At 41.9% G+C, this 72,089-nt stretch overlaps 1 protein-coding gene across 2 annotated transcripts; it reads right to left on the bottom strand.

The window, feature by feature from the left end:
- Positions 1-16,523: 16,523 nt before the first annotated feature.
- Positions 16,524-54,847, bottom strand: HECA (hdc homolog, cell cycle regulator). 2 transcript variants are annotated; one of them, XR_004322024.1, is made up of 5 exons: positions 54,286-54,847; positions 27,941-28,981; positions 22,970-23,124; positions 20,657-20,775; positions 20,008-20,143 (listed from the first exon to the last, which is right to left on the bottom strand). XR_004322024.1 is itself a non-coding variant. In XM_032485036.1 (4 exons), the coding sequence occupies exons 1-4, from the start codon at positions 54,554-54,556 to the stop codon at positions 19,979-19,981; spliced, it is 1,632 nt and encodes a 543-aa protein (XP_032340927.1). In that variant the 5' UTR covers positions 54,557-54,845; the 3' UTR covers positions 16,524-19,978. The 2 variants fall into 2 exon arrangements, 1 of the variants encoding a protein (XP_032340927.1); XM_032485036.1 differs by lacking the exon at positions 20,657-20,775 and having other exon boundaries at positions 16,524-20,143; positions 54,286-54,845.
- Positions 54,848-72,089: the final 17,242 nt, after the last annotated feature.

Below are 72,089 nucleotides of genomic sequence, written 5' to 3'. Positions count from 1 at the left end.
TAGACAGTTCACTGAATTAGGCTTCAAAGGGGGAGAGGAAGACTGGGAACCGAAGGTAAATATAAATTCCAAGGAAGAACATTTAAGATTTTGAACTTAACAGTATAAAACACTCAAGGAATAGCAACCTGCACTTTTACATGTACTACATGGAGATGATACCCTGGAGTGGTTTTGAAGCTGTATGTATATACGCATAACATTTTTTTTAATAATCTTTAAAACAAAGATCAAAGTTCATTTGTTCAAGTCCAGCTGCATCAACCAAAATAAAAATAACATAGAAAAGGAACCAAATGATCATTTAAAGTTTGAAATTCCTAATGTGTTCCAATTTGTACAACAGTGGAAGACTTCAAGGTTTTGGAGAAGTCTAGGACCTTTTCCGTTAAACCAGAGGGAACACAATGTGCATCACAGAAATGGTCCTGGGTTAGCCCAATGAGATTAAAATGTACAACCACATACACGTGGAGATGATCTTTGCTGGTTAGATTACTGATAAAGACACTCTTAGACAGGTTACTAAGCTGTGCTACGTAACTGGACACAATTGAGAAAATTTCAAAGGAAATTTTATATACTGTCATTTCAATCTAATGAAAATAATGCAATTAAGAATTCGTATCACCATTGAGAGAGGAAGCAGTGGTTGTGGCGTGGGCACCGTGGGAGGTGGTGGCCACAGCCAGCTCCGAAGGGTAGCTTGCGCTGAGGAGAAAGCATTTGATTTCAGCTCTGGGGACAGTCTAAAGCTGTTCCAGCATGGCCGTCCAGGGCTGTCTGTCCCAAAGCATTTGAGTTAGCCAGTTTGAGAAGGGGGTCATGCTTTCTGTTTTAGGTAAAACATCTGAACATTAGAGGACAATTGTTTAATGAAAAAAGGAGTAGTTACAGATACTGTGAAGTTTGGTAGTTTGGTGGCAAGAAGTCGAAAGATTTTTTTCATTTGCTGACTTGAATTTCAGCGTGAAATAAAGGCGAGGTGGGCACCTGTGATTGAGGATGGGGTGGGGGGTTAGGTGTAAGAGAATCCAGCAAAGGTTGAAAAATAGAAATAAAACCTGCCATGAAGAATGCTGGAGGAAAACTGATGAAAAGAGCACAAGATTGTAGACCAGGAGGGTGAAATGTCCTCACATGCCTGGGTGGGGGGCTCTCAAGCCCCTGCCCGGGCCACGTGAGGCACAGACAAGGAGGGCTGGAGTTGGCGTTCACCAGCCAGGTTCCAAATTGGTGAGACAGGGACTGAAGCCCTCGGCTGTGCGCTCTAGGCTGGCCTGGAGTCCCCTTCACATAATAAATCCTTGTCAACGGAGAAAGAAATAAAACTAGAAACCTGGTCATTTTCCTTCTTCCCACCAAACCTACTCACCACGCCCTGACTTCACATCCTAACTCTCTCCATCTCTCCTCTTCCACTCTCACCACGCGTGACCAGCACCCCTTACCTCCTAAGCATCACACATGTCCACCATCCATCACGGCAACCAGAAATCTTTTCTTAAATACCTAAACTTGCCTTTCAGCTGGAATCACCACCTTCCAGTAATTCACCAAAATGACTAACGCAACGGGAAGAGCAGAGGCATGGCTGTATGTTCGCCGGGCCTTTCAGAAAACATGAAGTTGCTCCTTCCACCGCAGACATGCGAACTTACAAGCGAGGTGATACTGCAGACATCAGGGAACCAGCACTGTTCAAACAGGAACACCCCATCCGCATTCCCAAGACAAAACCCAGGGGGTCTACAGAGTGCCTGGTGTGCTGCTGGCATTGCCGCCAACAAACAGGTTAAGGGCAAGACTGTCGCCCAGAGAATTAAAATACGTGTTGAGCATATTCAGCACAAGAGCCAAGAGAGTTTCCTGACACGTGTGAAGGAAAATGACCAGACAAAGGAGGAAGCCAAAGAGAGAACCACTCGGTCTGAACTGAAGCGCCAGCCTGCTCCTGGCAGAGCAGCACTGTGGGGACCAGGGGAAAGGGGCCTGGGCCACTGGGACGGGTCCCTGTGAATTCATGGCATGACAAGTGTAAAAACATAAAAGACTTCCGGACTAGGGAAAAAAAGCCTCACTTACCCTGGTTTTTCCTGCTCGGAATCCTTCAGGGTGGCGTTAGTCAGGACCTTAGCTAAACACCCAGCTACATCAGCCACCCGCACTGGACACCGCTTTCTAGCTCTCTCACCTGGTGAGCCCTCTAACCCGGCCGGCCAGGTAGTAAACAACCCTCTCAAAACGTGCGGCCCAGACCCTAGACTCAGAGACAGGATTGCACAGGTGAGGACGTTCTAGGGGAGATGCCGGTGAGGGAAGACAGAGGCGGAGGGCGGGGAGGCTGGGAGAGCACCACGCAGTCCGACCCCAGGGGCAGGACGGAGGGGCGGACGCCGAGCAGAAGCGCCGGGACTGCTGTGCCGTCTTCCGAAAAGCCTGGCAGCTGCCGAGAGCCCCCAGCTACAGACAGCCTTCCAGCCTACGATGTCTGGGAGCAACCTGCACAAGCTCAGCCGCGGAGCAGACACAGTGACGGGTTTCAACACAGGGCAGCTGGACCCCTGGAGGATTTCCCTCCCTGTTGCTGCAAGTCCAGGAGGCACATTCTCACGACCACCATAAATGGCTTCCCATGACCCTTTGGCTAAAGTCTCAAGTCCTTACCAAAGCTCCACAGATCCTACAAACTCTGCCCTTCAGCCTCCACTCCAGCCCTACCTTACCTTGTTTTGGTCTCTCCAGCTCCAACAGGCTGCTTCCAATTCTAGGAGCACACCCCCTCACTCATCCCATCAAGGCCTTTACACATCTGTGTGCCCCACCAGGAACGCCTGCCCTGATCCAGTCTGCACCCTTGCCTAGCTAGTTTTTTTACTCAGCCTTTCCTCATGTCTTTGCTTAAATGCCATCTCCCCACCTCCCCTGTGGACGTCCCTCAGACTGGGTTGTATCCCCTGTTCTGTGTTCCTGGAGGGGTCAGTCCTCTCCCATGTGGATGGGTCAGACAAGGAAGCGTCTGTCCAGCATCTGACTTCGCTGCTTCACGACAGCAGGGCCCATCTGTCTTGCTAACACAGGGCGATGCTCAAGAGATGCTTGACAAGCCATCCTGACTGACTAGTCAGAGGAGATCAAGCAGAAGGAGGCTGCCAGCAAGAAGTCAGGGCAACTGTGGGCCTCGAGTGGTAGTTAAGGTCGAGCTTTTGGAGAAAAAATTTAGCGGGTGAACTAAGACAAGAGGATTAGAACAGAAAGTCAAACAAAATCGTTTATTTTACAAAGAAAAATCAAGGAATAGATCATACTAACAATGAGATCATACTAACAGTAGGATCATTTTGTTAAACAGACTGTGAATCTAGGATCTAAATAGGGTCCTCCCTCAGTATCTGCAGGAGGCTGGTTCCAGGACCCCCACAGATACCGAAATCTACAGATGCCCAAGTCCCTTATATAAAATGACATAATATTTGCCTATAACCTATGCACAACCTCCTGTGTGCTTTAAACCATCTCTAGCTTACTTATGATACCAAACACAATGCACAGCTGACCCTTGACCAATATGAGTTTGAACTGCATGGATCCACTTATACACAGATTTTCCCCCTAAATATGTACCACAGCACTGCCTGATCCACAGTAAAGTTAGGCAGGGACCTTTGACTGTGGAAGGGTGTCAAGTCCTTTACCCCCCCCCCCCATTGTTCAAGGGTCAACTGTCCAGGCAAATTCAAGTTTTGCTTTGGGGAAGTTTTCCTGGATTTTTTTCCTGAATATTTTTGATCTGTGGTTGGCTGAATCCATAGATGTGGGTACAGAGGGACAACTTTGTAGATACTTCTCAAACAACATGTCGGCTGTATCCGTCAGGATTAAATTTAGCTGCATATAGCAGGGAAATAAATATCAAACTCCATCAGGCGGGATCCCAGTGTGAAACAGATGGTACATTCAAAAGGGTTTAACTGGAACACACTTTAAGGGAGGCACTATCACAGAGGTGTGGACAGGGTTAAGGAAACCTGCAAGGGGAGGTGGCACCCCCTGGGGTTAGCAACAGAGGGAAGCCATTACCACCCCCAGGGTGAAGGGACAGTTGGAGAGATGGTATCACTGGAGCTGGTCAGCAAGAGTGGCCACAGAGGAGGCCACTGAACAGGAGTTGCGGCCACAGAGGAACCACCTCTGCCAGAACCAAGATGACGCAAGCAGGGAGGGAACAGAAGGAACCATCCTACTCTTCTCCCACACTGACCTCCTGCCCAGTGCCTTGCCTGGCCAACCCCAACTGGAAGCCAGAGGGCAAGGGAGCCTCTCAGGGCACAGATCATGGACCAGAGAGTGGAGGACAGATCTGGGGGAGAGGCTGCAAAAGGGAAATAACCACACAACGGCTTATTTAACTCACATTATAGCAAGTTCTGACGTGGGTGACCCAGGACTGCGATCCCAGCTCCACGGTCCTCAGGAACCCAGCCTCCTTCTATCTTTCTGATCTACCATCCTTAACACTTGGCTTCCTTCCTTCCAGCCACACCATGGCCCATGATGGCTTCTGGAGCTCCTGACATTCCATTCTTACTCCAGGGAGGAAGAAGGACAAACAGGAGAAAGACAAAAGGGCACCTTCCAACTGAGTAGGCCCCTCTGAGGATTCCCAGGAGCCCCACCAGGACTTCCGCATAAATCTCATCAGCAGCCCAAAGCTGCAAGGGAGGCTGGAGAACGTATCTTGTATCTGGGTTGGACACATCGCTTCCCAGAATGAAATCATGGGTTTTTAGTAAAGAAAGGCCCTCCTGACACAATGGCCGAGGAAACCTTGCCAGAGAGGGACTTATGGGAGAGGGATGCGTTTTCCTGCCTCAAATACTGACTTGTAACCTGACACCACAGGTTCCTGTGGCTCAGAACCTTGCTAGGCTTCACAGACCATTTGCTTTACATCTTCTTAGTCACATAATTCTCAAGGAATGCTTGTCAGTTAATAATTAATTGATTTCCTTAGTTGATTGTAATGAACCATCCTTCCAACTGATGAAAGATGAAAACTCTTCCTTCATTTGCTCAACAGATACTCACTGAGCGCTTGCCTTGTACCAGCTACTGTTTCAGAAGCTGAGATACAGTCGTAAACAAAACAGACAAAGATCTCTCTTCATGGAGCTTACCTTTAGTGGGGAAAACAGACACTAAATGAAAACAGGTACATACATACAACATATAGTATGTCCATTGTAAGTGCCTTAAAGGAAAATAAAGCTAGAAAGGGGAAAGAAAGTGTTAGGTACAAGCTGCAATTTTCAAGTCAGAAGAGACCTAACTAAGAAGAAAACACGTGTAAAATCCCACAGGAGGGCACGATCTGCAGGTTCCTGAGGGGAAAGAGAACAGGAACAGGTAGAAGAGGTAGTCCCCTGAGGGGTGTGGGAGGCAGAAGTAACAACCCTCCACCCACCCCACCCCCACACACAGAGATGTCTATGTCCTAATCCCCTGAGCCTGTGAATATGTTATATGGTAAAGGGGAATTAAGGGTATAGATGGAATCAAGGCTGCTAATCAGCTGACACTAAAATAGGGAAATTATTCTGAATTCTTGAGTGGGCCCAATATACTCACAAAGGTCCTTAAAAGGAAAAGGGAGGTAGAAAATGATGTCAGAGTGATGCCGTGTCAGAAGGACTCAACTCGCCATTGCTGACTTTGAAAACGGAGGAAGGGGAGAATGGAGGAAGGGGGCCCTGAGCTAAGGAATGAGGATGGTCCCTAGTTGCTGGAAGGGCAAGGAAACTGATCTGACTTTTATTCTAAGAGAAAAGGGGAAACATTATACAGTTTCAAGCAGGGCTGTTGTGCTGCAAATGCACTGAGAGGGCAAGGCAGAAGCAGTGAGAGGGACTGGAAGGCTGTTTCAGGGAGCTGAGCAGAGATGATGACATGTACCAAGCAGCAGCACTGGGCTCTGCGACATGTTTGGATTCTAAACATATTTTGATGGCTGAGTTGACAGGACTTTCTCAAACACTGGATATAAAATATGAAAGAGAAGAGTCCAGCATGATCCCAAGGATTCGGGTCTAAGCAACTGCAGTTACCAATAACCATAATGATGCAGAATGGAGCAGATTTGGAGGGAAAGATCGGGAACTCAGTGTTGGACATGTGGAGCCTGAAATGCCTAAGAGACATTCTGCTAGATTGTATTGTTCAGCATCATTCCCTCCCTTTCAGTCAGTGGTGTGTACTTCCCTGTTTTGACTTTGGTCTTGGCCGCAGATCTTGGTCTTTGGTCAAGAGTATGAGAGCAGATGGGATAAATGCCATGTTTAAAGACATCAAAAATCTTCACCTGCCCTTTTGTTCCTGCTCTCTGCTACAAGAGAATAACCCAGACCAGAAAGAGGTGGTACCTTCAGCCTGGCAGAGAAGTTCGATCTATGGGAAAAGGGGGACATCTGAACCCAACCTGTAGCCTGGAGCTGAGATGCGGCTGAACTGCAAATCTATGAGCAGGAAATAATATTTGGCAGTGTAAGCCACTGAAATGTGGGGGTCATTTGTTTTTCAACTAATACAGCCTAGAGTTTAAGAAAGAAGTCAGGGCTAGATATGTAAATGTAGGTGTTCACACTACATGATTAACATTTAATGTGAGGACACAGGATGAGACCACCAAGACAACGAGTGAAGACTGAACAGAGAAGACTGAGCACTGGCCACTCCATGTTTAAGAGACTGGGCAGAAGAAGTAGAGACAGTTAGGGAGGGATTGAGAAGGAGCTAGCCAGCAAGGTAGGAAGAAAAAATGGTACCTGTGGCGTGGTGTCCTGGGAGAGGGAGTGATCACTGGATTGAATGCTCATAATTTAAGAACAGTAGTTTTAATGGAGTCATTACATGAAAACATCACTCTTGGTGATCATGGTCACCTATTCATTCATTCATTCATTCATTAACTACTTTGAGCATCTATTCTGTGAAAAAGCACTATTCTAGACGTGTGGTATATGCAATAGATATATGCCCCCTCCAGAAAAAGACATGCCCTCAGGGGCTTAGATTTTAGTAGAGAGAGACACACAATAAACAATAAGAATAATAAATGAGACAGAAGGTGATGACTGCTATTAAAAAATAGTGTAGAAAAAAGGAAATCATGGATCCCAGAAGGGTGGTCAGGGTAGGCTGCATAAAGAAGGTGACATTTGATTAAAAGCTTTAAAAAGCTGACTTTCTGATCTAAGACTGTACTTCAGGATTTTATTTCCCTCAATGCCCTTAGTTTACAGCCCTCAGCTGACATTAAACAATCAAGTATGTCTACAAAGCCTGTGACTTTAGAGGATTCCACAAATGTTAATTACTTGGATAAATAATAACCCAGGAGTAAAAACCAAGACTCAGCCTCTACTTATTTCACTGTTACTCTTGGAATAATTCAATTAGTACTGTGATCTATCAGAACCACTCAACAAAGAAAAATCATCTGGGGTTAAGTCTGATGAAGGTTCACAAGGCATTAACAACTCAAAAAAAAGCCATTAATATTAGATTATTAAAAACTGAATTAAGTATACATTTAGCTACTCATAGAGGATGCTAAATTAAGCAGAGCTGCTAAGAACGCCAGCAGTAGGAAGTTACTATCACATGACACAGACCTGAAACTAACCTTGGTATTTCACAAGAGGCAGGCGAAGAAGGCCTAATGCTCGACTCCACTCCATCTCGGGAAAACGGCCCTGTGATTGCTCACTTTAGGCTGTTGATGTCTGAACCACACATAATCCACGAGGCTCCTGAGTACACTTCCCTCCCAAGAGAACCGAAAAAGCATAGTAAAAAACAAAATTATTTCATTCATTGTTTCTAATTTTAAATTCTTTCTTGAAATATATGACACAGTGCTGGGGCCGATCATCAGGAACCCATTCATTAAGGTTTTCACGGTGGAGAGGAAAGAGTTGTGATGAAAAAGTCTAGTCCAAAATGTCCAATAGAACTTTCTCCAATGAGGCAAATGTTTTACAGTTGGCCCTTCCCAGTATGATAGCCACCAGCCACCATGGCTACTGAGAACTTAAAATATGGTGAGTGCCACTTAGGAAGTGGATTTTTAATTTAAATGTTTTAAAATGTAATTTGAATGGCCACATGTGGCTGGCTAGTGGCTACCGGACTGGATGGCACAGCTGTGAAGGCCTTGATTCTAAGCAACCCTTGTATCTATCTGTTTCCCTTTCTATACCGTAAGCAAATTGAGAAAAAGGATTTTTAAGGTGCCTTCTACTTCTGACATTCTCTAATTCTAACTTTTTTCATCTTAACTACATAAGTTGTCATAGATACGATCACCTTTATTCTAAACATGTGAGAGATGAAGCGATTTTTACCTACAGCCCAGAATAGAGGTCAGTCCTCATGACCTAGGTATTGATTCTTCTAAGATTTTGATATTTGATTTTCTGAAAGGAATCCCAAAGGAGCAGGCATCAAAAACACAAAACCAGGATATGGCATACCAGGTGAAAAGAAAAACTCTGAGTTTTCCCACAACTAGCTCATGTGTGTGTCTGGTATGCAGAGCTGTCCGTGTATTCAATCGTTCATTTAGCTAGTGGGCAAGGCTCTGTACCAGGCGTTGTGAATACAAGATGTTGAAAGCACTGGCCCTGCCCTCGAGGACAGCACACTCAGAGCGGCATCTACATGGAATCCCATCACGTGGCTTCCAGTTTAGCATCTTCTCTGTGTCCCACATCTGAGCAACTTCATGATGAGAGCATCCTGGCTAAATGCTGACACTGTGATCCTAGGAAGCTGTTTTCCTCTGGCTCCGCCCTCCTCACTCCCACACCCCCTGATGGCCGCAGAGGCAGTCTTGTATTTGAAGAGCTGAAAGCTTACTTCCTTGGACCATATTAGACATCAGACCTGGAAGTGTATACTTTCAAGATGAGCACATCTCCACAAGCAGACCATTTACTTCAAGACCTTTCTGATTTTCTTTCTTTGGGGTTTAATTATAAATTTTGAAATCCTTACACTCATAGTTAGTATCCTATTAATTAAAATTATATATGAATCAAGAAAACTAAAAGTGCCAATGTACTTGCTCCAATCTCAAAATAGGCAGTTCTAAAAGAAAAAACTTCAACTTGACTATCTTAAACATTATTCTTCTTAGATAAGATCATCTCTTTTGAATTTTAAAACTTAGCGAATTTTTAATACATTTTCTTCCATAGCTTAGATGATTCACTAGGGATGTTTTCTTAAAACTTTCAACTAATGCAAATCCAAATATGCACATCAGCTTTAAGAAAAACCATAAACTTCGAGCAACAGAAACAGAATATGTCTGTCACCTCTTTTGCAATGTTTTTACCCCGAAAGCTATAATAAAACATTCGTACTTCTTACACTAAGCATCCTATAAATGCTTAATGTTAAAATCCCAGTTTCAAAAGAATAAGAACTATAGCCCATATCTCGCCTACACAGACACCAGATTAAAGACATCTGGAAAATGATTGAGATTGCAACACAATTCTTCAAAAAGCTCTTGCTTCCCTGCACAAAAGTGCTACATGTGCATTAATAAATCTGGCAAAAATGTAAATGAGACGTGCCAGGAGGGAAACTTCTTTTTCAGAATTTTTTCAATCTAATAAAATTCTTCTTAATCTAAAAATGCAAACCTTATAAGTCAAATGCTTTGTTAGAATTTCAGTTCGTTACTTTAAAAAGGATCTACATTTACAATTTTATTCCAGTATTAGGGTAGAAGATTGCAGATGAACACAGTAATCCTCAGCAAGAAGTACTGTAAGGGTATATACCTCAAGGAGTCTTGTCACCTCTCATAGAATGCCACCACTTCAAAAGTAGAATTCAGCAGAGTTTTTAAAAGATGTTCATAGCTATTGAAGGTGATCAGTCTTCTGAACAAATAATCATGACTCCTTTTGGCACCTATCCCCGCACATAGTATGTGCTCAGTAAACGCTGGACTAGCATTTAGCATGTGAAGCATGACGTGTGGAAGACTAATTTTAGTCAGGCAGTCACAGCTGTTTAACACCAAAAATCAAAGGCATCTGGGATAGATTTTTTTTTAAGTAGAAGCAAATATAGTCATCACTGACATGCTCACTTTAATAACCCCTCATTCTATTTCTCATTAAAGAGTTTATAAATTCATTAAGCTATTAGTTCATTAAACCTCACTCCAAGCATATTAGAAAGTTGGTGTTTGTGTTCTCTTGCTTTAACAGAAAGCATGATCCAAAACATTAAGTGCTGAGCCTGAATTTGGAGGAGACACAATTTAAGCCCAGGCTCCCTGCCTCCGAGACCAGGGCACTGGCCCTGGGTGGCTGAGCGAGTGCAGATGCCTGGGAGGAGTTAACGACCTTGCGGCAGGTCAGCAGGTGCATCTGACAACCTTGATCCCTCAAGCTGGATCAGACCAGTAAAAGAAAACACCCACATGGAAGCGCATGGACCTGGCCAGCACAGAGTGACTGTGATCTGTTTCCATCACAGTCCACGTGTTATCATTTGCAAGTGGCCTTCACTGCACAAGGTCAGGCGTGTGGATCCCGCCTCCATGGGCATCCTTCAGATGAAAAACACAGCCGCTGTAACACAACTGTTGAGCCACTGTTTGTTTTCACCAGGAAGGGGAAGAAATGGATCACTTTCCAGCCTAAGAAGAAGCAAGTTTCTGAGCATACGTCTCAGTTTAAAGCTAAACCCAACTGGGAAAAATCCAATATTTTGGATTTCACAAAATTTCTAACCCACCTCACCAAATCAGATTTCATCTCGTTACTAGTCCAACAACCTTCTCAGCCCTTCTTACCTCATTGCCTGAGGCCTGGTTTTACCTCGCTTCCTACACCCCGATTTCCACTGTGTGGAGGAACACCAACACTTCAGAAGCAGAATTCAGCAAATGTCTTTTAAAGATGTTCACAGCTATTGAAGATGGTCGGCCTCTGACAAAGTACGGCTGCCCTCCGAAGCAGCTCCTTTATGAGACTGACATACGGTGTGCAGTTCCTCCCCTAGTATGAGAGACTCTCCAGCTTGTCAGGAGCCCCTGTGGAAGAAGCCTCCTGGGAAGCGGCCGTAGCATTGCCAGCTCGTCAGGGAGACGCACAGCCTTCAGCCCCACTTGCTGATGTGTGTGTGGAGCCACTTTCCTCACTGTAAAATAGTTGAGTGGAGTCAATCTCTAAGGCCCTTCCTGCCCGAATATGATGACAATGCTCTCGGAAATCACACACATGATCATAATGAGGCACATTTTTAGCACTTACTACATGCCAGGGTAATGCTAAAGCACTTTATCGCACTAAGCACTTTGTAATGCCCCTACCTCAAGGCAGAGACATAGTATTACAGCTGAGGAAAGCTGGCATCAGAGAGCTTGAGCAGTAGAATCTCCCTCGACTGATGTTTCTTTAGCCAGTCCAGCAACTGCACTGACTCCAGTTCATTTTGTAAAACTGCACTGTGATGAATGACCTCAGGTCGATGGATGCCAGTGGCTGGTAGCTTCTATTAGTCAGGGTCTGCATACGGTTTCCCCCAGTAAAGCTATGTCCTTACCAAAAGCTAGTCGTGTTCGTTCCCAAACTGGTTTATGGCAGTTATACTTGTCACTGCAATAACGTAGTTTGACAAAAATAGTACACAAATCAAAGACATATAATTATATAAGGAAAATATTTTGCTAACTCGGCAGGATATCTTGGAATGATAGGACAATCATATACACACAAAAATATTAAGTTAAACACAGGCGATAATACAGTAAAAGATGAGGGGACAGAAATCCCAAAAGTCTAGAGAGTTGGTATAATTATATTGTTTCTCATATGTCTAAGTTCTCATTCCTTTCTGAAGAGAACCAAATGGGAAGTTTCCTTACAGAATGCATCACAAAAGGAGGTTTTGCAAGAAAGTCAGCATGGTCCTACAACTGCAGGAATCACACATTAAGACAAACAACCCAATCTGTCCAATGACTATATTCCTGATTTAAATTTAATTAAAATGTTTATGGTATGTAAGTCATGAGCAGGGAATTCACTGCTTTATGGAGGGAGGTATAATTAACATAATAAACTACACATATTTATAATGTAAGTTTTGACATATATATGAAACCATCTTCATAATAAAGATTATGGACACATCTGTCACCCCAAAAGTTTCCTCAGGCCCCTTTGTAATCAGTTTTGTCTCCCCCACAGTAATATTCCTCTGCCCATCCCCAGGCAAACACTGTTCTGTCAATATAGGTTCATTTGCATTTTCTGAAGTTTCACATAAATGGGATCATACAGTGTGTACTTTTCCTTACCTCTGGCCTCTTTCTCTTCAGTGTTGATTAGAGACTCATCCGGGTTGCATGTATCAATAGTTGTCACTTTTTATTGCTGAGTATTCTACATTTTGTTCATCCATTCTCCTGTTAATGGGCGTTTGTGTTGTTTCTCTTTGGGGCTATTACAAGTAAAACTGCTATAACCCCCCGTAACACGTCTTTGGGTGAAGGGCTTTCTTTTCTCGAGTCAACACACAGAAGTGGAGTGGCTGGGACACAGAATAAAGTGTATGTTTAACTTTTTAAGAAACTGCCAAACTTTTTTCCATCAGCAGCATATGTTTCTTACTTCACATCTTTGTCAGCAACTGACATTCTTTTTTTTTTCTTCAGTCATTCCAATGGGTATGTAGTGGCATTTCATTATGGTTTTAACTTGCATTTCCCTAATGACTAATGACATTGCATATCTTATCATGTGTTTGTTACTTTTTTCTTTTTGATAAAGTGTCTGTTCAAATATTTTGCACTTTTTAAAGTGATCTTATTACTATCTGTTAGGAGTTCTTCATTATTTTCCGGATACAAGTCCTTGTCTTCCAGTCTGTGGCTTGTCTTTTTATTTTCTTAACAATGTCTTTTGAGAAGTTCTTAATTTTAATAAAATCCAATTATCCATTGTTAGATTTTACATTTAGATCTACATTCTACTTTGAATTAATCTTTTAAATAAGGTATGAGTATGGATTCAGGTTTGATTGGTTGTTTGGTTTTTGCATATGGATATCAAATACCCCAGCTCCATTTGTTACATTATCCTCTCTTCACTGAGCTCTTTCGACACTTTTGTCAAGAATTAGTTGTCTATATATGTTAAGTATGGTTTCCTTCTGGACTCTGTCTTTCCATTGATCAACTTGTCTTTGTGCCAACTGCAGGAATTTTTTTTTTTTTAACTTTCTTGATTTACTGACCAACTCGTTTCTAGGTTTGCCAGTAGGCTTTCCTGTTGATGCACCAGGAAAGGCAAGAGAAAGGACAAGGGAAGAAAAAGAGATGGGCAGGTACGAAAAAAAGCAAGCAAAGGTCAACATATCACATCACAACAGGTAAAAGGAAAAGGATTAGGAAAAGCAGACACTAAAAAATTGACATCTTCCGAACTCTTCCATGACCAAAGACCACCCCTCATCTAGTACGATCTATCTTGTTTTGAAAGGTTGCGTCTGTAAAATAAACAGCATTTATGAGGTGTTAATTCATTTATGTTCTCATATATTATTCATCAAAGGCATATGCTACTGCCAGTGTTTCTGAGCAGCTTGAGACAACCAAGGTTGTTATAACTCGTGCCAAAAATAAACTGACCTTTCAGATATCCTGTGCAGTCTTGTGGTAGGCAACGTTATGATCTCCATTAAACTTTTTGAAATATTCACAAGATCCCCCGGACTGCCACCATCTCTCTCTTGGCCCAAACCACTCTCTTCTTAGAGCCACTGGGTCCTGGAGCTTCAGACAAACCCTAGCCTCGGGGCTTCACCTGGCTTCCTTTCCTCATCAGCCACTTGCTGTGTCATCAGGGCTTCAAAAAAATATGTGATCTGTTAATGTGATGGAAATAGCAAGAAAGTGTAACGCGCTGATTGCCAACCCACAGTTTCGCAATAACTAGGAATATCACTAATCATTAGCTCAGGAGATAACCTCTTCACCATGAAAATTTTTAATTCTCTCAAATATGCAACCAGCACTTTTCCCCCTATGGTTGTGTGGAGTACAAATAAACAGTCATCAGGTTTAGCAACTCAGAAAAGTCTGAAATACCAGAGTATCAGGCAAAATAGTGAAGAACTGAAAATGAAACAGACCAAGTGCAACTGTTTGAAAAGTTAGTCAGAGAGGAAAACTGCCCCAACTGGACAGACCAAAGCTATCAAATTCGACAGCCTGACATGTCTGGATCATCTCCAAGATCCCAAAGTCAATGAAATGATGGATTCTTAGTGTAAACTGTAAAAATGCCACCTTACACTCTGACACAGTTCTTCTCAAGCAATGATTGATCTTAACAAAAGGGAACAGATGTCAACAAATGAATGCACCAAAAATGAGGTAAAATACACTATTACTGATTTCAAATATTATTTCTCCCTTGTGTAAGTTGTAAGTGTTCCCATTTGCTTTCCTCTTTCTAAAAATAGGGGGTGCTTTCAAATTTGCCTGTTGCCCTTATGCAGGGGTTTCAGCAAGGCCTCTCAGAATGACTTCCCCTTGTCAAACAAACCCCAAGTTCTCTCTCAACTGATGCCATTTTGAGGACTAGGAGAGGGAATCCAGACTTAATTCCCAGTTAGCTGTTATCTATGAGAACTTATCTCAAGTTTAAGTTCTCTGGGCCTCAGTTTATCTCTAAAATGGGGTTTAAACAAGGGATGAATATAACAAATATAACAAAACAGAGAACAAACTAGTGGTTGCCAATGAGGAGAGGGGAGGGGAGAGGGGTCAGAGGGGGCTATGGGATTAAGAGATACAAATTACTATGCATAAAATAAATAAACTATAAGGATATATTGTACAGCACAGGGAATATAGCCAATCTTTTACAATAATTTTAAATGGATTATAAACTATAAAAATATAGAATCATTATGTGGTACACCTGAAACTAATAGAATATTGTAAATCAACTATACTTAAATTTAAATATATATATCTATATATACTATGTGAATACAACAGAATACACAGTCCTTGCACTAAATTCTGATCTATCTCTAAATTCTGTGACTGTTATGGCTATAAGTTTTCTACTTTAGGCACTTAGGTAATTAACTTTAGGTAATTAGAGAGCTCCAAACTTGATTTTAAAGTCTAATCTAAATTTTCAAACAAGCGTATTAGAACCACTGGCATGGTGTCCATCACCAGTAAATGGTGATATGGTGACAGTTCCATTTGGACACTGACAAATGTAATAATCAGTGTTTTTACTGAACTCTAGAAGACAAAGTGCTTTGTTTATTTTTATTTTTGCTGTCCCTGAGGATTAGCAATACCAAATCAGGCTTATATAAGGTAATTATCACAGTGCTAAAGTTTGCCATTAGAAGAAAAAAAATTTTTTAACACATTACTTCTAGTACATCTGTACAACACTTTACTGTCTTCAAAGATATTTCTCATTCATTAGATAAGGTTTACCCCAGGTGTAGAGAGCCGAAAGAACGTGAAAAGAGCAAAAAGCTCAAGAAAAGCTTTTTTTCTTCCAAAATTTAACTCTTTACTAGAGAAACAGCCTATATAATAATTAGCAGTCTAACTGTGGCTTAAGTCAAAACATAAGCAAGATTTAAAGAAACTGAAACCACTAAGAGCAAATAAGATTTTTCTTTCATTAAACTTAATTCTTAATAACTGTTTAACTTTGAGGTTTTTTCTTTCTATTGTAGTAAGAACTGTATTTTCCTTACAATTGCAAAGGAGTTTTGTTGACATAAAATCACTAGTAGAAATCATAATTTCCCAAGTCCTTAAGGCTTTTAAATAAAATTTATGCCTCAGATGTCTGTAGTAAATAAGTCATTAGACAGGCTTTGAGTCAACTGGAGACTCTTTCCTCAAGCCACATTCCCACATCTTATTTTGTGTTCTGACAATTTTGTGGATTTCAATCCATTGGCTGAGAATAATATCTGAAATGAACGGGACAAGGAGATTTGAAAGCTAAGCTTTAGTTGATCACAGTGCATCAAGTCAGCAAAAAGTTTAAGTACAACTCAGTTCTCATTTTCTTATAATAAAGAAGCATGAAATCCAGGCTTTTCATTATGAAAATTGCTACAGACCAACAACAACAAAAATTGAAGAACAGGACTATCTACCTATTCAATAGAGTTCCCTGTAACCAGAACAGTAATTGTGGATTATCCATATGGGACCAAATTTGTTACAGAGAATGTTTATTTTGTTGCAAAAGGAATTTACATGTGACATACCATTTTCAAACAGCATAAAAAGTTTATTAGATGCAGTAGTGACTTTGAAATGGCTATCTGAATAGTGATCAAACCTTCAGAAAGTCTTCTCTACTATCTTTTCTGATCAAACAATCCCAAACTCAAAAACCCAGAATCCCAACAAAAAATAGTGACACACTAAAAAGAGAATACAATATTAGTTTCTGAAATTTTATTTTTTAATACATACAGTTCACAAACAGAAACCTTCTAACACCACACAATTCCATAGCCAAATGTTTCAATTTTATCAACATTCTTTAACTATTTACACTGTCTTCCCGTAACAAAAGTGCAATCCAAGACATCTTGACAAGAAATCTTTACTGACAAGAATATATTTTTGAGCTGGTGTTAATGATGCGCATCTATTATATTTTCTTCCAATTACCTGGAATGATAACAAAGTCAACAGGACATAGAGATGAACTGGGTCAGGCAGCACCCTTTTTATAGGAACCAAAACACTGAACAAGAGCACTTTCTCCTTACCTCCTCTCCAACCTCCAACTAAAATTACCCAAAAGCATGAGACTAAAAAGAAAAGCAAACTGGAGTTAAGAGAAAAGCAAACTGATCTGGGGACAGGAGAAGAGGCGGCGTGGTAAGCAGGGGTCTTACCAGACAAAACAAAAGATTTCACCAAGTTTGTCTGGGTGATCTACTAAGTTACGTGTCAGTATATCTGTTAGTTTTAGGATTTAAACACCTAACAATATTCTTTCCTGATGAGTTAATTCCCCCCTAAACAGATATGAAAATACCTTTTACTCCAAAAATGAGCGAGCTTCTTCTACAAAATTGGAAATTAAAGACTGTTTGGGGAATGTTCTTTCTTATTGCAATGGGTTAATTCACCCCACTCCCCAACTTCACAGCCGTCTATCTTTTAAGCTGTCATCCCCGTTTATCAACTGCTGCAGAGGCAGCCAGAGGAGAGTGAAGGACTGAGATGGCCTGAAGAGCAAAGGATGAGATGATCAGAATGAGTCTTCCCACTAAAACTAAAGCAGGTAATTTCATTTGTTCAGGGTAATATAACTCTTCAAAATAAACACTAGATAAAAAAAGTAGGTAAAAATCACTTATTAGTCACTTATGAGTGGGTTCATGTCACTGAACACTGTCAGAAAAACAGAAAATGTATCTCTTGGGTAACTAATACCCTTTAATATCCAAGCCACAACAAAAATAATCATCTTTTTTGATATATTCCAATTCCCATCAAGGTATTCAGAGCAAAGTATTTGGAGAAAGTGTAGAGAAAAATATTAAGGTCAGCAGATTTCCAAAATAAGATTTATTCTTCACATGGTTGCATACTCAATTACATACAAAATCAGCTAAACTTTTGCAAATTTAGACAAGAATGCAATGCTTCAAAGGCAAAAGACATTCTCAAAAATAATATCTATGCCTCTCCTTTTATGTAACTTCAGCATCCTAGAATCCTAACTTAATCATCAAAATAAAGGCCAAAAACAAATTTTACTCAATTACAGTGAAAGTTCATCAGACTTATTTTTCAGACAGTAGAAAACAATATAAGGACAAAATACTGAATGCATCAGACACTACACGTGTGGCAGGTTTAGGCTGAGGAGCTTACTGAGTGTGATCTAGATGTAAACTTTAAGCTTCAGAACAACAATATAAGCAGGTTTCTCTTCAAAGATTTAGGTGGGTTAAAGAACAGCATTACAAATATTTTACTATTCATTTTAAATTCAGAAATAAAATCCAATGGCACTCTGAAGACAAGAGAAACTCACCAATTTTTATACCTGGGTACATGAAAGAATCAACAGGGAAACAGCTAATTCAGTCACAGTTTTGTGTATTGAAGACAGATTTGCAAGGGCTATGTCTTACAGACCTCTTCATTGCATCAAACGCTGTCAGACCAATAACAATTTTCTGCTTCTTTCAGACATTGAGCATTTCCCCCTACTGTGAAATATTTTTCAGATCCTCAAACATCAAACTAGACACAATCAGCTGAATTACAATCATCCAAACTGAAAGATGAAGAATATTAGTCAATCTATGGGTTCTTTAATGCTGTGTTCTTTCAAACAAAACATCGAATATTTCAGGCAGCAGAACTGAAACTCACTTGCCATAATGCCTAAGCACTTCTAAGAGGAAAAACAACTGTTTCTCTGAGGAAAAAATGGTATAAACGAAGTAAGTATTAGAAAATGTTCACATAACCCCAAATTTAGCCACCCATAGAAGGATCGTATTCTCAGCATTCTTTTAGCATATATGCGTATTTTACCTGAAATTATCAAATTCATTTTTGAGAAATCATATTCCAGTTCCAGTTCTGTAAAGGTATGGGGTGCCAGTTATTTAAATTATCACACTCTAGTGAACAGAAGGCTGTATTTTGGTAAGCTCAATACTCTGACTAATCATATTCTATAAATTATCATCTTTTTCACCAAAGGAAAGGTGTCATGAAGATCTTTGAAAAATCTACTTTCAAACATATTGTTATGCATTACAATCAGTGACTTTCCAAAATGAAACACACTTTAAAAAGAAATATTAACATTTTTTTTTTCTCATAGCCCCACAGATATGTTTCTCCTTTCCTTCTTAGGATCAAATCTTTGATTTTGGAAACTCAGCATTAAATGGGTAAAATGCAGCCACAGCAATCTGGGGGGAAGATAAGTAGAGCAAGGACTGGTTCTGAAACTTAGCAGTTAGGGTCTGCGGCTGTGAGATTTATCCTGTGAGAAGGATCTGACATCAAATGGCACTTGGACAGTGCACGACCTACATAAATCAGTACTGCCCAAATCACATTACTCATGGATTCTCCTTAAGAGTTTGACCAACTTCAGAGACACAATTCAAATAACAGGGTTCTGCCTTTTTGCCCTCTTGAGTCGGTGTGCATCATTTCCAAATACATTTGGCATATTCTCTTTGTTACAGATCAGCTTACCTTAAAAATCGGTGCAACACCAACAGTTTGCATATGTCTTATAATTTGGATATTATTTTCAGTATGAAAACTGGCTGCTAAATTGCAACAGGGATAGGGTCAGGGCTCACGTCCACTTTCAAATAATCTGTCAGTGAGGGTCACCTGCAGGTCAGGTGCGCTGCAGAGCACTGCACCAAGGTGGACTAACCCACCACCAGCTCTCCAGGCACAGACTTACATTCACTTGTCTTGTGTTCTTCCCAAGGCCCAGTGAAGATCTAAAAGCGGGTCTGCTTTAGACAGTTAACGTTTTAGTAAGAGTTTCTTCCCAGCACCTACCATGCCCTTAGTTTCCCACCACATAATCCCTTTCCTAAATTCACCCCATCCTCCCCACCACCTTAAAAGCTGCATGAGAGACTCTTAGTGATAGCGAACCACTCCCCCAGACTCACAGGAGGCCCCAGGTGGGCTCTGGTCACAACCACAGACCAACACTCAGGAGTCAAGAGAGGGCAGGGGCAGCGCCCTTTCAGTGGCACACATACACAAAGGAACTCTCCTCTGAATTAGAAAAGAAATTAATGTCGCAGTCTGCTTCCCTAGAAAAGATATGTAATAAAGTAACAATATCAATAAAATAGCTAGACTAAAGCAAAGCTTTCATCAATACGCTTCGAGAACCTTGAAGGAGGAAAATGGCTTCACGAAATGGTAGTCCAGGTTGCCACAGTGTGGGCACTGCTGGACGTTGCTGTACTCGGAGAAGTACTGCATGCCGATCCGCACGTCGATCACAGGCTTCCCGCAGTGCTTACAGTTCAGGCGGGCCTGGGGGAACACAAGACGCCGTGAGTCACAACACCCCCTGTCCCACGGCACCGCCAAGGTCATCCCAGCCAAAATGCGAGACTGCCCGACCTGGGAAACCAATCAAGAGTCTAGCGAAGCATCCCTTTTATTACCCAAAACAGGGTGCGCAGAGCATCAGATAAGCATAAGGCACACACTCAAATGTTCACCATCGGTCTGAAAGGTTAGTGACTGTGCGTCTCCCTCCCGACATGCAGCGCCGCCTGTAGCCACACCTGCTGGTGGGAAGGAAATTCTCAACTGGTACTGCCTCAACTAACGTTCCCCTAACAATCGGAAATCCCTTCCCCCTGGATTTTATGAAGTGGCTGACGCCAACTTCTCTCATCCAGACCTGCATGAAATTTCTCTGAAGATTTTTTTGAGTTTATTTTTAAAATTCATATATATTTTTTACTCTACTCCTTACTACATTTCTGTTTTCTTTGAGGTAAAAATAAAAATTCCCTAAAACACTCTAGTAAAATTAACCATCCAGGAAGAAGGGCTCTGTTCATCCTGAGGCTTCTGGAACCCACGAGCAACTGGATCTTCACTCATGCCTGGGCCTCCCTCTGACAGCGCAAGACCAGAGGCTTTCAGCAACAGGTCTAAGGAATTCAGCAAATAACCAGAAATTACAAATACAACAGACTCTCATTTACATTCTTTCTAAAAAGGTAACAGAAAAATATAATCTCGCTTTGCCCTCAAAACCCTCCTGCAAGATAGGGAGTAGTACATGAATTTCAGATGATGAAACTAAGGCACATGGTGATAAAGCAACGTGTGCAAGACCACGCAGTTAGGGTTAGGAGGCAGAAGGGCTGGGTCTGAACCACAGGCGCTCACCCCAGAGCCGGCCCTCTGAGCTGCCACATGGACCACCCTTCTATAAACTGAGAGAAACACCCTTTAACTGACTAATTTCTCTAAAGAATATTAAAAGTGAGATTCTAAGCAAACCTCTCTCTTTAACCTGTTATTCCTTCCTAATTACTAATTCTTGCGTATGTTCGGCTCAAAGTCTTATTGGAAGACATTCCTTGATGCTTTTGGTAGCATCTAACACTTGTACATTTTCAATAAATAGAGCTGATTTTTTTTTAAAGCCAAAAGTAATCAAATATGTTTTTCATTTCAGTAAGAGGGCCAGAAAAGGAACGTCTGGGCTTAAAAGAAATACACAGTCAGCAGCACAGGCCGGGTGTGGCAGTCTGATCTTCTGCTTTTCCCTCTGAAGACGAGGAAACAACCCCACTGCCTTCTAGGGGTGGAGCAGGAAGAGCACAGGGCTGGGAGCTACCAGGCTGTAGCCACGGCTGTGACACATGCGGGCAGACCCGGCTAAAACACTCTACTGCTCAGGCCTCCACCATATGCGGAAAGTAAGAGGACGGGGATAGACATCTTCCCCCACCCCCAGGCCTTTCTCGAGCTAATGTTCTATGAGGCCCAAACATTCTTTCACTTCCTTATTTCTTTAAAAGATAACCCTCCCCGGTGTGTGTGGGAGAGAGAAGCCCCTTCTTTCTGTTTCTCTCAAGAGCTGGCATCAAGGCACAGTGGGCATTATAAAATGCTACAGTGAATAACTAAAAGACAATACCTCATTTCCAAGGCTAAGTTTCAAAATGGAAATGTGGTCCATGTATTAGAATGGAGTAAAAGGTGTCAATCCTATCTGAAATCAAACGACAGGCTATGAATGGCCATTTAGGTCTCCCGTGACCATATTTCTCATCTCAGGTCACTAGCGCAGACACAGCATAGCTGAAATACCGACTCGGCCGACCTTTTACTTCAACCAACACAGCTTCTCTTCTGAATAAACTGCTAATAGTCAGAATTTCTCTACAAAAATCAAACCATAATGCTAAAGATATAAAACTATGTAATAAACTAATTAAGTGTTTAACAGGTATTTATATTAAAGGCTTAGCCACTGAAGAAGGAAGAAAAATATCTCTCCTACCTATGAATATTGAGGAATTACATAACAAGTGTTTTCTTGTCTCAAGCACTTAGAAGTAAACCAAGATACTTCCAAGGATTCTGTCTCCTGTGTTTCTATGGACTTGAGTTTTCACCTGTTAACACCTCTCTCTTTTCCTCATGACAGCTAAATTCTGGATGCTCTCAGCATCAGCAAATGCCTCTCCTTAGCAGAGTTTTATGGATTACAAATCCTTCCCGTTAACCTCAAACACCTTACAAGGCAGGCAGTTTCTGAGTAATTGCACTGTCCCACAGAACGAAACCAAAAGAAAGTTCTATCTATTAAAGAAAGTGAAACTTTCTTCTCTCCTTTTAAATAACAACTTCTTCTCACTAGAAATTTATTATACATTAATCATACAAAACATTAAAAAAATATAAGTAAGCAAAAAGAAAACTAAAGGAACAACTCAACTCAGTCCACCATCCAGAGACAAACTCTGATAACAGGTTAGCAGATTCCTTTTCAAGTTCACTTTTTACAAATGGGAAGCATACTATTATGCCATTTAAAACCTGCCTTTTTGACTTAAAATAATGAAAATATTTCCCACATAATTACACATTATTCTATAATACTCCTTTTAGTGACTGCATAGTATTTCAATGACAGCTGCACCAAGCTCTAGGAAATCCGCCATCACTGGGCACTCTGGGGAGTTTCCCGACTGCTCACTGCTGAGCATGCTCTCCAAGCCCTCACACCTCCTCCAGTGTGCCTGCAGTGCTGCCTCTAGCTTCTCTGCATTTGCTTGGGGAGAGAACCCTGATATCACCCACTGCTCACTCTGTGGGGTCCATACCAACCTGACAGCACGGAGAGGCGGCCAGGATGTCATAGGTGTACATGGTGCCCAGCTGGTGCCAGCTGCCGTCCCACCGCGACTTACACTTGATGCAGATGATCTTGTGAACCCCTTCCAGGCAGTCCACGCACACCGCGTACAGGTGCATGAGCCTCCCTGTGCACAGAAGACACGATGCTGAGAGTGGCTGTCAAAGAAATCACCTTTTGTCTCCAGAGGGGATTTAAAAAATGGCTCCTCTATCAGTTATAAGTGAACACTTTATCATTTGAATAAATATAAAAAGCAAAATAGATGACATTTATCATATATCCCTAAACTGCCCTTTTAGAATAATAATGGATTACTATTGTCAATGGGACACGGGCTTTAAGTTCAATCTCATGAAATACTTGCTTCAATTCACTTTTCAGAAAAGTGCTGGCAGGTTTACAATGCAGACATCCAAACTCAAATAACCAAGCCACACGTGCTCAAAACCGGCCTATGATCACACAGGACTTTCTCCTCAGAGGTCTAGTGGGACATACAGAGGCTGAACCAGCAATGCTGGTCTGTACTCATGAGCTCTTGTCCATTAACAAGCCCCACCATAAAAAAGTCCAAAGTCTGTCTTGGGTTTGGTAGCCCAGAATTATACCACAGCCAAAATTACTATGTTAACTGCTCTTGTCTCCAAAATTGCTCAGTCATCACCACATCCAATTTAGGAACCAGAATTATATCTTGTGTTTTTTTCCCCAAAGGAGTTCAATGTCTTATTGTTTACTGGGATCCTGAAAGTCACAAGCCTATTCCTCCATTATTTATCAATATCTAACGCTTGTAAAGAAAAGATGTCACCCCAGTTCATGTTGAAGGGTTCAGGGTCAAATTAGGAAAGAGCTGGAATGCCCAGAACCTGCCTGGGCTGTACATGACAGCAATGGTGCTGCTCTCTGTGTGGGGACCGGGGCTCCTCTGTGCTAAAACTACCATCAGGAGAGCACATCCTCTTAAATGATTCTTATTCAGAAAGCACTGCTCACTCCATCACCCAGACCATGCTCTTCATCTTTTCAGTGGTTAAGGACCAGCCTGCTCCTTATCCATTGGAAAGGTCTAAATGGTACTTAAAGGAAACCTTGCATTTCATTTGCTTACAAGACTCTCTCTCCCTCCTTGAGGGCAAGAACTATGTCTACTCACCCTTGAAAGCTCAGCGTCTAGCACAATATCTGGAATGTGGAAAGCACTCCATAATTGTATGTTGTGTGAATGAATAGGATAATGTTAACAGCCAAAGACATTAAAACCTTGGGGCCTCTATGCCAAAAGTGGGACGGGTCACAAGAACTTCTTGCAATACTGCCCATCTGTGCTGCAGGGCACTGAAAGTAAAAGGGTCTCACATGCCATGACCACTCAGAGGCACCTCAGGCATTTCAGGCTGTCAGTTCAGTACCTAGGAGCCAATGGAAAACGCTTCATTCCAGTTTCCCTCCTAGACTTACTCACTGCAATTCTCAAACACTCAAGGACACCCAGGTGGCGACGGAGTTGACAGAGAACCTGTACTGAGTGCTCACCAAGGGCCTGGCACTGTGCTAGGAGGCTGCACAAATTAGTTCATTTAACCCTCACAACAATCCTATAAGGTAGGCATTATTCTTATCCCCATGTCAGAGAGGAGGAACTGAAGCTCAGAGAGCTGGAGGAGCTGGCCCAAGTTCATGAAGATAGTAAGTAGCAAAGTCCAGACTTGAATTCATATCTTACTCCTAACCTCCAGGCTACCTCATGGGAATTCCCGGCCTGAACTGAGTCTCTAGATTTGTTTTAGTTACTATTATACGTTGTCCTAAATAAGGAGAATTTAAAATTTCTAAATTCTAGTGTTGTGAGTTCAAACAAAAAGTAGATTCCTGAGAGAACAGTCACCTGTGGTTCCAAGTGGTAAAGAAGCACCAAAAGAAATTTCAAACTAGATAAATCTTAATACAGTATTAATACCAAACAAAAACATCTTCTGGAAAAGTCAGGGAACTGAGGCTGGCGCTGGAGGCTGGGGAGGGCAGTGAGGGGGCAAGGGCGGGGGAAGGGAGTGACAATCCACACGGTCCACCACTGGGAATAACACATTATTTCAGCAGCCTATAATCAGCTGCAGCCTGGAATCCTGTGGCCTGGAACGCGGCCTTTCTACTGGAGTTGAAAGTGCTTTAAGAAATGCATGGTTGAAACTCTGACAGAAGAAATGACTGATGCTGGCTTGCTTTAAGAAAGACTGCACAGACTTCTCCAAGATGAGGCAACAAAAATACTGACACAGGTCAAGGCCCCACCTGTGGCACTGGCTTGTCTGGAGCAGATAAAACACCCAGATCTTCATATTGTATCATCGACAGTTAAACTTCACAAGATCTAGTGTATCCACTATCTATTTGTGGATGTGTATGTACTTAGGTGTGTACACACACACACACACACACGCACAGAGTTCTTGGGCCTGTCTCAAGCCGAGAGAGAGAGGGGCCACGCAGCTCCCATCCTCACGGTCTTTAACGCTACCCTGAGAATGCCCAGACTAGTCTAGTGGGAGGTGAAAGAATATACAAGCGGGGATAAGCCATTCTAGCCGAAGTCTGCCAGCTGCTAGATGCGTGTGAGAGGCCATCCCAACCAACCAGCCCACAGAACTGTGAGAAGTTAAAAATCATCACAGTTTTAAACCACTAAGTTTCAGAGTGGTTTGCCCTATAAAAAAGGCTAAAAGACATAGGAGAGTAGATGAAACTCTAGCAAATGAATGAATGAGACCACTTCCCACAAATTCATCTCCCTTTCCCTGCTGAGAAAGATAAAACAGAAAATAGTATCCATGAAACAAGGACAGGATGCTATTAAAAAGAACTTTTGGAAATGACAAATATGAGAACAGAAAATCTTAAACTCAGTAAAAATACTGGACTATAAAGTCAAGGAAATCTTCCAGAAAACAGAATTAAGAATAAAAATATGAACAACAGGGCCAAAAACATATGTAATAAAGGATTTCCCCCACCTCTAAAAAAGCAGGGGGGGGTGGGGGGAAGCAGTCTAAGAGATCCAACATCTGATTAATTGTTCTACAGAATTAAAAAAAAAAAGGGAAGAAATCATCAAAGAAATAAATCAAAAGAAAATTTCCCCAATCTGAAGACTACAAGTTTACAAAATCAAAAAGCCAAGAAAGCATCCTGCACAATGAATGGGAAAAAAAAAAAAGAGAGAGAGAGAGTGAGAGAGAGACATCATGGTGAAACTTCAGAATACTAGATACAGAAAATCTAAAAACCTCTGGAGGATAAGAAAGGGGAATAAAGAACAGGAATAACAATAATATTAGATTTCTCAATTGCAGCATTGGAAGACAGGAGACAGGGAAGAAACGCCTTCAAAATTCCAAGGGGAAAATATTTATAACTTGGAAGACTATACCCAGTCAACTAGCAATCAAGTGTGAAAATAGAATCAAGATATTATCAGCCTTTCAAAATCTCAAAACATCTATTTCCATGCTCGCTCTCTCTCAGAAAGCTCCTAGGGGATACTTCTTAACAAACTGAGGAAATTAACTGAGAAAAAAGAAAGATCTAGGAAACAAAGATAAAAAAAAAAAAAATAGGAAAAAGATGAAGGAATCCTGGAAGGACAGCTATGTACAGCAGGTATTAAGTGCACCAGGATGGACAGGTGCAGGAAAATGAAAGGTTCCATAAGGGAAATTTCTAGGAAAAAAATCATAAAATGTCTGATAGGTATGTGGAAATGTTTTTGAAAGGTGATGTGAAAAGCTACTGAAGAGTTAGAACACCAGCCAAAGCTCCAAAAAAGGCTAAGCAAATGAAAACATGAAGCAATTATTAACTTTGATAAAAACAAAAGGTGTCCTAGAACATACGGTATTCTATATACAAAATATATCTACAGTTCTTGGCTCAGCACTAAATATTTACATACTCATAGTAGCAAAAGTATTAAGGACTTAACTAAGAATTGTGATGTATTATCCTGAGAGAAAGGGTAAGATGCAAGAAAGCATAGTCAACCACCTTAAAAGTAAATCAACAGGTAATATCTAAAATTGAAGAATAAAGATAATTTTAAAAATATGATGGTAAAAACCCCAAGAACCAGTTAAGATCTGAAAGTGTCTCTGGGAAGTGAGACAGCAGGGGTTGGGGGGAAGATGTATCATTTTTACTATGGGCTTTTTAGCACACATTCAAAGTCAGAAACAGGTTATATGTCATGCATCCCATCTTTGTTTAAATTCAATAGTTTTATATGAATTGACAGAGTCCTCTGTCAACTGACCAACCCCCTGTCATTCAATTTATGGCTGAAATATCCCGGTCTTTGTGTGTCATCCACAGCACCAATCATCTCCCTACCCCTCACCACCAAGGTAATATCTGAGCTTTCAATGACCCTCCATTTTCCTTCTGCTGCTATCAGGTAAGTCTCATCTTTCATAACTTTCAAGAGTAATTCAACTAATCTAAAAATACGTTGGCCCTCTCTGACCCCGCCTTTCCCTCACTGCATTGTGTTCACAAGGATCAAAGAGAATACACACCTTGCTGGGCACGTTAACACAGGTTTCAAAGGCAACTATTTGACAGCAAGTAAAACATTTATGCAGTTCCTTCTCTAAATTTCCCTCCAATTATGAAAAACTATACACCAGGAATCCTCTCTCGAAATTACAGCAAAACAAAAACATCAGATTACCCACCGGGACAACTGCACTTGGTACAGGGACATCAGAGTAAAGGACACCACCTCCACCACCTCAACCGGCAGAGCTGAAACATTCAAATGTTAGCTAGCTCCTGACTAGGACAAAAAACACCGTCGGTTCAAATTAAGCCAAAACAGAGCAATCCCTTCTTGTTCGCTTTCCACTCCTCACAAACAGAAAACAGGCAAGGTGAATGAACACCTGTACCTTGAAGGTGACAGGGAACATCGTACTCGATCTCATCGTGTCTCGAAGGGCTTAAGAACAGAGTCCCGTCCACCAGTGGGAACTGCTCGAACACCGGCAGCGCCCGGTGGCACAGGGCGCAGTTCACCACGTTTCTGTGGCTGGCGCTGAGGGCCGCGAGGATGAACTTCCGCAGATCCTCGCCCTGGCCCATCTGGGCATCGTCCTCCATCCGCACGTGGAAAGTGTTCAGCTTATGCCGGGGGATGTGAGCGAGCAGCTCTGAGAGGTCGAGGCGCCGCAGGAACTGCACGGGCGTGTCGAAGTGGCCCCCCCTGTGAACCGACAACCCCGCCGGGCTGTAGTCAAAGTGGGCGTTTCGGAACACATGGCCCCCCGCCAGGGCCTTTTTGTGAGGCTCCAGGTGGATGGCGTTCTTTAAGAACTCCCCGAGGTACCTGGAGGAGCGGGGGCCGCTGAAGTGGGCAGGGGAGAGGATGGAGTAGCCAGTGGGCGGGGACTGGCCCGGGGAGCCGCAGGGGGACCGGGCGCCGTATGCAGCAGCCCCCACGGCTTTCTCCTGGGAGTTCTGCCGGTCCATGGAATGCCGGCGGGGGAGGTCGTGGGCCAGGCCTTTCTGAGGCTTGGTGGGCGGCCGGCACTTTTTTGCCTCCTCTACCGCCTCGCCGGGGGGCCTCCCCGTGTTCTTCTCCGACCCCGACTTCTTCTTCTTCTCATCCTGCATCCGCTTCACCTGGTACCAGTCTGTGTCCTTCTTCAGGTGGCCCTGGCCGCAGCGGCAGGAGCAGAAGCGGAAGGCCAGGTCGTAGCCCTTCTTGGTCCACATGTTCTGGCGGCACTGCTTCTCGTTCCAGCTGCGGGCCCGGCCGATGCAGTTGAACTGGACCAGGATGCTGCTCTCCCACTCGTAGAAGCACTGCAGGTGCATCCAGGTGCTGTAGGGGCAGTGCTCGTTGTTGCACACCACCTTCTGGTAGTCGTCCTTCTCCAGGTCCACTGGCCTCCCGAAGCTGCAGATCAGGGGCGTCGCACAAGGCGCTTCTGGGGAGAAGCACAGAGAGAGAGAATCAGCGCGCAGGAGGAGGGATTCCAGCCGACACCGACTCACAGATCAAAGCTACATCCCGCCTGGGCCCATTCACGCCAAAGGCATGATTTTCCTGGGGTCAAGATTTCCACTACTGGAAGAACACCAGGCAGGATTAGAAAACACTGTTTTCTTCTGGTGTGATGTTGTGCCAAGGGAATTCATTTTCTGATATTTGTTATCTGCTGAAAAACATACCAATAAGCTTCAAAAAGTCCAAATCTTTCACGGGACAATTAGCTGTACATCAGTACTTGCAACAGTGTAATAGGAGGTCTTCCTGAGACGTGGATGTGATGACCGGCAGTTTCAGGGTTCTTTAAAAATGAATCACTCCAGTGAACTAGGAAATATGATGGAGCTACTTAACCAAGGTGATAGCTCCCAAAGGGCTCTCACAAAAAAAAAAAAAAGAAAAGAAAAGAAAAGAAAAGAAAAAAAAGAACAGGTGCACACAGAATTCCACTGCCAGGTCATGAAGGGAAAAAACAATCCTTCTTAATCTATCAGGACAGAAAGCAGGAATACCAAGATATCTCTACCCTAGTTAACCACATGCCCCACAGGGCACCCAGAAGGCTAAGCAGGTTCCCAGAAAGGAGGTAAAACCTGGTAACACAGAGTAGAACCCATTTCTTGAGAAGTGGATAGTATTTATTAAGATTTGGAATTCCACTGGATTCCTGTTACTTCAACATCCATAACATCTTCAGAAGGCCTCTCTGGAGGGCAGCACTACGCCGAGTGGGAGCTGCTGAGCTTGATCACAAAGGTTCCACGTGCCAAGCTCATGTTAGACTTTAACTGTCCTAGCTGAGAAGCTAGATGAGGACCTTGAGTGGAGTTCTGTTTACAAGCTCCCCCTAGTGGCAGTGTGGCAGGCGAGGCTACAGGCAGGAAGACTAGGCCAGGATAGGGGTGCAAAGGGGAGGATGCAGTGATCCAGGGGACAGATGAGCCTAGATGAGCGCAGAGTTGGTGGGCAGGTGCTGGCGGGCAGTGAGGGCCACCCTGTTTTGGACCTGCTGAACTCACTGTGTCTGTGCACCACGGAGGTAGAGAAAGACACAACTGCAGCTCAAGATTTGGAGAAGAGAGCAAATCCCTGGACAGAGGGGCCTGCCCAAGAGGAGTGTGAAGAGTGGAAAAGAATCCTGGGAAGCAAGACTGAAAGGCTGGAGAAGAGTCCTCCACAGAGACTGGCAAAAGAGGAACTGAGAATTCACTGGAAGACAAGTCAGGAGAAAATTATAAGGCCACTGGTAAAGCTGTAAGAATAAAGGACTGTGAAATGCCCCAGAGCGACAGGAAGATAGGTGCTTCTCAACCTCTGCACTGCTGATATTTGAGGCTGGATATTCTTGGCTGTGGGAGTTGTCCTGTGCACTGTAAGAGGTTTAGAACATCTCTGCTAGATGCCAGTGACATCACCCTCCTTGACTGTGACACTCTAAATGTCTCCAGGCATTGCCAGTCACCCCTGGGGTCAAAATGGCCCCTCACTGAGAACTACTGGGTAAGATAAAGACTGAAAAGTCCTCACCAGCATGAGCAGTGAGCCGATCACTGACATTCAGTAAGGACAGTCCCAGGGGGGTGACGGGGGACAGGTCAGAGGAGGATGGTAAGGAGCGGATGGTGAAGTAAACAAAGCAGAAGCAGTACTGGTGACCTTCTAGAAAACTCTTTCCAGAGGAATAACTGTAGAAGGAAGGAAAGAGTGGGCAGAGGACAGCAAAGGCTAAGACCTACAAGCATGTTCATCAACTGGGGGACTGAGTGCCAAAAAGTCAGGACAGCCTGAAGATGCAGGAGAGGGAACAAGCTATGTAAGTCCCCCAAGCCCTCACAGCCTCCCCACTGGCCACTGATGACAAACACATGCCACCAAATGAAGCGGCATGGCTGATGGGACCCACAGAGCCTGTAACTCTGCATGTTACAGTTTCCCTTCAATGTGGGGTTCCAGGGCCTCAGCAAAATGGCCCTGCCCAACCTGTCTACACCCGTAGCTTCCCCTTCTAACTTTTGGGAGCCCACAACACTTAATCTTCACTTGTTCAAACCCCAGCCGCCTAGTGTAGCAATTCACGGCATGGACTCTGTAACCAGACTGCCCCGGTTGGAATTCCAGCAGTATCACTGAAGAGCTGTGCACTCTTGGACAAGTTACTTCACTTCTCTGTGTCAGCTTCCCCTACGTAAAATGCAGGTAACAAAAGAATGTATGGTTCTTACAAGGATGAAACATACTGATCCAGGGGCGGGGCTGAGAGCAGGGCCTGGCTCAGAGCAAACCTCCTCGCCTTCCTCCCATTCCTCAAAGCCCACCTCTAGATGCCAGTTTCACCAGGACTCCCCTCTTCTCCTGCATCCTGACCTCCCCACCCCTAGCAAAGTTCTGGGTCTGAACCTTACTTGAGTCCCCACTGTGATCCCTAGTGGGTGATGACTCAGCAGAGGACGCCTATTACTCATCTCTGTGTCCCTTGTACCACTGTGCTCAGGCCTTGCATACATCCAGTGCTGAATAAAGTTGCATTAAAAAAGACACTGGGTGCATGAAACCCACACATGGCAAGGAGAGCAGAAGGAATCTGTAATCTTAGGCAGAAAGACCTAAACGTAGGGAAGCACACTGAAGAGAAGTAGAAGGGTAGTGTGTACACTGAGTACATTGACTACAGTCACCTGGGCTGTGAGACCTTCAGTGTCTTAAAATGTTAACTGGTCAATTAAATGAAGTTCAGTTGCTTTTATCTTCAATCCTTCAGAGAGCAGCCTTAAAGGGAGTGTCTCTGAAATGTAATGACAATAACCAAGGTTATATTAACCCAGGACTAAGGAAATCAAATTTAAAGAATGACCTAATAATACCTTTGCATTCACAATATCCAAACTTTGAAATTTTAAATGTTGAGATTGACCTGATTTTTCTTTTAAGAGTATTTTCACATTAAAGAAAAGTAGACTAAGAAGGGAAAAATTCTACTTAAATTTTTTCAAAAAAGCTGCAAATGCATCATTTAACCAGTCCTGAGCACGTCTATGGACCAGGTCTTTGGAGCTAGAAAAACTGGCAAATCATGCCATGCCAAGAGCCCTAACAAAGTACATGCCCAGATCACAGAGGCAGCACAGCTCCGCGTCTCTGCCCCTCCAAGTCTGTCATCATCAAAGCCGTTCTCACCTGCTTTCTACCCTCCAGGACTCTGCAATGAAGAGACTTACTCCAACTTGCCAGCTCTGCTAGCTTACATGTCAGCCACTTTGATGTGGCCTTGTCGCTAGTTCTCAAAAACAAAGACAAAGCCCAGGGCTATTTAACACCAAACATTGTGTGCAACAGACACCTCACCCTGCTACAGACTCCAGCCTGAGAGCGGGGCTCTGAGGAACAGGGCGAGTAACAAGCGAGCCTTGGGACCAGTGCGAGGGCTTCCAACAAGGCTTTTATATCAACACAGGCTTCTGACGAAGCCTGGGGGGGCTTCCCTCTCTACTCAAGGACATGACTTCCTTCAAGGCTTGGTTGGAAAGGCAGCTGGGAATGACGTGAGGAGTCTGGGTGCCAGTTCCGCTACTGACTAGTTGTTCGACGTGGAGTAGTTTCCTCATCCGTAAGTGAGGATAAAAATGCTTGCATTTACTAACCTCAAATACATGTGGAAACACTTTGTAAAGTTCCATAAAAACTCTTCTATGCTGCCTCCACCATAACTTTATTTCTGTTTTTCCTACTTTTCCTATCTAATGTTTTTGACACCCAGTAGGTTTTAGAAAGTAAAGAAATTAATAACAGTCCATACCTCTTTTTCAGTTTCTAAAGTCTTACAATTAACTAAAACATATAGGAAATGGTTTTTTAACTCTAAGAAACAGCACTGGTGGCATTCAATAAATCACATCTATAACAAATTAGCTGTATTATGGAAACATTTGATTATTTCTTGAAAGCTGTCTCTACATTTACAAAAATTGCTCTTAAGAATAGCAGTCCCACAAAGGTACAAATGGAATACAGACCGATCTGATTCAATTAAACCTTTAAGGGGAGGTGGGGAGAAGGGAATCCCATATTCAGGGAAGGCCTGTGTGGCACACCTCTCTTGGGACTATTGGTCTAAGCTGTGATAGCACGACTAACAAACAAAACGAGAAAAGATTCCTTTATACGAAGTCAGCGTGGTATTTAATATTGTATATGAACACTCCAGTACCTGTTTCTACAGCTTCATCATCAAACATTCAGTACTCGGCTTCTGTTTCTCCCTGCCCAAGTGAAAATAATCAGGGCTCACCTCACTTTGAGCAAAAATCTCAAGGAGTTTCAAGTCTGGACAGTAAGATAACAAGGCTGGCGTCACTTTGGCTAAATCTGTCACCCTCCCCTACCTTCTCATCTGTATCCCTCTTCCCATCTCAGACCTCCATGCTCCCTCATCTGGGAAAAAGGAAGGATCTGACCATTGCCATTTATACTGGCTGCCCAACAAACCCAAAGCTCTTGACAAACTCATTCACACTAATAGGAACCTCCCAAACCAGAAACTGCTATTTTCAGCTTCACAACTGTGAAATTTAATGTTTTCACTACTCTTAAGACAGTTTCAAGCATCATAAGCAGATGGGGAGCTCGGCGGGGTAGAGCGGTGAGAAGGGTCTTCTGAAGTCATACGAGGCTTTCAAGGCAAAATCTAAGGTAGGAACTTGGTCATATGCATCCTCAAAACCCACTACTGTGAAAATCATACCAAGTGTCTAATAAATGTCTTGTTGAAGGCAAGGACAGCCCAACGGGATTTAGGACCCTACAGTGACAGAGTGATGGAGGAGGGGAAGGCGGGAAGGCAGGAAGGTGGTCCCTGGGGAGCACAGCCCACTGCTCAGCTCTGCTAAGTCCTGAACAGGTCTTCTAGATTCAGCCCAGGACTTCTCTCTCGGGGCAGAGCCTGGCCCTCCCCCTCACTTCCTCAAACTTACCATAATCTATTCTACCCTCCTTCAGTACCCTGGTATCAAATGCAAAATTTAGGGTTTCTGAACAACTTTTTTTTTTTTTTAACGCGTCTGTTCCACACAGCAGTTCCTCTTACCCAGGAACACATCCCCTGTTTGCAGAGCAGGCTCCCCTCCAGGGATGATGCTTCTGACCAGAGGATCCTCATCCCCAGCTTCCTGAGAGGCCACAGAGAATGGTGATTGAGGACATGGACTCTGGAGCGAGCCAGCCAGCCCAGATTTGACTCTCAGTCTAAAACTTGTTAGTTTTAACACCTTTGACTTGTCACTTAACCTCCCTGTACTTCTGTATTTTTCACCTGCAAAACGGCATAGATAAGAGTACCTACCTCAAAGGGCTGCCGTGAGAATTAAAGGAGTTACTAAGGCAGTTTGAACAGGGCCTAGCACATAATGAGCACCATAAATATAAGCAATTATCATTAGAAGCCTTAGCACTTCATACTGTTTGATGTAAAAGCCAAAGGACTTTGAATGTGTTTAGAGCAAAGCTACAACCAGAAGTGACCACCCTCCTTCCTCTACACAGAAATAAGTGCAAGAAATGTACTGCCTGCCCACAGCAAACCAAGCAGGGTGCATGCCCAAAATAATTCACTAAATATTTACTGACAAGTTTTAAAGAAGCAGAAGGAAAATTCAGTCCTTCTAACCCCTAAAGCTGTTCTACTTGGTGTCAGACAAATAAGTACCTTTCTGTATGTATTTTTCAACCTACACGATCTCTTCTAAGCCTAGGTAACGGATTCATAAAGCATGGCTGCATTTGATTCATGGGATGTGTTTCTGAAAGACCTACATAATTCAAGACTGATTATCCCACAGTCTGGGGGTAGAGTATGGGGAATGCATCCTCAGAACACATAAATCTGTAGTCACAGGGTTGTATTTTTGCTTTACTGATGCTTTTTAATATCAGCATTATCTCTAATATCTCTCAGTTGTACCTCATAAATTGACAGTATGGCATATCATAGTGTTTTATCACATTTCGGTTCCAAATTTATAGATTTTCAGGATGTTTTTCAGCACCAGTATTAGCACATTTGGATATTTTGAAAGCTATAATAAAGACTTAAATTATAAGTTAATTTAAAAATAATAACACAAATGTCACCAAAATCCATGAAGATATTCTATAAACAAGAGTTCACATAATATTGCCAAGGGTTAGTATGTGTATCTCTTTATAAGAAAAGGTAATGACATTGGGTAACAAAGCATTTTTATAATTCAGTTGACCTGCTGGCTTTGAAAATATGAGATGGCTTGATGCATAATTTGGGGGAATGTGTCTGTTGAAATTCTGCACATAACATGACGCTTTTATTATTATTTATGTGTCATTACTTGAAATTTGCATAATTCAATTTGCATATAATGGGATCACACTGTACTAGGAAATAAATTAGCAGGTTGTCTTTTCTCCAGCTAAGAGATTTATATCTTGAGGGTGTTGGATCATGGAGAACTACACGGCACCCCAGCATTTCACATACTCATCGTGAAGGAACGGTAGGTCCAGGAGCTGTCTGAACCAAACCACAATACCACAGGATGGGAACAGAACTGCAGACTAAGTACATGCGTACGTGCACCAGTGTGTGCAATGTGCCCGTATGTGTGCATATATATATAACTGCAGAGAAACTGCCCAGTGTTAAACTAGCCCATTTTTAAAGACTCCAGAAAAGACTTCATCCTCCAGTACTATAATTCAATTTTAAAGCATTTTCCCTCCTTCTGTGAGACACAAGAGAGCTTGACTTTGATTATGCTTGTCAATGTCCTCCCCTTTGCTTGCACAAATATACAAAATATGGCCATAATCAAAACTCCTAAATCATGTTTTTATATGTAATTCCCATTTACCACCTAAGTTATAAGCACGGTATCCCCAAAATGTCAGCCTACTTCTCTACTGATGCACCCAGAATGGTGCCTGGAGAGCAAAGGCCGTAGTGGAGCTGGCCCCTCCCTTTGCCTCTGGATTTCCAATGGTCTCAGCTGAAAGAAAAATGGCTTCATCTGCCCTCTAGTCTGTCCAACAGGTAAAACATAGTGCATGACTGGCAACAAGGGTCATCTGCAGACCAGGCACCTGTCAGAGAATACAATCCAGAACTCACTGCTGTTTAATATCTTCCAAAAGCTCAACTAAGAGAAACAATTTTTAAGAAAGATATCACAGATAATGGCCACACACTCCTCTAGTTCCAGTGGGGTGGTCTGGCCTGTGTAAATCTTACTAAGCCAGTACAAGGACTTTTGTTATGAAATGTAAATGCCTTTCAGGTGCATTGTGCCCTCCCTGGATCATCCGGACCTCCACCCCAGCCCCATGCATATACTTACTCAGGTGCCAGGACCCTGAAGGCATTTGGGTGTGTGACCCCTGTGCTGGATAAAAGCTATCTCTCAGTTAAGCCAGGCGTCAGGAACTGGCTACCTGGACCATATTGTTTTATTCCTTGGTTGGACTGATTTTAATGGCATGAGCAGGCCTAAAAAAGTTGTTTTATTTAGGAAAGGATATCGTCATGCACATTGCTCAGTATTTTATAATGTCTTGTAAGTAGCTAAGTGTCTGGTTTTGTTTTGCTTTTAATCTGACGGACACTGTAGAGAATAATAAAAAAGTAGCAGACTCACAGATACAGAGAATAAACTAGTGGTTACCAGCGGTGGTGGTGGGGCAACATAGGGATAGGGGAGTGGAAGGTACAAACTACTGGGTGTAAGATAGGCTACAAGGATGTATTGTATAACACGGGGAACATAGCCAATATTTTGTAATAACTGTAAATGGAAAATAACCCTTAGAAATCATTAAAATTTTTTAAAGGGGAGTTATACTTTTGCTAACCAAGTTCTTTAACAGTTAAACTTTAACTTCAAGATCCACTGTGAGCCCCAATCATTTTGGCAATTACAATTGCCAATAAACAACTGTTTGCTTTATGGGTTGCCCTTTCTTGTATCATTCTTTGAATATTAGCCAGCTTGGTGTTAAGCACTGTAGGAATCTGTCATCACCTTTTGGAATTCTGACCACATTTTCTAAGATAGTAATCAGCCCTTGCCTCCCTGCTTGGCATCAATGCAGATGCAGTGAGCATCTTCTCCTTGCAGTGACCAAGGGTTTTAAAGCTTGCCAATCTATCAGGCTTACTTCATCATTTTTTCAGACACCGGAGTGAAAAAGAATGATGAAAAAATAGAAAAACATAAACGCCTAAGTATCTGGAACCAGGATATATTGATAACACTCTGTGCACAGATGCGATGCCATCAGTACCCCCAGTTTCCTCCTCTCTGCCCCTGGAATGAAGCGGAGAACATCAGTACAGTACATGACAACCCCGAATTTCTTCCACCATCACAACTGATCATGAAAATGGTAAAAGTTTGTTATCTGCAAATATGGATTTGAGGCCAGATTTTTTTGAATCAGCATGTGCTGATAAGCAGACTCACTAGGTCTGACGCACTAAAATCTTCTGAATCTTTACAATAAAGTCAAACACAGGATAGTGTAAGTACTTGACTAGAGGTTACTAGAGATCAGGACATCTGCAAAACAGTACAATAGTTATATTCTCAAAATGCTTTAAAAACAAACTATGCAGATAAACTTCATATAGGAAATATTTCAGAGTGATCTGGTCTCTGAATAAGAAAGTTTTCTTAGCAGGTGTATTCTACATAATTGCCTTTAAAAAAGTCTTCAAATTTTCCAGGACACTAATAAACATTTGGGCAAATGTATGTTTTAACAGCCATCATTTAATAGAGACTCTGGTCTAGGAGACATAAGAAAAACACTAGGGTTTGTCTTAAGGGTTAAACACTTACTATGGAAGAAAGAAAATACATGGGGTCTCTGAAAATCAGCCAATTACAAGTCAGTTCAAATGTTTTTGAACACCTGTTATGTGCCCAGTGCAGAGCTTAAACAGGAGTTGCAAATGATGAATAAGATCGTAAGCCATACTTTCCTATTTCTTTGAGTATCTGGTACTTTTTTTGTTGAAAATTGGTCACTTTAATTAATAAAGCGGCAACTCTTGAAAATCAGACCCTCTCTCCTTGCAGGATATGCAGCTGTTGTTGTTACTGTTATATGTTTGTTTAGTGACTTTCCTGGACTAATTCTGTAAAGTTTCTCTTTTTTCATCATGTGTAGCCACCGAAGTTTCTGCAGTTAGCTTAGTGGTCAGCTAGTAACTGGACAGAGACTTCCTTAAATGCCCTGAACCAGTTAAGTGTCCTACTGTCCTCCTAAGGGGCTGTGCATGTGTGTTGGGCAAGTCTTCAACAGTTTACAACTTCACTTAGCCTTTACCGTGTGCGGAGCCTCAAGGTCAGCCAAAGTGAGAATGAGGGCCCCTCAGGTCCGTTCTGGGCTGCTCAGAGCCCTGCCCAGGCGCATGGTCTTCTAGAGCAGCAGGAATGCATCAGAGCTTCCCAAAGCCCCTTATGGACATCTCACTTCCAAGACAGTCTTTTCAAGTTTTTTGGCCCATTTCCTTTGTGCTCCAACTGGTGTCACTGCTGCAGGCAGTTGCAATGATAAACAATTGCTGCTGAGTGTTTCAAACAGACATCCTAACAACAGGGCTGTTAACCTGGGTGATCTCGGAGCCAGGTCAAAAAAGACCAGCCCTGTGAAAGAGGCTCTATCAGGGAGCTTCCCGACAGGTCAGAGTGGCAATTCTCTGGGGCTAGGGCTTTGGGGGAGTATTTGAATTGTTTAAATACATTTAAATGACAATTTTTACAATAAACTGGAAACTGTATCCTCTGCATTTATTTAAACCTTTAAAAAAAAAACTGGGTGTGACAACATTAATATGCAAGAGGAACTTTGATTTTTTTCAAATTCTTTTAGGGGACACACCAGCAAAAAAGTTTTATCACCACCTTCAAATCAGCCTTCTGAAAATTACACCATGATGCCATCATCCATGCAGACAAGAACCTCAGAAACTCCCGGACTGAAACCCCAAGACCCCCTGGACACGTTCAGGGAGCTCCACAATTAGATCCCAGTCGGGCCCTCCGCCTGCTCGCCCACCTGGCCCACACGTCAAGCAGCTGCCTCCCTGTGGCTGCAACACAGAAGGGGAAGGGGTGGACCATGGACCACGGGCGCCCCACACCACTACTCAAATTCACTAGGTGTTTTAAAAGCATTACTTGATTAACTGGTGAGTATTTTTTAAAGAGAAAACTGGAAAAGCTTTAAAATAAATTTTCTCAAATATTTTGAAACCTTTCTCTACTAAGTCCTGTAGGTAAAGGGAAGCTAATACTTTAAAAACATTTTGTCAACTTGTTTTAATTAGCATAGGAGCTGTAGTAAAGCTCACTTAAGCCCATCTGTCTTAACCTCTGATTGAGTTTATCCTCCCTTATGTTATTTTAGTGTGTGAGACGGTTCTAAACAGGGTAGCAAGTTGAGTACATGGAGCTTACATTCAGTTAAGCATGTTTTTATGCTTTGAGTAGGGTTTAAACAGAAGACTTTTACTCAGACAAACCACTCTATCCAAATAAACATGGAAGACTCACATTCCCTCCAACCAAAAAAGAAAACAAAAACAAAAACAAACAAAAAAAACAATGTGCTCTTCAACTATATCTAACAGCTAGGGTTTTTAACATTCTCTCAATATATTCAATTTATTCTCCTAGACTCACTCTTTTCTTACGTTCAATTAAAACCCACAAGCTTACCCAACCTAAAGTCCAAACTGAATAGGAGAGCTACTATTCTATTTTACCTATTTTTTATTTCCATTCTGGCTCCAACACTCTGATATCAGTAAGAAACCTGTATCAATAATGACTGTAGAGAATTCATATTTTCCTTGTCTAATAGAGGCCATGTCAGGATCTAAAAGGACACGGACCCAAAATATGCCTGGTTTAAGCTAAATATCAGTATGAAGATAATGGTTTCATAGTTTCCCCAGTTTCACGGAATAAAAACAAGACAATCCCCTGGTTCAGTTTCTGCAAACACCTCCTGAGTCCAAAAGAGGATCCTTTAGTGATCTAGCACCCAAGGCCATTCAGCTGGTAAGGGGCCTTCCCTCTTCCATTCCCATCCATACTGCACAGAGATCCATAACCTGCACACAGCCAGTTTAGGAGGACAGGTAGTGACCAACAGCTTTGTGTAACAAGATCATAGTAAGCAGTTCTATAATCAGGAATAGTGTCTCATTCAAAATTATAGAACTACTTACTATGATCTGGTTATACAAAAGCTTATTCAAAATGGTCGATGTTATTGATTAACTGACCACATTAATTCTTAGAATTGCTTAAAAACTAGGTTTACAGAAAGCCACGTTAAAGAAGCAAGTGCTTAAACCCAATTACAATATAAAGATTTCCTGACCCCAAACTTTGCATTCCTTAAAAACAAAGATAGACAATGAGGTAAATCTACTCTAGCTAACAGGATTGCTCATCTCAAAAACAAAAACAAAAACAAAAAAACGCCATGAGCAAAGTCTTACTTGTCATTTAATGAGAATAAAGCAACTTTCCTTAGAAAGAATATAAAGAACCAGCATTTCATCACTACAGAGACTACTGAACTGGGCAGCAGAAAAAGCACTGACACTGAGAAACAGAAACTCAGCCTGCCTTGCCTGAACCCTGTCTGGGCCAACATACAATTTCCACGATGATTTTAAGGCTACTACTGTATTTAAATCAATAAAATCCCAGCACAATGTGGCTAAATTCCTCTTCCTACTCTATCCATACCCCAAACTAAACTAGATCCTGACACTCCTTTGTTTTCCATGTGCCTTTTCTGTCCTGCTGAAGTTCCTAAAAAATTCAGTCCTTCAAGCTTCCCTGCCTCCCCTTCAAAATAAACCTGGGAAAAGCTTTATAGCTCTTCCTCCCACCCTGGCAGTCACTCTGCTGCGATCTAGGAAGAAAAGACAGAGCTTTTGCCTTGGGGCCACACCACTCAGCCTATTTCTGAAATGCTGCATCAGCAAGCAATAGGCAAGATACAGAATCTGTTGCAACAAGGAAAGACTTGTCAGAGGAGAGGGCGTGTCTATGTCTTACACATACCTTAGTGAAAATGAAAACTAAGCTCAAAAATGAATCATGTCTACACGCTGGCCTAGTAGCTCACCACACATACACACTCAACACAGCTGCTATAACATGACTTGCTTTCAGGAGAGTACTCCATACAACTGCCCAGTGCAAAAGGAGCTCAAAGTTTAGACCTCACCGATATATAAAGCCAGTGATGTCATTACAACTAAACATGCATTCCTTTTCCAATTACTAACTTTTCCAGTTACTAACCCAAAACTATTCACTTCTAAACCAGAGGAAAAACATACCATTTATAAAAGAGTTACCAAAAATGTCTAGAAATTTCTCTTTTGCCATAAGAGAGTATGTCAAGTTAAACATAATTCTATTAAAGCATATATATACAAATGTACATATGATTATCTTCCAAATGAATTCTAAACAGTAATTCTAAACCTGTTTTTCTCTGTTAAAAGAAAAACATTTCAAATTAACTCTTTAAAAATTCCTCTGAGTGATCTTTAGACCATATAGCTCATGGAACATTAAAAAATAAATTTTGAGAAAAACTGATTTATTCCCAAGTCAAAAATTTCAAATCTGAATATCTCAAAGAGGAGGCTTGTTTTTAATCAACCAAATCTCAAGAAAAACAATGATTTAATAAATATATCCACATACTTACATAAATCCACTGCCACAGACACACATACCAAGGATCACAGGCCTAAAGAAGTTACTTCAATAAAATCCGTATTACAGTTTGGTATATTCACAATTCTGATTCAAAATGCAAAATCTGAAAGCGAGGTAAGGCAACAACTGAAAGTCATATGTAACATTTCAAATGCTTTTACAACACAAACTCCCACTCCATAGGCCCTTAGAGGCAGGTAAAGAGCAGGAACCAGAAAGGCCTGAAGTGAACCAAGATACAGACTAAGGAAGGTGTTATTACAAATATAGGCACACGGGTGTCAAACATGCAGCATAAGAGGCCAAACGCAAGGCTCTGGTAATCAAATGGTTAAAATCACAGTACAGTCTGCGGTTATAACGAAACCTGGGGACAGGATGACTCACAGATCACAACAAAACAATCCACAAGTCAGCTACACTCAGGCTGGTGAAAGAATCCTCCCCAAGGCTCCAGCCTCCACCGTCCTTCCCCGCTGTGGGGTCAGAAACTCTAGAAGAGCTCACCCTAGGTGCTGGGCTTGCCCTGAGACCAGCAGGCCAGCAGTGCAGAATCTCTGGGAAAGCCCGCACAGCCAGAGCTCCCAGACCTGAACTTGTAGAGAAACTAAAGGCCTCCCCAAGGAAGGAGAATAAGGATTTTGGAAGAGCAACATTTGCTGCAAACTCTGTAGGGGCAAAGCCCAGATTGGCCCTAGGTCCTTCCCACCAATGGGAGCACGCCTTCATCACTAGAGGAAGCAGCCACACTACCACGTGACAAAGAACCCAAAACCCAACTAGAAAACACTAAAAACCCTAAATCATGACACAACCATTTGCTTTTTCAAACAGCTCCACAGTTTGTTTGTAAAGAGTTAGTTATCCTCGCTTTCCACAGGTAAGAGCATTTGGCCCAGAAAGGTTCATGGGCCTGACAAAATGGCAGACCCCAAGCCATGACCTGTGCCTCTCAAATCCCACACTATTTAAAATAAGCGATGCGTCTGGAACCTCTTCCAAGTCACAGACATTTGAGAGGCACAGGGTTGACTGGGTGCAAATAAACTCTGTGTTCAATTGAGTACTCTGCTCTCACTTTATTAACACAGAAATGTAATTTCAGTGCAAGTGCCAGAATGCAAAAAATGAGAACTTTCTTATGATTCAGTGTTTAAGTTTATTATCACAGGAAGTTATGGGCAATTTAGCCTTAAGAGGCCTCAGTTTGTAGCATGCTTCTTGAGAAGAGACAATAAGTAAATAATAAGGCTTTTATTTACAAGTTTCAAAGTCTCTGGAACTGACTGGAATAAAAACTGCAGGGGATTTTAGGAATGTGCAAGAAATGACAGGTGTTGAGCACGGGTGCTCAGCTGTCAACCAGACAGGAGTGGTCAGGGGAGAGGTCAGGAAGGGCGGCAAGAGCTGTAACCAGTTCTGCGCAACAGAGCCTCGCCAATTAAATACAAAACGGAAACAGAACCTCCCAAATATAACAGTATTATTGTGCACTGATATCCAGTTGAACTCGGTCACTTCCCTGACACCAGGTCCAAACTGATTTTCCTATAAGAAATTTCACAAGCAACTTTCCCCAAGCTCCCTTATCTTTTTCTTGAGGTTCTATCTCTACATGGATGTTCTGTGATCAAACAAAAGTTTAACATTTCTAACCAGCAAGAACACCTTAAATAAGGCAAAAAGATAAACAATAAACCAGGGAAAACATCAAAAAGTATCCTGACTATACAAAGACCTTGTGCAAATCAATGTGAACACAAATATCCTATTAGTAAAATGGACAAAAAGCACAAATAGAGAAAAATACAAATGACCAAGTATATAGATAAAAAGACATTCACTTGGCTGGCAATCAAACAAATGCAAATAAAAACTGCAGTAAGATATGATTTTTCATCTACCTGACTGGCAAAGATGAAAATGGTTATCAAAATCCATGTAGAGGCAGGGTAAAGAAAGGAACACTCCAAGCAGGGCCAGTGTTAGTGGAAGCAGGTAAACCCTTTCTGGAAAGCAATTTGGCAATATGTATCAAAGCCTTAAAAATCACATGCCCGATGACTAGTGAGCCCACTTCAAGGACTTTAGCCTAAAGAAGATAATTGCATCCCATGCTGTGAACTGTGATCCACTAAGAACAGGAAGTGTCACTTCAAACGTTCACCACCTCCACAATCCCAAGACCAGGAAGTCCTTCTGTCATAAGAAGGAGGATCAGATCAACATGAGTGTACAATGTGTGAGCCAAGTGCTTCCTTGGTCAAGTGCTTTCTTGTTTCACAAGTTTAATTTCAGTTCAAGTACCAGAATGATAAGCATGAGGCCTTTTAAAAAAGCCCTCTTGCTTCCTTGATGTTTTTATACTAAATGTAAGCCCTCTACTTAAAAACTTGCTCATTACTCATGCATATGTCTGTGTATCAGTCCAGATGGACCCAATATCATGGAGGATCCGACTGTGGCATTAGGGTCGGGCACATCTCTCCAACACAAGTGTGCCTCTTCCACAAAAAGGGATGAAGGTCGTCTCTGGAGCTTAGCGTCTGCGTCAAATGCAGACTGCAGACTGCTGGGTGTCACACCTGGCTCCCAGTAAAAGGAGCTGTGATATCACCAATGTTCCTGTCGCTGGCAATGGCTGCTTCTCCTTTCTGTGGATCGCATGGGTCCTGCAGTCCCAACACACCCACCATCCAGGAATTTTACGTAATTCACTACTGAACTGCAGCACATCATCGGCATTTCTAAAACTAAATGCCTAATACAGTGGAACCACATCATAACAGGGCTAACGTTTCTCCAACTTGTAAGCGCTGCCCAATAAGAACAGATCTGAGGAGTTGGAAGCCATTTGGAAGAATTCTTGGAGCCGCCCTGTGAATTAGATGTGCACGCTTCTGCCTCTCCCACTGAAAGACACTTCCTGTTTCTCAATGCCAAGCTCTCTCCATGGCTGCTGGCAGTACCGTGTCTGTTCGTTAACAACCATCACCAAGCATCCCAGGCTCAGCCCCTCGGATTACAGACTGCACCTGCTGCCAATCAAAAATAGCCAGACCTTGATTCTGTACATTCCCCAGTTTCCATTTCTGCCCAGACACTGAGGTTTGTCGAGTGTAACAAGTAATGTGTCACTTTAATAAGAAGTTATGTTATAATACAGTTCTCCTAATTATACTGCAGTAATCATCACATTCAGGTATCACATTTAAAAATCTAAAATAGAGTTTGTGATTCAGTTTCAGCTTTAGTGTCAAAAGTCTCTCCTGAGATGCTTTTACAACTTGAAGGGATATCATCAAAGGTATCAAATCTATGCTTACCCTTGGGAAAAACATACATTTTAAATTTGACAAATATCTCCCTTACTTATAGAAGCAACTTGATACCCTTGATACCCAGCTAACTTTTGCCTAAATTCATCCTATCAGTTTCATGCCTTAAGGCCATCTATTTCTAATAAATATCCAATAAAATGAAAAACAGAAATCCTGAATTATAACAGTCTTTTGCTAGCTGTCTATCTAATTGCAATTACCAGGGTGATGCTGAGCTGCAATATATTCTGAAGGGGTCCAGAATATGCCACTGTAGCCTAAAAATTATTTTGAGCTGAAGGCATCTGAGTTCCTGAAATCTTATCTGCCCAAAAGCAGCTCCTCTCAAAAGAGCTCAATTGTCATAAATCCCCTCCCAAAAAGTAAGCAAGGAAGACTGACTTTTACCCCCAGAGATAAGTCTCCATATCATACCTAAACAGACATTGTCACAGAACTATCATGTCACCCACCTATTCTCTAAGGGCCCATTTATCTTTTCAAAAAGTTATTCATAGTCCTATAGGTGCCCGCTCCCCCATCCCCTACTCTTACAAGGAGGCACTTGTTTTCCTATAAGTTTCCCCTCCCCTTCTCCTATTAAGATGGTATATAAGCCACAAATTCTAACCACCCCTTTAAGTCACATTTTTTCTGTAAGTAAACCTGTCTTTTCTCTTGCTAATCTGTCTTTTGTCAGTTTACTTTGCAGGCTCCAAATTCATTAACCTAAGAGGGCAGAAAAAGTTTTTGCTCCCTCACAATTTAAATCAATGAAATACAATGAATTATGAGCATTTATGGGAACAATGCTAATGTTCTTAACTACAGTCTAAACAATTACACAATTAACATTTAACAATTCCTTTTTAACTTTTCTTCTTCCCTCACTTTTCTTTAAACTTCCTCTTAAAATCTTTCTTGTTTCTACTCTTAGACTGTTTTAAAGTATTATCATCCTAAGTATAATTTAGCAAAAATAATTTGTTTTACCTTACTACTTCTGGTAAATCAGAACATATAATTAAGTATTAGAAATGCTACTCATTTTCTGCCAGTTTCTAAAAAAACCTCTCAAGTACAATCTAGCTAAAACAACCTATGATTTCAGTAACCAGAGAACTGGAACCTTTCTGAAATACACAGAATTAAAACACACACAGTCACTTTGTATAAAACAATGACATCCTCCTTCCCCACCAGAGTTTATTGTTTTAAAACTGATCTGATGATGAGAAAAATAAAATGACACAACAAGATAATTAGTCTTACCTGGTACAGAGATATATACTCTCTATCAAGATATGGGAACTAAACCATAGGCACAACCTCTCCCTCCAGAGAGAGCTCTTCTGCTCAGTGGCCCCAAGCTCTCCCTTGCCACTGGGTCCTCTGAAGTTCACCTCAATTAGCTAACTTCCCAAGGCTTGCAAAGCACTGGAATGCTGGTGGCCCACAATTAAGACAGACTTTCCACATAGCAGCCTTGGGTGCTGTGACACTCATCTCGCTGTGCAGAAAGGCAGTGCGTGCAATGTGCCCACTACTTTGAAAAATCACAATCCACGGTCCATGCAGGTGGGATCGCCAAACCTTGATTGGCTGTATCTGAAGAAAGATTGTCAAAAGATACCTATTCTGTTAAAATATACAAAAACTTTACAAGCTTGCCAACAACCTATGATTATCCTCCTTTGCAGGCTCAGCTGACCATGTCTTTGCTTGCAAACCTCAGAGATGGTTCTGCACTGGCTATAAAACATCCAAATTTGACTGGCCTCACTCCCTTTCCAGTCCCGTGTCCTATCACTATACCTCAAACCAGCTACAAACTCCTGGCAGCAACCAAGACTCATCCTTCTGCTCGAAACATCCTTCCTCTGCTTTCAGAGCTAACTATTCCTCTTCCTGCAAGACTCAGCTCAAATGACCCCTCTTCCAGGAAACAAATCGTTTTTCCCAACGGGCACCCACAGCACAGTGTCATGGTTCCCGATGTTGACATGTCTCTGTCCCAGCTCCACCATGGGCCCATGGGGGGGTGCAGATTCTGATGCCTCCAAGTATAATTCAGCATTACACTTCCAGTCAGAAGACAGTAGGCACATAGGTTTAGTAAATGCATGTGTACACAGATGAACAAAACAGTGAATGAGTAAACACATGAACGCATGAGCTAATGAATGGTCTTTCTAGTTGTTGCCTGGAGAGAGGAGAAGGTCTTCTGTTTAATTCTCAGCAATATTGTGCCCTGGCTGATTCCCAAAGACCATCCCACGCACTTCACTTCCTTCCAGCTACTCTTCACTCCCACATGCTCACATCCCTTCTCGACAGCTTCAGATACAACTTTACCCCAATATCTGACCACCTCACAGGCTCCTGCTCTTTATTCCATAGCTGCCCTTGCATAGTCTATGTCATAACCTACTCGCTCTTACTTCTAGAAAGACTCCCAACTAGACCTTAAGTCCCCAGGGCCCAATTCTTCTGTCCTCGTGATCTCAGAGCCTAACACAGCACCTGACCAACAGCAGGCACTCAATGCACATGATGGATAAACGAATGGTTGAATGAAGAGAGAGGGGACCATTTTCACACTTTGTTTTTACTTTTTTTCTTTTGGCCAAATCATCTGATTTTTCCAGGTACGCTATGATCGAGAGATGATGAGGGAAAAATAGAGAATCACATATAGTCAAATCAATGTTTGAATAAAAACCTGTATGATTCCACAGACTTTTCTGTATTAATATTTACAGACCCTTCACCACCATCTCATTGTCTCTCGGTGTCTGCTGTGAACAGCAGAATAGTTTAACAAGTTTTGAAATTGGATAAGGTTGAACAAATCACAAAACTCATAAAAGTTACTGGTGACAGTGTCCATTATCTGCCAGGCCCTACACCAAGATCTTTCACATATACTGTTTTAATCTTCAGAAACACTCGAAAGGGTTGCATTTAGATACTGGAGGCTGACAGAGGTTAAATAACTTGCCCCAAAGTCACTTTACTAGTAAGTTATGGCACCGAGGTTTACACCCAGTCTGTTCAAACAGCAGGCTTCTTGACCAAAACTTTAAAAATTCTAGGCCTTACTTCTTAAGATTAGAATAATGGCGCAGACACAATTTCAAAAGTCTGTGCCTTCATCTTCACCATCACCAGCTGCTAAAATAGCATTCACTGTTATTACGTATTTTGTTGAATTCTTGTTAGCCACCGAATCACTAAAGAGCACAGAAGTCCCCAGGAGAAATCAATGCAGCCTTGGGAGGTGCCCCCAACTGTGGCAGCAACTGCTCCGGGCTCTTGATCCAAATGGGGGCCTCTGGCTGCTGACACATTTAGGGGCACCAGAAATTCTCCAACATGTTTTCAAGACAACAAGAACTAGGGAAAGGCAAGGCCACAGGGAAAGGGGTCTGACCACAGCAGGGTACAATCTTCCCATAGGGCAACCTGTCAGCATGTATTAAGTCATAAAAATGTGCATATCCTTAGACAAAGCAAGTCCACAGGTAAGAATTTATCCAAAGGAAATAAATGAATAGTGCCCAGAGGCATATAAATAAGAACTAAAGATTAAACAACAGCAGAATGATCAACTTATCCAAGATGCAGACATATGACAGCAGATAATGCAATCATTAAAAACAGTGATGCACCTGTATTTACTGCTCTGCTAAAATGGCCACAAAATATTGTACATGTAAAAAGTAGATTATAAAATATATAATCTGACTTTTTTTCCAAAAACTGTACATGTACTTTTAGAAGTCTGTAAGAATATATATCAAAATGTTAACAATGGTAATCGAAGTGGCACAATTATGTGCTTGATTAGAAAGTCAAAGAGAACTTTGCCTATCTTCTTTTTTTCTTTTTAATTTTTTTCCAAAATGCTCATTTCATCACTGGTAAAATAATGAAATAACAAATTATTTTTAATTAAATCAATCCCTTAAAAATGTCACAGAACTGGTGTCAATCAGGACAGATCCTTTTTCCGAAAGCCTTCCTTTTGATACCTTCAAACTCTTCAAATTGTGCATAGCTAAAAGCCTGGAGTAAATTCATAGGCGGATTCAGCAGCAAGATATTTCCCACTGTATCTTCTGTTTTCACTTCTCTATAAATGATATATATTCTTGGACTTAGAGGAAAGCTGACATTGAAGGTATGGTTTCTAGAATTTAAGCTCAGGTCCTGTAACAAATAAAAAGAATAAGGACTGTGCATAAAACACCATTAGCAGAGCATGGAATAGTTTTTACTATAATATACAAAGTACACAAGATGAGTCATTGATGGATGAGGCAATATTTTCTACCAATCCCCATTACAAAGGTGGATTTCAAAAGACAAGGTCCAAAAGTGGCAGATATTTTTAAAGACATGGCAAAAGTAACTTCTAGATAAGGCGAGAAAATTCTAGAATGACAATGTTGCTCCACGTACCTAGACCCTCAGTAAATATTCCTTGATTTGAAAATAAACAGCAGGCAAACATTCTTCATTTTCCTTTCGATGGGTAGAGATAATTTAAATCTAGTAAGCATTCAAGTAAACACCTAAAAAAAGAAACTATTTAAAATATACTACCGGGGGAGGATATAGCTCAGTGGTAGAGCGCCTGCCTACCACTGAATAAGGCCCTGGGTTCAATCCCCAGTACCTCCATTAAAAAAATAAATAAACCTAATTACCTTCCCCTCCCCCTCAAAAAAAATCTTTATTCTAAAATATCCTACAAACCTGGGTTTATAAAAAGTGTGTCTGGTGGTCTAAGTATGAGAAAAATACAATCCGTGTTTATGGAGGAAGAGGTAGCACTCCAAAAATCTATCTGTAAGCAGAAGTATGAAATTCAGAACACATTTTCCATCAAAAAATGAATAATGATAATTAACCCCCAGCCTGGTCCACGAAGATTTAGTCGCCCGTGAGAACTATTCATCCCACACCTGTGTTCTAGGTGAACAGCACTAGTGGTCTAGTGGTCTAAGTGAAGAGTCTGACCATGTCAGGGGACTAAGACTGGCAGCTCTCTTTCTCTCAGAGCTGAAGGCTCTCTGCTGAGTCCCTCTCCACAGAGACACTCCAGCTAAGGGATGCCACCCCCAGGTCATTCCATCTTCCTGGGGGCAGCCCATGTCCAAATGACCAGTCAATGGGGGGATGGGGCAGGGGATGTTAAAGGCCCTGCCCTCATACCTCAAGGTAAGGTAACTCTGCAGGACCATCCCAGCTCTGGAGCACTTTATCACCGCATCACAGTTTAACTCCTCCCTCTGCCCAATCCTGCTTCCCCTCCCTCCCCTACTAGTAATGATGCCAAGAGCACATCCAGTAAACCTCTGGCAGGTAAATCTTTGTCTCAAAGACTATTTTCAGAATCTCAGACAAGTGGCTAACACTAAGCTCACATATAAGTCAGGCACTATTTATATATATATATATACATATACATATATATATATATATACATATACGTATATATATATACATATATATATCACATATATATATTTGAAATAATACAAAATAGACAGATAGGTATCTTACTATATATGGATGGATAGATACTATAACCCCATTTTAAATATGCAGAAACTGAGTCTCAGAGAAACCAAATCACTTGCCCAAGATCATACGGCAAATAACTTGAGAAGCCAGGTCTCCCAAATGCAAGGCCAATCACTAGGTAAATCAGCGATTTATAACACCTGCTACAAAGAACTGTTGAATGAAGGAAGGTAAATTCAGTACCCCAGGGTCCTGGTGGCAGTCAGGAATGAGTGGAGTGATCAACCATGGTCATCCATAAATCAGGAATTTATAAAAGGACTTGGGATCCAGGCCCATTAAAAAGTAGATACCATGACCAAAGGGTCATATATTTTTAGGACTCAAGCAAAAAAGTGGTGACCTAATGGAACCAAGATTCCAGAATAAACTACACAGTTATAATCCACTGCACGATTACTAGATCCTAAAAATAATGACAGGCAGATCTCGTTCATCTACAATCAAAATGTTGCAATATGTGCAGACAGATGTTTACTACGTAGGAAGAGGACGGCACTTCATCTTTTACTCCAATCCCCGCAAAAAGCTTCATAAACCGGTATCTTAAAATGCATTAATACATTTCTTATTGGGGGTACAAAGCCCTTACAAATAACATTCAACTTACCCAAGACGCACAACTGCAACCAGTTCAACTTCTTCAACTACTACCATGCCATGGCTTCCCCAAGCTTTCCCTAACTAGCAATCTTTTTTTATAGAATCAGTAGTTATTTATAACTACTGACTAATAGTGAACAACTAGGAACTAATATTACCCTGTCCTGGAGTCCATGCTGCCCAAGAACCACAAGACGTAAAATCATTCTATAAACTCCGAATGACTACAAACAAATACTATTAACTTAGGTAAAGTCATTAAGTTTGCATGCTCAGAAATGCAGATCACAACTGACTTGAATAGTGAAAACAAACCATTTAAAAGTTTAATAGAATGTAGATTTATTGTATCTTTGGAATAACTTTATGATTCTTAATTTCATCATTAAGAATCTAATGTAACAGCTAAATAAGAAACTGAAATATACTTTGGAATGCTATACTAGTTAAGTAAATGTCATTTGTAAATTTAAAAATAATTGGGCCTTATCAGTTGAGTCTGAGAGTTTGCACATATCCATTGCCCCTTCCTTCAAAAAGTCACCAATACGTGGAGGGTATAGCTCAGTGGTAAAGTATGCCTGGGTTCAATCCCCAGCACCTACATTAAAAAAAAACAAATAAATAAATAAGTCCAATTACCTTCCTCCCCACCAAAAAACAGGAAAAAATAATTTACCAATGCCACCTCTCCCAACCCTACATTATAAAGCACAGCTTTAAACAGCAAAAAAAAAAAAAAAAAAAAAAAAAAAAGCATTTATTTCCTCATTTATCCAATTTCACACACAGGAGGCCTCAGCACCCATGTTCATGTTATCGTCAACTGCAAGTGAGAGAGTCTTCAAGTTAAAGTGAATCATTCACTGAGACGTCACACCATGTCAGAACCAAGAATCTGGCATCATAAAATTCAGCTCACTGCTCTAATATGTTAAGTTTGTACCTTCTCTAACTGTGATTATGGCAATGTTTGGCTTATTTCTTCCTCTCCCTTCCACCACCATTCATTTAATAAAACAAGCTCCAAATCAGAAATACATAGCTTCACAGATATATACAGAACTGTTAAACATACCTGAGTTTGCCACTTCAGAGGAGAGCAGTAATAGGTGACACCATAATTATAGTTTAATGTTTACAAACCAGGAAATACGACCAGCCTAAGAAAAACATTTCCTCACACCACCTTAAAGTGGTCCAATCTTTTGGAGAAAGAAGAAAAGGCTACCTGAAGCGTCCACATAGACCAAAAATAGTAGGGTAAGCCAAAACCACCACCGGGGATGCACGCTCCATGAGAACCAGGACGTCCTCTCTCTTGATTGCCACCTTATTCTTTAATACTTAACACAGTACTTGTAACACTGCAAACACCTAATATCTTTTGAATGAGTGAATGATAGCTAGCATTCACTGATGACTTACTTTCCTTGAGAAAGTTTACAAGCTTGTTACATTTTTATCAAGGACTGGGGACGGGTTAGGGAAGGGACACTCTGAGACTCAGGACAACCCTATGAGAGTGCCAATACAATCAGTATAATTCTTTTTTCCAATTTTACAGGTGAGGGAACTGAGGCTCAGAAAAGCTATCCTTCCCAAGATGACAAAGTTTCTGGATGGCTGAGCCAGGAGTCTGTCTTCTTTCTCCTTTGCCAAATCAATACCAAAATGAAGTTTAGTGCGAGGAAAACAGAACATGGAGAAGGCAGTCTGGCCAAAAGTTGTATTTTCAAGAATTTACAAACAGGGTAAGTCTGTTCCTGGAAGAAATTTTTTTTTAAAAAAGCCTTCCTATTTCAAAATTGCAGAGACACAGCTAATGGGGTCTAAGGTGCTTTTTCTAATAGGCTACCCTTCAATCTCCTATGTTCAGAGCACTGTGGGGTTCTTCTAAATGGAGGCAACCTGTTTTAAAAGTGAAAGATCTACATAAAGAATGGCTTCAAAAGCTGAAACCTTCAAGTTAAAAGCCACATATAAAGAACCTAATCGCCCTTCATTAACATATACCTATATTCCCTGCCCAGAAAAACTGCTTGACCAGAGGAATTCGAAGAACTGTCCAAGTACAAAAGAGTGTTTGCCCAGCACCCTATAACTGAAACCATGCCTCTGCAATGACAACGGCAATCCTGTCACATCTCCAGCATTCCCTAAGTATCCCCTCAAAAGGTGCATTCAGGCACCATCTAAGATTATTGGGCTTCCCTCTAAAAATGTGAAGCAGAATTAAATAGAGGATGATTTTTTTTTTAAACTCCAGGCTGAGAACGGAAGTCAAGTTCAGATTCTCTTCCTTCCTCAAGCGAGCAAGAGAATTAAAGAGCACCCGCCTCCCCGCGACACACACCCACACACACACACCCACACACCCTACGATAGAAAAATGTCTCGGGGCCTCTTCACCTGTGGTAATCCACACAACAAGCCTCGATTTGCTGGGATTTGAGGCTCTTCTTCACTCGGGAGGGGGGGAAGGCGGGTGGGTAAGGGGAACACAAGGAAGCATGAACTGGTGCCTAAGTTTTCAATCGGATCATTCTTCTCAACTTGGGCAGCTCTTTCCTTCCTTCTTCCCTTCCTTCCTCCCTCCAGCCAGAGGCACACACTCGGCTTTCCCTGCGCGGGCACGACGGCCAGGGCCCGAGGGGAGCGCTGCCGCAGCCGGGCACCCGGGCGCCCCTCGGAGTCTGGGGCGCAGGCTGCCCGGGGCGTGCGACCGTTGAGCCTTGCGAACACCGAGCCTGGGCCGCCGATCGATCGCCGCCGCCGCCGCCGGACGTGGGGACCAGGAAGGGGCAGCCGCGGCGGGGCGGAGGGGCGGGGTGAGCACTTCCTGACTCTCGCATTGTCCACGCATCGCCCGCGCCACCCAGGGCCCCGCCACCGCGCCGTCCCCGTCGGGGAGGAAGTTGGCGCTCGCCCCGCCGGCCCCGTCTTACCGTTCTTGGCGTCGCCCGCGGCTGCAGCCCCCGCGGCGGCCGCGGCGTTGGCAGCGCAGGGCCCCGCGCCTCCCGCGCCTGCCGCGCCCCCGGTGCTCGGTGCTCCAGCCGCCGCCGCTCCGCAGCCGACCGCCGCCGCCAGGGCCCCCCCGGCCGCCGCGCCCGCCGCGCCCGCCGCTGCCAGGGCCCCGGCTCCATTTTCCTGCTCGTCCCCGCTGCTGTTGGCGCGCTTGTTTTTGCGGCCGCCTTTACTGTTTTTGGGGTTGGGCATCTCGCGAGCGTCCAGGTGCCCCGCGTAGGCGAAGGCGGCTCCCCGCGGCGCGGCGCCGGCTCGGGGAGGCAGAGAACGGAGGGCGCGAGCCGGCGGCTCCTCCGGCGCCCGTCTAGCCGCGCGGCCAGCGCCGCGCCATCCCGGCCGCCGCGCCCTGCCCGGCTTCCTGGAGCCGGCGCGCGGCCACCCGAGGCTCGCAGCCGCGCGGGCGCCGCGGGCTCGGGGCGCGAGCGAGACGCTCCCGAGCCGGAGGGAAAAGGCGGGTCTCCGGCTTGTTTTGATTCGGCTTCGCTGACACGCTCTGGCCCCGCCCCCGCCCGTGACGACACTGGGGATTCGGCCTGGCCGCGCCCACCAGGTGACCTCACGGTGGCTGGGCCCGCCCGCATGACGTCACGCCCCGTGCTGAGCGGGCGCCTTCGAGTGACGTCATCCAGGACCTCTGTGGCACCCGGGGTCTGCGGACCGCCCATCCTGAAATGGCCCAGAACGCCAATCCTGTGGCGTCCGAAGTTACTGGGTGGCCTCCTGACCTCCATGTAATTAAGCCTTAGAACAGTACGGTACGGGAAAAATAGGCAGGTGACCAGAACAGGAATGGAAAACAAAGGATTTCGGATTAATCATCCTTTGAAAGGTTTTGCCATTCAGGAACAATCATAGATTCAGTAATTAAAGAAATAGGGTCGAGTTTCTAGATGAGAAAGAACAGCAGAGTCCCTGAATGGAAGGCCGTCCCTGTCTAGTGGCAAAACTGCTCATTCCAACAGGATCCACATTCCAGGGATGTAACTAAACGTTACCTGTGACCAAGAAGCAGGCCCTGCCTGGAGGGGAGGCGGGGGTTGGGGGGAGCCAATCCTGGTGGATAAGATTGAATTGTCCTGCAAGACAGGTGGCCACTGTTGTGAGCAGGTGGAGATTAGAAGGTGACACCTGTGGGTATGGAGGTTCTTTAAAAAACTAAAAGTAGAGTTACCATATGATCCAGAAATCCCACTCCTGGGTATATATCCGGGAAAGAGGAAAACTGATTCAAAAAGATACATGCATCCCAGTGTTCACAGCAGCACTATTTACAATAGCCAAGACATAGAAGCAAGCTAAATGTCCATCAACAGATGATTGGATAAAGAAGATGTGGGGGTGTGTGTGTGTGTGTGTGTGTGTGTGTGTGTGTGTGTGTGTGTGTGAATATTACTCAGCCATAAAAAAAATGAAAATACCATTTGCAGCAACATAGATGGGCCTAGAGATTATCATACTAAGTCAAAGAAAGACAAATATATGGTATCACTCATATGTGGAATCTAAAAAAATGAGACAAATGAATTTATTTACAAAACAGAAACAGACTCACAGACATAGAAAAAAAATTTTTGGTTACCAAATGGGAAGGGAGGGAGGGATAAATTAGGAGTTTAGGATTAACAGACACAGACTACTATATATAAAACAGAAAAACAAGGTCCTACTGTATAGTACTGGGGACTCTATTCAATATCTTGTAATAACCTATTTTAAAAAAGGAAGAGAAAGTGACACCTGTGATAAGACAATGACTTGAGGGGCAGGGGACCCTGGGAAGGGTTTCACATGGCCTCTTTTTCTGCAATTTTTTTCTGCCTCTTGGAACACTAGCTCCTTCCCTCCCTCTGGTCCCAGCTCAAAGAGATCACTTCCTTCAGTGTGATATACCTAAAACACCTCCCCAGAAGAGCTATCAGAAGATACCTATCAGCCCTGTTTATTTTCCTCATCCATCTCTAATTATGCTGTCAATGTATACGTTTACCTATGTCCTGTCTATCTCCTTCTCATATGAAAGTGCCATAGGAAGGAGACTTTATCTGTCTTAGGCACCTCAGGGACCAGCTAGCATGTATTTGTTGAACGTATACATTTTTTCCCGTGAACTATGGAGGGAAAACTATGTTAGCAATTTGCAATTCTCCTCTCCTATGCAGTGTGGTCTTTAATTAATCCAAGCTCACCAGAAAGGCTTCTTGGCTGTGTTCTGAAGCATAAAGGGATAGACAGGGACGTACCCTCCCTGTGCTCATCTAATGGGGAGATTCTGATTGAGGAGTCTGGGCATTTGTAGCAGAGTCCATAGCGAAGCCTGGAGCTGCAGGGAAGAGCGCCAGATACCCAGAAGCAATGGCTAGTTGGACTTTTCAGTAGAAAAGTGATGAACCTTTTAATTCCTTAATTTTTATTAGTGGAAAGTGACACTTCAGAGTGTCGTATTCATAGTTATACTAGATATTTTGTGCCTATATTTTCCTATTTCTCCCCCAGCCCAACTCCCCTAAGCACTTGGGAATGCCAGGATCATCTGTCTTTCTAACTAACTGTGCAGAGTCTAGCATAAAGCCTGACCCACAATTAGTCTTCAATAATATTTCATTCAATGGAGGATGCCTAAAGCACTCTTCTGGCTACATTTTTCTGAACTTTAAAGTTTCAGCTAAATCATCAATTCTCCAGGAAGTCTTTGACAAGCCAAAGCTAGATTCATCTCCATGTGCTCCCTGTTCCCTGCCCACCACAAGAGCTTGGCCACGCAGTATTGAAATTGCCTGTTTACTTGTCTCTTCTCTGAGCCCCTACTAGACTATAAGCTCTGTGATGGCAGAAACTGTCTGTCTTAGTTGTCATTGTATCCTTGGTGCCTAACACAGCCCATGGTATACAGTAGGTATTTAATAAATGCACAAAAAATACATACATAAATAAATGGACAAATGCTTTGAAGGTAGATGCAGCAGGATTTGGTGACCACTTGTACATGAGGGATGAAGGAAAGTTAGGTCAAGAAATTCTGAAAACTGGAGGAAATGATAATGGTAGTTAATGGAGCCTTCAGGGGGACGGCGGTGGAGCTGTGGAGGAAGATAGTGAGTTTATGTGGGCCACTGGACTTAGATTAATTTCATTACTGATATCCCTCACTAGAGGTGGCTGAAGGTGACTTTTGGTGACTTTGACTTTGGCCTTATTTTTTTTCTTTAAATATTTTGGTGGTTTTTTTTTTTTTAAGTGGTGAGGATGAAGATGCTTTAGATTAAAGTACAGGAAAATTGAGATAATTATCTTCTGAAATAAGCGCATTGCCGTCATGCCATATTGGATCAGAGTAATCGTGCCTGTACCCTGCAGACAGACATTCACACCAGCTGCCTCCCACCTCTACATAACTGAGACTTCAGAATTGGAAACTTTCCCACGAAAATATCATAATTGGCTCAAAGCACAGACACCCAGCCAGTTGCTGTTCTTGCTCATTGTGTGAGCCGCCTCCTTCTCATTCAAACTGAAACAAAATGAAAAGGAGGAAGGAGAAGCTGGGCCACTTCTTCCATGCGCAACCTTGCTAGTCTATTTTTAGCCTTAGTCAAATTTGACACACAAGCAATGGTTCTGAAAGTATTGCTACTGAAAAAAAAAATGTACTAAAATCAAGATGTTGAAAACAAAAATTTAGGTAAGGTTAAAGGATTCCATTTTCTACTTCCATACGATATGTGAAATTTCACAGGAATCCTGCTTTTCTAGGCCTTTTCTCTTTTTCCTTTTTCCCACCATTTCTGAAAGAGAGAGAAAGGGGGAGGGGGAAAGAAGGAAGAAAGAAAGAAAGAAAAAAGAGAGAAAGAGATAACCAGCCTAAAGAGCAAAAGATGGCAGAGGTGACAAAGAGCCCTCCCCTCAGATACTTCCAGAAGAAACATGAAGAGCTTGAGGCCACCGAGGCAGTCACTGTGTATCCACACTTGGCTTCTCTTTCTTTAATTTTCCTGCCAACTCATGTATTCCAAAATAAACTTCAAAAAATTGTACCTCTACCCAAGGTTCCTTTCCCTGAAACTTCATCACCCACCCCATCAGCCAAGTCTTTGCAAAATTAAATAAAACACAGCAACAAATCAAGGTCATCAAAAGTCAACAATTTATACCCTTGAGAAAGGGGACAAGCTAATCTTAAGGGCTAAACCAGAATAAGTGGTCATTGTTTCAGTGTTCTGTTTGGTTTTTTGTTGAAATTTGTGCCTGTCTTCTGAATTCTTAGGGTGAACTAATTTATTTGAGCCAGAGTTAGCCTGATCTGCTAAAGTCACCTCAAGTAAATTGCCTTTGAACAATGAATATTATCTTTCTGCACCAGTTTCTTCCTCTGGAAATAGCTTCTCCTCTGCCCACAGGTTTACTTTGTGGAGTAATGATAACTGTGATTACAAAGAACTTTGACAAAAATGGAATACTAATGCAAATAATAATATGGATTATTAAGTACCACAGATCTGCTCTCCCATTAGACCATTCCCAGCTATCAATATTAGTATTTTTTTCAAATACATACCCTCAAAATCTCTTTACAGGCCTTTAATGTGACTTTTATATTACTTCCATAATTTACAAAGGCAGTCGTATGAAAGATCAGAGTATTGTTCTCAGCAACCCCTGAACTTGCTGCTTACTTTACTTCTGTGCCTTCTTTGCTCGTACTATTGTCCCAACTCAGCATCAACACTGTCCTGGATGCCAATAACCTAAACAGGATGCTCCTTTTAAGAAACAGATCAGGTCTAATCTTTTCCAAGACAGACTTCCCTGGACTCACACCACCCCATATTCTCTCTTTTACTTTCCACCTTCATGGGCTCACCACCTGGCTCCACCAATGTTTTGCAAACTGTGGGTCATATTCTCTTGACAGATTATGAAATTAATTCAGAGGGTTTCTATCAGGATTTTTTGAAAACTGGGACAGAATAGAAAATATCAGAATGCACTGCATATAGAAATTAAGTATAATTTTGTAAAATATATGTATGTATATATGGGTGTGCATATATATATATATATATATATATATATATTTGTTATGCTGAGTCATGATGTAAAGTCTATTTCTCATTGTGAGTGCAAACCAAACCAAAACAAAACACACACACACACACGCACGCACACACAAAACCCCTCTGAAAGCCACTTGCTTTACCATATCATGAAATATTTAATTTTATATAGGCTGTCTTTCCATGATCTTCTTACCACAGGGAGAGCATTTTCTCTCTCCAAGTATATTTTACATTCTCCGAAGACAGACACCATATCTTTCATCTTTCTAATTTTTTCAATGAACCTACCATCAAGAGTTTCCATACACATGCAAAGCAAACCAGACTCAAAGACCTGAAATTCTAATGGGGGGTGGGGGTGGGGGGTGAAGTGACACAAGAACCAACACATATGAAACAAAAAAAAATCAATCAACTACTAACCTGAACGTAAAGGAAACAAAAAAGATACGTAGGTTGTATTTTGTTTTGTTTTGTTACCTTTTGTTTTGGAGGGGGAGTGGTCCCCTCAGGAGATAGAGGGGTTAGCAGAGGCTAGAATTGTCAAAGAAGGCTCCATGGGAAAGCCTTGAAGATCAGCCTTTTAAAAAGGCAGGAAAGCAAGGACAAGTGTGGAGCATACAAAGGGGAGAGGGAAAGCGGTGGACTCTGGTGTTTATTGGGTAGAGATGGAAAACAATCAGATCACGATGGGCCCAGCACAGCAGTGGACGCACGGCTGGTTATAGTCCAGACCTTGGTGACTGGCAAGAAAGCTAGAACTCACCCTCCCTCTCTCCTTTCCTTGCTTTCCTTTTCCCCAACAGTACTGAATTACTAAACTACATTATTTTTAAATTTTTAGTACTATATGTTATATTTTAACATTTATTTACTTTGTTTACTGTCTTTTCTCACTAGAACGTAGATTTCAAGAGGGTGAGGATTTCTCTGTTGAATCCTCATTACCTGAAACAGTACCTAGCATATGGTAAGTGTTCAGTACACACTCGTGGAATAAAAGAACGTATAGAAGAACACCTAAAAGGAATAGTCCAAACCAGACCTCAAGGGGAGGGGGAAAAAAAGAGCCTTCTAAAACCACATTATTATGTTCTTGGTAGACATAACATCCTTCCCCTGCAGCTAGCATGTTTAAACCAAAGGGGTGGCTCTATTTGAGGCTAGCTTTGTATAACAAGGAGTCATATAATAGCAATATCTTCTTCAGCAATCGCAGTGACCATGCAATGCTCAATTTCTACACCTTGTATTTCTCCCCTGGAAGTAGCACTGAAAATTCAAAGATTTTTATCACCTAGATTTCGTCTTCAGGATCCTCTATGTGTCTTCCCAGTTACGTCAGTATTTTTCAGTGCTGCTGCTCTAAAGCAGGATTTCACCACACACTGCTTTAGTCTTTCCTTCGGCTGTCTGCAAGGTTTGACTTAGATAATATACAGTGTTGATCTTCTCTAAATACCTCTTTCAATACTGCACGAGTTATCTATTGCTGCCCACCAAATTACTCCACAATTTAGCAGCTCAGAACAACAAACAAGTATTATCTCCCAGTTTCTAGGTCAGGAATATAGGCACAGGCTTGGCTGGGTCATCAGGCTCAGGGTCTCCCATAAGGCTGCAGTCCAGGTGTGAGCAGGGATGCAGTCCTGGCCAGTCAAAACTCCGCTGGGGGAGGGTCTGTTTCCAAACTCACTCCTGAGGTTGTTGGCAGGATTCAGCTCCTCAGGGCTGCAGGCCTGAGGCCTCTGCAATTCCTTGTCATGTAAGCCTTCACTTGGGATGGCTGGCTTCAACCGAGTGAGCAAGTGAGAGAGCAGGAGAGGGTAAGCAAGATGGAAGCCAGTCTTTTGCAACCTAATCTCAGAAGTAACATCCATCATTTTTGCTGTACTATGTTGCTCAGAAGCAAGACACTATGTTCAGCCCACACTCAAGGAGAGAGGATTATGCAAGGACTGGAATACCAGGGGATGGGGATCACTGAAAACCATCTTAGAAGTTGCCCACAAGTATGTTAAACATATTCTTGCAATCCAAAGTGTAATTCAGGAGGCCTTCAAGTTTAGTTTATAAGGCAGGAAGGGTGGATTGTGTTAATCATTTCATAATGTGCACATATATCCAAACTTTGGTCTCTGTACACCTTAAACATGAACAATTTTTATTTATCAGTAAGACAAAAAAGTGAGAAAAGGTATGAACTTCTGGTTGTTTCTTTTAAAATTACTATTCAACCAATCTTTGATAACTAAATTTCAGGAATTTAAAATAACTTTTGCAAAATGATATTTTTTTAAACTGTTTCAGTCATCTGTATTCAAAATACTATTGGTGTTTAGAACAAACACTCAATATTGTACATTATTGGATCCAAGTGCCTGTTTCAAGGACCCTATTTTTTTAAGTGCTAAGGCTACTGCTATGCCTGTCTCTGGAGTTAATTTTGATTGATCTTAAATAGAATTATTTCTCAAGATTCCTCTCCCTTCTCTGTTTCCACCTAGAACAATTTCTACCAAGGATATCCTGGGGAACACTAGTTATGTAAGATGTGCCTCTATTCCTACGGTTAAATAAGTCTAGGAAACACTCTATATTTTATGAGTCATAACATACACTAGTAAAGACCCTAAGAAGTCCAGAGTAAAGAAACCTGCTTACTCTTAACTTAGAATTTCTCAAGTTTATACAGCCTACGAATTCCTTTACATATAGTACCAATTAACATCCTGTGAAACTAGAGTTCTGCTAAATACTTTTTTGGGAAATAGTGCCTTAGAGCAAAAATAACTACTTCCAGCAACAGCATTCAAGTGAGTTGATGCAAAGGTGAAAATTCAAGTGAAAAGGTAGACACTGAGTTCCTCTTGTAACCAACCAGTTCTTTAGGAAACATGTTGGGAAATTTCTTTAAAACTCTATAAACTCCAGCTGTTATAATGATACAAATGCATTAAGTACTAATTCTAAGTAACGTAAAACAGTTGAACATCCACCATACTGCTTCCATTTTCAGAAATGTCATTTATGCTATTATGTTCCACTGAAGAACAAAAAAATTAGAGTCAACAACCTATTATGGACTACTTTTTTCAATGGGAAGACATATTTGCCAATATTATAACCAAAAGCAACATCCAAATTTTGTTCAGAACCTTCCATATAATAAATACTACAGAATCTGAAAACATATTGCTTGTACCCTCTGTATATACTAATAGTTCTTTTCTTTGCCATCACATGAATAATCAGTTTCACCTTTAGTTCAGTTGCAAGGGCTGTTATGTATGTTTCTGGAGTTAATTTTTATTGATCTTGAATAGAATTCCCTCTCAAGATTTCCTTTCCTTCTGCAGAATATTCATTCTGAGTACTTGAATGTCAATATGGTACTGCATGGATTAAAGATGGCCACAAGTTTGCTGCTCCTCTCTTCAAGAGGTGGAGTCTACACAGACATAGACAACAAACTATGCTTAGTTACCAAAGGGGAAAGTTGGGGGGAAGGATAAATTAGGAGTTTGGAATTAACAGATATATACTACTATATATAAAATAGATAAACAACAAGGACCTACTCTATAGCACAGGGAACTACGTTCAATTTCTTGTACTAGATTATAATGAAAAAGAATCTCAAAATGTGTGTGTGTGTGTAGTTGAATCGCTTTGCTGTACACCTGAAACTAACATCATAAGTTAACTACACTTCAATAAAAAATTAAAATTAAAAAAAAGAGGTAACATCTATTTCCCCTCCCCTTGAATCTGACCTGGCCTTGTGACTTGCCTTGACCAACTAAAAATGTAGCAAAAGTGATGCTGCTCCAGTTTCCATCTTAGCTTTGCTCTCACTCTCTTAAAGCCAGACACCATGCTGTGAAGGAGCTTGAGCTAGACTGTGGAATGGTGAGAGCCCATATGGAGAAGGTGACAAAGACTCTTTCCTTGACCAAACTTGAATCAGATCCCTGAGAGTCCTCTGGTCCATTAGGCCTTAGCCTTGGGCTCTGCCCTTGGTCTGCTTAGTCCAGTTTTAGTAAGAATCCTGCTGGATCAGTTTATCAAAAATATCCCCCTCTTGGTAGCTTATCACCCTGGCCTGCCTTCAGCAAGAATCCTATCAAGTTGGTTTAGCCAGAATCTCCCTACTCCTGATGTTTCCTTTCAGTAATTTTCCATTCGCTGACCCCCACCCTGCTCCTTGGCTATAAATTCCTGTATTTTTCTTGTTGTATTCAGAGTTAAGCCCAATCTCTCTCCCCTATTACAAACCCCACTGTAGTGGTCTCCCTGAATAAAGTCTGTCTTACCATCTTTAACAAGTTTCATGGATACATTTTTCTTTAACAAAGGATCCTGGAAAGCTGGAAGATAAGAAGCCATCTTTGATGTTCCAGCCTCAGCCAGGCTCCTAGCTCAATGGTTCTCAGCCTGAGCAGTTTTTCCCCCCGGGGGCATATTTGGATGCCACTTCCAGCATCTAGCAGGCAGAGGCCAAGGATGCTGCTGAAGTCCTGGAATGCACAGGACAGTCCCCACAACAAGGAATTATCCAGCTCCAAGGTTGAGAAATCCTGCTCAGATGAATGCAGCCATGTAAGTCACCATAGCTTCACCATACAGAGCACATTGCCCAGATGCACCCAGCCAATCCACAGAATTGTTTTAAGCAACTGTTGGGGTAGTTTCAATGCTGTGCTCTTGTTGAACCACTGATTAGGGGGAGGGAAGGAGCCCTGATGTGTAGCATTTGCACTTGCCCAAGGTATAAATCTCCAGCCATGGCCTAGTTTAGGCTACAAACATAAGCCACTGAACTAAAGGCTAGAAAGAGGTGTGTGTGACAATTGGCTCTGAGAGCCAGGAGAACTTGATTACACTGTAACAGGCAATTGAGGCAACAGACTACATACAATGTCTTTTTATGTCTGAATTCCAGGCATGGGTTTTCCTGGGTTCTGCTGGCCACCTAATCAGGGCTCTCTACCTAGATACTGTCTGTGATCACATTTCTACTGGAAGCTTCTCCTTTAAATGCCAAGACATTGCTTCTACAGTCTTTCCTGCTTGTACTATTTTTTACAACAGTAAAATTGCCAAATTGGGTTTAGTCAAGAGGTTCCCACAGAGGATCACAGCAGGGACTCCACTCCAAAGTAATCCCACAGCCCTCTCAGATCCATAGTCCTGAGGCAAATGGTCTGATTTGGAATAAAACATTGCTCTCACTAACCTGTGGGTTTCCTTTGTGAAATGAAGCCTCTAAAGAGTAACCAGAGGAGCCAGGCGAAAGTGGAAGCAGGGGTGGGGAAAGGGCTACCTAGGCTGGCTTTTGTTCAGAAAAAGGTTATTTCCTTCCAGACAGAGGGAGTATCTTCTAGCACATAAGCCCGAAACATTCTCTGTTATTTCCTAGAGCAGCCATTTCTCAAGTTTCAGGGTGGACACTAGATTAAGGTTCTATTAAGAGTGATTCTAGTTTTGTGGTTAGGAAACAATGAATGGAGCCAAACTTCCTGGGTTCCGGTCTTGGCTTCCTAGCTGTGTGACCTTGGGCAACCTCTTTGTGAAACAGGGATAATGATGGTATCTGTTTCAGAGTTAAGATAGATAATGTCTGTGTACTGCCTCGCACGTAGTAAGCTCTCAATAAATAGTAGCTCTTATTATTTGTATTCGCAGGAATATTTAAAGTTTATATTCACTGTTGCTATTTAAACGCCGTCCGTTTAACCGCAAATGCTATTCAACTTTCTACTTTTTAACTGTAAACAAGATTTTTTTTTTCTAAAAGTAGTGCTAGTTCTAGGTCAAGGATAAACTGTTTTCGGCACACAACTTTAGTCTCATCCAAGAACAAACCACACCCTACTTCCTGTTGTGTGCAAATATGGGTACCTTAAAGGGACAGTCAAAGCCGGGGACCTGCGCAGGATGATAAGGTTGCAACAGAGCGCACTCTGGTGTACACAGCTGGAAGCCAGAAAGGGAGAAGAATATGAGAAGCAATGTTTTCTCTGCCCAAGAGTTTGAAGGCGATTTGTGTAGGTATAAGAAGTCATTGCAAATTACTAGATTAAAAAATCATATGATGAAAACAGTATTTCTGGGAGAATAATCTGACAGTTACATTCAGGACTGATATGATAGAAAAAGTGGTGACTCGGAAGCCAGCAGAAAACCTATTGTATCATTTTTGGGACAAGATTATGAGCGTTTGGGATTAGGAGGTCAACAGAGGAACCCAGAGGAAAGGATGGACATGACAGACATTTTGAAGGAAGAAATCACAGGACCTATAGACAAAAATCTTTGATCTTAAAGAAAGGCAATCTCATCAATATCTCTTTCGGTTTAGATTGATACCATGAATTTCAACACCCACAAATAACCTGGTAGCACATTCTATTCTGGGAACACCCATAAGGGTAAAAAGAACCCAATATTTATGATGTTGGGTTGTTTCCTTTAAAGAACAATACTAATTTACTATTAATCCAGATTTGAACATTCTAGGTAACATTGGACATTTTGTCATTAAAAGATGCTGACCAGTGAGCTAGATGACTTTTGTATATTCTGGATTAAGTCAACAATCCTGGGTCCAATGGTTTCTCAAGACATTTTTAAGTTTCAGTCTGAGATAAAAGAATAGCTGGACATTTCCTGTCCAACATTCTGGGTGACTCTACTTCCCAATCTAGTATTCAGTGAAGTAGATTTAATTCAACATATATTTTTCTGGTACCAATTTTATGCAAAGCTCTGTAATAGATGAATAGCAAGCACCTTTTATTCATAAGTTGCAGAAGTGTCATGATCATAGCATGAACAGGTTAAAAAGAAGGAACTTTGGATTTAGTCCATCTATTTATCTTTGACTCACATATGGAGTATCTTCTGACTTCTTGTCTATAGGTGACAATTTGATTCACAGTCTTTTCCCTTTGTCTTACCTACTGATGAGGAAGAACAGAAAACGGAAAAGAAAACACATCGTTCAAATTACCAGATGATTCTTTTCTATCTTATAATGGCAACTTCATTTCGTTTGTTTTCAAAAATACTTACTGAGCATATGATGAAGCTCTGGGCCAGGTCCAAGTGCAGTGATAAAGAAACAAACCCTGTGCACTCTCAGGGGGCTCATAGCCTGGTGAGAGCAAGATGCAATGTGTTTTTATTCTCATGCCTTTCTTCAAAAGGACTTACAGAGGAAAAAAATGGCAAACATAAGAAAATGAAATTTATCAGAAGAAAATGAGAAAGATAAGGCAAAGAAAAAGCAATAATGGGATGGTACAATAGAGGTGGACTAATACACAAAATAAATACAATGAAGGCCTGCATGTATTTGCTCAGGATCCACCAGGAATTGGGCTCTAAGCATTTCAGCAATCTCCGTCAAAGAAGAAACATGGTCAGTTACACAATCTACAGGTTCTTCCTGATAAAAGCAGACTAATTGCTCAAGAAAAATACAGCTGATATAAGGCTAAACAAACAAACCATCAAGGATCCTACAAATGTAATACTACTGACATTCTGAGGAACATCCTCAATAATATCCTTATAGGGAAAGGGTGGGGCTCTTCCTTACAGAGCATCCCAATGGGAGCAGACGGCTCATCACCAAAGTCCAGCTCAGTAAAAGCAATTCTCCAGGGGTGTGCTCCAGCAGAAAACTTCATTATAAGGTAAATACAGATGTAGAAATATGCATAAAGCACCATGGGAGAACAGAGGGGACACAATTCTGTGCAATTTCATCATTCAAGGTTGGAGCAGACATCATCAATGAGGAGAGATTCTGGGAACTTCCATTTCCAAAGGAAATAAGCAAATTTTGTTGCAAATACCTGACCTTCTTAAAACTCAAAATTTTATTATGGATGGAATATTGTTTAAAAAGGCATTCTCATCATAGGAAAACTCACATTAAAAAATCAAAACACACCTTTCACTGAAAGATTCTCATTTTCTTTGTAGTTTATGTATCTCGGTTCACCTTTAATATTAAATATAATGAATAATAAACTGAGAAAAAATAGTCTACCAGCTTGAGGGGTGGGTGCCCAAAGAATTGACGAGAGGTTAGAATTATATCAAGTTTATGGTAGGCTCCCTCAGAAACCCAATATCCACAGAACAAGAGGAGCTCTTGGGAGGTTAGTTCTGATTCCATGTTAAACTGCATTTAAAAAAAAAAAAATATACGAACAGGAGTTATATTTCCACCTAATAATAGAAAAAGAAAGAGCAAACAGAAAAGGAAGTTGTCAATATAAAACAATCCACACATCTGATGTCAAAGAGTCTTACATACATTTCTAATCTAGTCAATGAAAAGGGGTGACAAGATTTGTCTTGAAGGGAAAGAAAAGCAGAATGTAACATGCTTCTATGGTAGGTTTTATGAAGATAGTACCTTTTCTCAGGAGTCAAACAGGTGTGAAAGGTAAGCAAAGCAGTTTACCTTCCAACTCTTTCCACCATGACAAGCTTCCTCATCAGTAGGTGAGCCATGCACGTGAGTAGTAGGGCTTCCGTAACAGCGTGATTGGGACTAACACCAGATAACGAAGGATAACGTTAAATCTCCGCAGATACAAATGTGCAAAAGGAGAATGACTGGCACAGATGAGAAATCTGAGAGCTCCTACTTGCCCACAACCAATCAGAGGGCATTGGGGACCAACTGCAGCGACTTCTCCATTTTCTCTCTGTGATTGTACCTCGGTACCTGTGATTTGCTGCTGAGTTTACAAAACGATATTTAAGATCTTCATCCAGCTGTGCCTTAGATACTAAGGTTGACAACATTTTATGTGTGACAGAAATAAAAACAGTATTTCCAATCTATCTGCCAGCCTGTAAAGAGGTGGATCTTTCGGTTTAAGGATCTTTTATTTGCTGAACACAAATGAAGTCATCCTGCGTACTACGGACACTTGGAGACAGTTAAAGGATGGGTGCGGAGGCGTAGGCATGAGATTTCCAAGCAGAAGAGAGTGGAAAAGGGGGGTGGGGAGGAAACCAAGAAGGAGAGGAAGCTGAAGGTGGTATGAACGGAGGGAAGAGGAAAGATGGGGAGCAAGAGGCGCATCAGTTGGGGGGGGGGAGAACTGGGGGAGAAAAGAGATTTGTGGGAGGAGACTTGCCTCATATAAGGGACCATCTTGCCCTGGAACCATCCGCCCCATCTCCATATACACACATATATCACATACAAAACCTCGCGTAAAATACCAGCCTCTGAACACTGGCTTGGGGTGGATTTTCTTTGGGGAAGCCAATAGTTGTGTTTGATCCTACGTCTTAGCTGGTGAGGAGCAAGAACAGGGGCGGCCATGAGAGGACAGGCGCATCCATCCGCTCTGTCTGCCCAACTCTGTGGCCAATCAGTAAAAATCATGGAAAGGCAGCAGCCCTCTTTGACTCCACCTTTCTCTTCCCACTTTATCCATCGACTGCCCAGAGCCTGTGGATTCTGCCTCTACGGTCGCTCACAAGCAGACCTCCTTCCTTTCTATTCCCGCGGCCTCTTCCCCGCGTCCTCCCCTGACTTGCAGCAGGCCGCGATCTCCCCCACCGCTCAGTACCCGCCACACTTTTCTGCAATTCACTTACCCCGTGGACCTGTTCTAACTTATATTTGAATTATTCACGAAGACACTGACTCCCCAAGTGCAGCAGCAGCTCTCTGAGGGCTACTTTCTTCTCAGCTGCATAGATTTGGCAAATAGTTTAGGAAATCTTTGTGAAAGCAAAGGAGAGAGAAGGAAAAGGGAAAGAAAAGGGAAGTAGAAGTGAATGGAACAAAAGGAAGGCAAGGAAGGAAGTGGAAGGAATTCAGTAGCCTCTTTTTATGTGGGGTGTATGATAGGTCTTCCGTACAAGTTTAATTTTATTTCCTCTCAAAATAAGCTTTTTCACCCTTTTTCTTTTTTCATGACCACATCCTTACTTTATTTGGAATAGGTGAATCACGCAGGATTTATACGTATTCAAATATCAGTGTTTAGTCCCACATTTCCCTCTTACTCAAATACCACTTCTATTCTGTTTTTCTTTACAGTCAATGTCCTTTATGCTTAAGAAAATAGAAAAGTAGACTAAATACTAGTTTGGAGACTGTTCAAAGTAATTTTATTTTGCCGTATACTTCATTTATCCTTCCTGAGTATCAGAGGCATTTCCTGAAGGTCAGTATATCATATATTTCTAAAATGATTATTGTTCTCATTTCTGTGGCTCAGAAAAATCTGACAAGAACCTCTGCAGCTGCACTGGTCAATGTCTCAGACTGTGATCCCCAGCCAGGTGCAAGGACAATGGCTGTCTATTAATATCCCCCACCCCCACCCTGGCCAGCTGTTCTCCCGACATGTGTAACAACCGGGCCCTGGGCAGGAAGACTCTATTTTATTGGCAGCCTCCTCTTTTTCAGTAGGGAATAAACTTTGCTATCCATTTTGAAGTAGCTTCCAATGGGTTAAAAGAAATCAATTATGTTCTATGCACTGTATTTTCAATCGAAAGCACCAGTAATAGACCCTTTTAGGCCAATACAATGTCTGAAGTGGATACAGAGCCCAGGTCGCAAAGGTTATTGGTGGAATGATTGTAATTTCACTTGAGTCCGCAATGGAAATCAACCCTCCATGGACGTACCCTGTGATCGGGTATAATTGCACATAATGAACCGGTAAAACATTAAACAGAAGGTCATGTTGGCAGGTAAGTTGTGAGAAGACCACGGGAATATATGTAAAAGGAATGCAAGATAATAAAGATGGGTGATGTTTCAGGTTTTAAAACTACTCACAAAGTCGTTTAAGGATGAGGGATGCCAGCTCTCAGATAGGCCATATTCTTTATTCTCTCACTTTGGAGTTAGTGCCTTATTCATAAACACTTGATGAACAGAATTATCATCTAAAATCAGAAAGGAAAAAATAAATAAATAAATAAATAAATAAATAAATAAATAAATAAATAAATAAATAAATAAATAAAATCAGAAAGGTGGCAGAAACCAAAGTATTCTGTGTCAGATTTATTTCATCCAAAGTCATATAATCTTATATTTGGAAGAGACCTTGCAATCCCACCTCCTGTTGAGCCCTGGAATTCCTTCTATAACATCCTGAAGCAGATATTCATTTAACCTTAGACTGACTCCAGACTTGCTTGATTATTTAACCTTAACTTGAAGTCTTCCTCTGACAGTGAGCTAAGACAGCCTACTACATTATTGGACATCTTTGATTCCCAGAAAGTTCCCTTGTATGTTGAGGTGAATCTTGCAACCTTGTAATTCCTCTCCATCGATCATAGTTTTGCTCTCTGGAATATGCTGGAAGATAGCCCCTATGTAGATAGAGTGATATGTGAAGAAGCCCCTAAGTAGATAGAGTGATAATTTAAGATATCCTAGGCCCAAAGAGTAGAGAATTAAGAAAGGTGAAATAAGACACATATTTTTATATCCAACTTTTTGGATCAAAGTAAATAGCGTAACTCATTGTTCTATTTTACATTTAAGGTACATAGTATATATAGTTAAGACTTAAAGGTATGTCACCCCCAAGTACAATGTGATACTTTCTCGAACTAGACTCAATTATCATCACTCAATTTCTTACGTTGTTCCAGTTTTTATAAACAACCCAGCCTGCAATCAAGCACGTTAAAGCGTTTCGGAATAGGAAACGGGGAAATAATTTTTCCAAGAATTTCTTTCCCTAAAAATATTAGGGAATGGCACTTCTTTTCATCTGATTTTTAGTCCAATAAATTGAATGCTGAAATTGTCGCTAATAATTAGAGAGGTCTTGGGAGACATTTGCATTGCTGCAGCCTCAGGCAGAACTTCAGAGTTTGCAAATAACGCACTGAAACTCTACCACTTCCCCTGCTTCTGAGGTTAAAAGCAAGTGCTTGCCCTCATTACTCTAGCTAAGATCTTATCTTCTCTTGTTTTTCTTCCTCTGACAGGCTGCCCTGGTACCTCTCCTCCTGGACATGATAGAAAAGTACTTTGATATTTGCTTTCCTCCGAGCTCAAATTGAAAGATCATCAGGACACACACACACACGGACACACACACGGACACACACACGGACACACACACACACACAGCATTAGTCTACTGCATTTCTAGCTCTCCTTCCTCGTTTGTAATGGATAAATCACCATGTCCTGTATTCACTTTGGATTTATATAACCATACCTTCATAAAAAATATTTGTTCACTTCAAGTAATTAATTCTTTTCTTCCTCTAAACAAATTTTGAAAGGGATGTATTTTACACACTATAGATTAGTTCTCTCATAGGTTACTAATATGCTAAGTTCCTTTTGAACAACAATGGAGCATATTTCTATCTCATGCTTCAAAGAAAATAGCCGACTGAGTTCTAGAAAGCAAGGGTGCTTTCTAGAAATGGATACATTTTTTCAACCAAATGGCCTATTTAAGCCAGATCATGCTGGGAGTCAGATATTTAAAAAAGTTAGAACTGACAGAAAAAAATAAATGCCCATTCAAAAGAAAAATAGTTCTTTTTCTCTTTACCTTTTTAAGGTCAGTGAAAGACTCTTAACCATTTTACAACTGTTTAAAAAATTTAACAATATACCATCTACTTTTATAAATATT

This window comes from Camelus ferus, chromosome 8, assembly GCF_009834535.1.
Source record: "Camelus ferus isolate YT-003-E chromosome 8, BCGSAC_Cfer_1.0, whole genome shotgun sequence".
In the NCBI taxonomy this organism is placed as follows: Eukaryota; Metazoa; Chordata; class Mammalia; order Artiodactyla; family Camelidae; genus Camelus; species Camelus ferus.
This window is presented reverse-complemented; position numbering and strand designations above follow the sequence as displayed.

Coding starts and splice junctions, on each gene's coding strand:
- HECA (XM_032485036.1), bottom strand. CDS start 54,556: ATGCCCAACCCCAAAAACAGTAAAGGCGGCCGCAAAAACAAGCGCGCC. Junction 23,125..27,940: donor TGTTCCCTGTCACCTTCAAG/GTACAGGTGTTC, acceptor TTCTGTGCACAG/GGAGGCTCATGCACCTGTAC. Junction 20,144..22,969: donor CCGCCTCTCCGTGCTGTCAG/GTTGGTATGGAC, acceptor GTGTTCCCCCAG/GCCCGCCTGAACTGTAAGCA.